Source organism: Drosophila serrata, unplaced genomic scaffold (genome assembly GCF_035046125.1).
Source record: "Drosophila serrata isolate PLE 108 unplaced genomic scaffold, ASM3504612v1 contig_294, whole genome shotgun sequence".
Classification (NCBI taxonomy): Eukaryota; Metazoa; Arthropoda; class Insecta; order Diptera; family Drosophilidae; genus Drosophila; species Drosophila serrata.
In genome coordinates this window covers 29,185-101,273 of record NW_028257192.1, presented here as the reverse complement: position 1 = coordinate 101,273, position 72,089 = coordinate 29,185, and the positions used below count along the sequence as shown (strand labels likewise).

The following is a 72,089-nucleotide window of genomic DNA, read 5'->3' as shown; positions in this document are numbered from 1 at the left end:
GGAATTAATGATATATAAATTATATATATTAATGTTAAATAACAATGAATTAATGCCTGCTTTCATTTCATTCACCTATATATAATATATTTATAGTTTGACATTCGCAGTTTTGTATTTTCCTTAATTTTTAACGATCTCTCGTATGGCAGACTTTTGTATCCGATTTTCATAAAATTTCACACAAAATTTTAAATTAATTTATAATGGCTATATATCAAATTTGAAAAGAACCTGTGGAAAACTGGATGTTCGTAGGTGGGCGATCCTGCCGCTAAAGATCCTGTATCGGAAAAAGCTCCCGCGACGCAGTCGTAAAATAATATAACCCGTAGAGGTTAAAAAGAGCAGTCGGTGGCGTCGTGGAGCTCGCTTCTGTGCGTCAGCTTTATTTCGCATCATACACAGAACTAACTAGCTTAAACATAAGGGCTGCTCTCCCGACCGATAAGCTAAGTTTAACAGTGCGAGAGCGTGTCCGAAAAGTGGAACGCGAACTAGCCGTCCCTCAACTCGTTTAGCAGCAAGCGACGCTCGGAAACCCGGGAGCGGGCGGTCGGGAATATCGAAGAGAGAAGAGCGGGAGCACGTAGATTAGCCCGCTGAGCAGTGCGCGAAGGGCCGACCGGCGGGAGTGCAAGAGCGGCAAAGCTTTGGAAGCTCGGTGGCCCGAGGCGGCGCCGCGGCCGCCACGAAGGGCCTCCTGACTTAGCGGATGAAGTTCGGGGGCAACCTTGGCATTGGTTGGATTGGCATCTTCTCGAAGCGGAGTGGAAAAAATATATCATTTAGAAGAGTAAATAACGCGAATTGGGAGCACTGAGTCATGCGATGCTGCGATCGTGGTGCGGGAACTGTACTTCCAGGCATATGCAGGAGCGTGTGGTGATGCTGATTGCACTTTTTGCATCGGTCATCACTGCGGCACTTTCCTTGGGAATGTTCATGGCCCAAACAGTTGGAACAGTAGCGGTTGCTGGACACCGCGCTGAGCCTCTCCTCAGCACTAAGCCAGAGGAACTTTTGGCATTTTCGAAGCGGATGGGTTCCGCTGCAGACTCGGCATGGGTAGGATAAAATACTTCGAAAACGTCTGCTGTCGATGTCGCCGTAGGGCACCCAGTAATTGAAGGCGTTGGGAGAAGTAGTGACTCGCGTGGAGAACGAGGATATCTGGATATGGCCTCGTGCCAAAAAATTCAAACACATTTGCTTTCTGCGGACGATATTTGATCGCTCGAATACGGTCATTTTGAGGAAACGGGGACGTATACGCAGGGGGTGGTTTTTCCTAAAACACAGGTCACAACTTCTGGGTGCTGGAGTCACCCTGAAATCGGAAGAATGAAGGCGGGGCTCTGGGGCGCTCGTAGTCGCAATGGAAACAATTTCTCCACCGCACTATGTGGAATTTGACCCGTTTTCGTGGCCAAAATTAAAATTTTTGAAATTAAGAAAAATTTTTCTGCAGGTGACTTGAATAATGATGGTTATAGCTATAGGAAGGTATTTTAGAAAAGTGGGCGTGTCAACGCCCCCCTCCGCCCACAGAAATCGAAAAACAAGAGAACATTTTTTTGGTTTTAATATTCTACATATTAGAACACCATTATAACACCACTTGCTAAATGTAAAATTTTTTAGAAAAATACGAACGCAACACGCAACATTTTAGTAATAACCTGAAGAATTAATATTCAGTTTGAATTTGGTTATTTAATGATTTTTTGTCAGAGATATGATATATATATGATATGAAACTGCACCTCAAAGTCAACCTTTAAGACAGCCCGTGGTGTTCGCTTGCAACAGCTGACTTTAGCAGCTGTTATTTTAACATTGAACTGTTAAGTTAACATTTTAGGTACGTAACATAGTAGTTTGATCATTTCTTAACATGGTATCATTGAAAATACGGAAATTTGAATACTTGCGAAAAATGAGTTTTGGCCACGAAAACGGGTCAAATTCCACATAGTGCACCGGGGTGAGACGCGAGTTTTGAATATACACCGCAGTGAAAAGATCTCTAAACGTGGGCCACCGAAGATAGTCACCCGCGAAAATTTCGATGTCTACCGGTGGCAGACGGCATCCCGCAGAATTCGGGACGTGCGTGCTTGAGGAATCCGTCACGGACTGAGAGGCGCCCTTTTCGATCAACTCTTTGAGGTCGGCAATACATCTTTCGTAGATCGAGAAACAATACTCATATTTGGACTGGAGCGTTAGCGAGATGGTCGTATCTCTTGCCGGATGCCGATATAATTTCAGAACAACTATTGTAATCCCTTTCGACATTTTCTCACAGTGCTTGAATCTGGTCGCGACGCACTTGACACATGTAAGGAGAGAGCTTGGTGGATTCTGTGGCGCCCGAAGTGTGGAGCTTTGCCTCAATATAACTCACACGGCCTGTCGGGGCAATAAACTTCCTCAACGCAATGTCGATGGCGGTTTGAGCCATTTTTGTAATCGACCGAGTAAGCCTTGACGATGGACCTGGGCTAGTATTTAAAGCGTTGTCACTGTTTGTTCTTGAGCGGACAGCGGTGGACTTTAATTTAGGCGAAGAGTATCGCGGAGAGGGTCGCGGAGATGCGGACTGAGATCTTTCCAAAAGGATTTACGGAATTGGCCGTGTTTAAAATAGGTGAATAATTTTTTAATTCGAAATTAAAATTCTTCTTGTATTTTAGAATATAAATATATATACATACTAGCTGTACCCTGCCACGTTTCTCTTTGGCGTATTGTGGTTAAGAGGGCACTTCTGAATACATCAATGTTCCGGCAAAATCATCTTCCTGGCATGAGGTGAAGAAGGCAGTCAGAGTTGTCGCTGACGGATTCAGGACTCTTTCTTGCACATTTCTTTCTGTGAAATAGATACGTTGACCATTCTCCAAATGGACTGCCAAGTGAACTAAAGCTGGATAGCGTTCATGAATGGGGAACGAACAAATTATCCATGCAACCTCGTTGCTGCTTATGTATCTTCCAGCCTGGTATTGAGATATTTTATCGACAACTCGTACTGCACTGCTGTCCCCATTTTCTACCTAAACACCAAAAACTGCCATATCGCTGCCTTTATTCACGTACTTGCAGATATATTTAATCGATTTCACGGAATTGCAATATTCTACGTTGATGTGCGCTTTGTATGATTTTGACAATAGTGGTGAGTATGGAACCACCCAACGATTGTCTACCTCAATATCACCAATTCTCATGTTTAAAGTTGCCGAAGTCCCTCCATCTTCAGTTGACCGTCTCCTATACAGAGGATATCCATCGTCCCCTGTTACGGTGTTGGCTGTAAATGCTCGAGGATATCGCTTGGAACACTTCCCGTCTACCATTCATGGTGAACTTCGGTTGAGGGTACCACATGGGCCATGGATCATGTTCTTGATGACACTTGCATGCAAATCTGTATCAACCTCTGCCCGTGGAATCTCAGCGCATATCACATTGTCAATTTCGTCTGGAGTAATTTTATCATACAGCCAAATCAGTATGTGCGCATGCGGCAATCCTCTCTTCTGCCATTCTACTGAATACATCCAGCACCGCACAGATCCAAAAACTCCATGTTTCACAATGAAATCCATCAGTGACTTGAGCTTTTGTCTAAAAACACGGGCTGTGATGTCATGCCTATCCCTATATGATTGTCCAGGAAATAACAGCTGTACTATCTCGTCCCAAGCTGAATTGCATGTGAAGGTGATAAATAAATCTGGACGGCCGTAGCAACGAACATATGCCTGGGCATCTTGAGCATATTCTTGCATGTGGCGTGGACTACCTATGTATGAGGATGGCAAAATCGTGAGCTTTCCAGCGTTGGTTGTATTACGGTCATTCATCACAGCATCCCGCAAATGGATATATTCCTCGGACCGAAGTTTCTTCTGATTCAATCGGAGGAACAGCAAACGTTCTGTTTCAATTTTTGCATACATATCGACAATGTACTAATGAAACAACTGACGACATTTCAATATATTATTCCAATCGGTCCTCCTAACCATTAACCTGTATGAGTAAAAGTTCATCGCGCAGCCGCTCAGTCTCTCGGATGGAGGCCCGTTCTTCGTCAGTCATATTCGTAATCTTACGTCTTTTTGTTTCTGTATTGCGAATACGACGACCCAATCTCGACTTCTTTGGTGGCATGACTTCGTTTCTTACTGAACCTGAACAAAAAAATAAAATTTTAATCTCCAATTTCTTCTTTCAATATGTTTTGAATGTTTGAGAGGAAATGCTTTGATTCAGCTGGCTGCCTGTACAGGGCGGAGCAGTAGGGGCACGGGGAAACGCGAAAAAAAGTGATATATTCCCAAATGCAGATAACCTATTAACATCAAAAGTAGACAATAACCGAGCTGGAACCTCAACGCATGTTGTGTAAAAATTTGGGCTTAAACGGTTCTGAACTTTTCAAGTCTATGAAGGATGTAGACACGAACAGAGCATTTTTATATATATAGACTAGCTGTACCCTGCCACGTTTCTCTGTGGCATATTATGGTTAAGAGGGCACTTCGGAATACATCAAGGTTCTGGCAAAATCATCTTTCTGGCATAAGGTGAAGAAGGCAGTCAGAGTTGTCGCTGGCGGATTCAGGACTCTTTCTTGCACATTTCTTTCTGTGAAATAGATACGTTGACCATTCTCCAAATGGACTGCCAAGTGAACTAAAGCTGGATAGCGTTCATGAATGGGGAACGAACAAATTATCCATGCAACCTCGTTGCTGCTTATGTATCTTCCAGCCTGGTATTGAGATATTTCATCGACAACTCGTACTGCATTGTTGTCACCATTTTCTGCCTGAACACCAAAAACTGCCATATCACTGCCTTTATTCACGTACTTGCAGATATATTTAATCGATTTCACGGAATTGCAATATTCTACGTTGATGTGCGCTTTGTATGATTTTGACAATAGTCGTGTGTATGGAACCACCCAACGATTGTCTACCTCAATATCACCAATTCTCATGTTTAAATTTGCCGAAGTCCCTCCATCTTCAGTTGACCGTCTCCCATACAGAGGATATCCATCGTCCCCTGTTGCGGTGTTGGCTGTAAATGCTCGACGATATCGCTTGGAACACTTCCCGTCTACCATGCATGGTGAACATGGGTTGAGGGTACCACATGGACCATGGATCATGTTCTTGATGACAACTTCATGTAAATCCGTATCAACCTCGGCCCGTGGAATCTCAGCGCATATAACATCGTCGATTTCGTCTGGAGTAATTTTATCATACAGCCAAATCAGTATGTGCGCATGCGGCAATCCTCTCTTGTGCCATTCTACTGAATACATCCAGCACCGCACAGATCCAAAAACTCCATGTTTCACAATAAAATCCATCAGTGAATTGAGCTTTTGTCTGAAAACACGGGCTGTGATGTCATGCCTATCCCTATACGATTGTCCAGGAAATAACAGCTGTACTATCTCGTCCCAAGCTGGATTGCATGTGAAGGTGATAAATAAGTCTGGACGGCCGTGGCAACGAACATATGCCATGGCATCTTGAGCATATTCCTGCATGTGGCGTGGACTACCTATGTATGAGGATGGCAAAATCGTGAGCTTTCCAACGTTGGTTGTATTACGGTCATTCATCACAGCATCCCGCAAATGTATATATTCATCGTACCGAAGTTTCGTCTGATTCAATCGGAGGAACAGCAAACGTTCTGTTTCAATTTTTGCATACATATCGACAATGTACTGATGAAACAACTGACGACATTTCAATATATGATTGCAAGCGGTCCTCCGAACCATTAACCTGAGTAAAAGTTCATCGCGCTGCACTTTTTATTCGTTCCTACACCATTGACTGGATCTACCATCTTCACATTGAAATGGTATCCATCGGCACCATCTCAGAAGATTAGTGGATACTGCAAAGCATCGTAACAACGGTGAGTTTCTGCGACGTTTACCAATCGATCGTTTCGTCGATGGAGAACAATATCTCGAGGTTGAAACTGATCCCCGACTATGACAATTGCCACTTCGTCTATAGTTGGAGCATTATATCTCCTAATATGTTCTCCAGCAGGCGTTTTGTCTGCATGAATGACAATTTTATGGGTATCCGAAGGCATCATATCGATTGCTGTTTTGAATAAACGCACCAAATTGTTCCGTTCGTGAAAAAGCTTCTGTAGCTGCGAAATAATGTGCCTTTTCAGCGTATTTAGGTATTGATTCCATAACGTGCATCTACTTCATTTCCATCATCACCAAGAAGAAGAAATTTGTGTTCGCTGTCTGGGAACGGAAGCAGGGAACCGGCTTTATGATAGATTTGTCCTTTGATTTTAAAAGTTGGCATGAATTGTGCAGTTATAATTTCCGCACCAAAAGACGTCATTTAAAAGCAAGAGTTGTATTTCCTAATGTTCGACAGGAAATGCTTCGATTCAGCAGTAGGTCCAGCGAATAGAGAGTGCAGAGGCTCTGGTGGTGCTTCAAGTTGAGGCAATTCCACTTTCCCGGAAGCGCAACACAATCCTTTTGGTTCGTTTTTGAATTTGAGAGCCTGACAGTATATGCAGACCTGATGCATCCGTCCAATAACGACATTGCGATTCGAGCTGTAATCAACAGTTGCATTATATCTGAATGCAAGACGATTGTATTGCAGGTTTTGATCTGCTGCAAGCTGTAAACGCGCTTCAGCTACCCTTGCCCTGTCGCGTTCATTATTTTGAGAGTGAATCAAATCGATTGCTGCAGAACGCGACTGCCTAACTCTCAATCGTTTTCTCTCAAGCCTATCTGCTCGTCTTTCTGCTGATTCCTCGTTACTTACTTACTTACTGAACCTGAACTAAAAAATAAAATTTTTTTCTCCAATTCCATATTTCTATTTTTTTTAATGTTTGACAGGAAATTTGATTCAGCTGGCTGCCTGTAGAGGGCGCAGCAGTAGGGGCACGGGGAAACGCTAAAAAAATTGATATATTTGCAACCGCAGATAAACTATCAACATAAAAAGTAGTCAATAACCGAGCTGGAACCTCAACGCATGTTGCGTAAAAATTTGGGCTTAAACGGTTCAGAACTTTTCAAGTCTATGAAGGATGTAGACACGAACAGAGCATTTTTATATATATAGATATATGGGATTGGGAGAAGTTAGGTTACTTGGAAACCTAGAAAACTAGAAAACCGCCAAGATTTCGTTGTAGTGCTATCCCGTTCCAAAAATCAGACTTCTTGCCATCACCCTTTCTCTCATTTAAAAATCAAATTGTTTAATTCCGAGTCAGTCGTTGCAAATACCTGAAAGAGGCCAGTTGAGTTGCAAAAGCCGAAGTTTTCCGTTTAAAAAAAAAATATGTTAATGTATCTTGTAAACTTTACCCAATCAATAAACATAATTTGTAATATCCAATACAAATTATTGGGGGCTCAAGTTAAATTTAAGGAAATTGCGTTAACATAAATACTAAATGGAAAACTAGCTACGGCGGAGGAAAATTCAGACGAGGTCAAGAAAATTTTAAGGGTGCAGAGAAGAAGACTACGTAAAAACAAGAGAGCGAGCAACATCGAGAAAGAGAGAATTAGAGCAGTTAAGCAACGAAGAGTACCTAAGAGACTGATCACCGGCGAATACGACCTGAAGAGCACCATAAAACGTGCATTTCGACAGGGAGACCAACGAAGAATTTTGTAACGAAGAGAAGCAGTACCGACGAGCGCAGAAAAGTAGACTACACTAATGCAAGAAAGGAACGTAAAGCTATTGGAGGGTGCGGAAAAGACGAATTTCTCAACACAGGAGGGCTTTACTACCAAGACTTTGAAGAAAACGAGAAGAGCGGCGGAAAGGAGTCGTAAGCAATGGCTGTGGGTGAGCAAGAGCCGGTGTTATTCAAACGCATTGTTTGTTTCGAACTTTTGAAGTCTATAATTTAACATTTTTAATTATTTATAATCGGCTTACGTACTAACATGGATTCTAGAACGATTCTCGGCTTGACTGTGCCTCTTTTAAGAGAAAAATTAACGGAATTAGGTTTGAATTCGAATGAGCGAAAGAGCGCTTTGCAGGATAGATTGTTTGATAGGCATGATTGGCATAGATGTAGGCGGTGAGGCGGATGAAGATGCAGTGAGTGTTTCTGGTTTATCCAACTATCTAGAAGCTATTTTGAATGTTAGTTCAAGATTCACCTTACGTGATGTCCAGGACAGTATTTCATCATTCTTTGACTCTGATCACGAAGACGATAACCATTGGTTGTCTGAGTTCGAGGACATTGCATTAACTGTGGTCTGGGACAATTTGTAAGGATTCATTTATGCAAAACTACTTTTAATTGGAGCTGCTAAGCTTTATATCAAAAGCAAGCGTTAATTGAAGGATTCGGTAAAAAACTATGCTCAGCAGAGATACATACGATTCTAAGGCAAAGTCATAAACAACCAAAAGAGAAGAAGAAAGAAAGAAAGTTTAGTTTCGAATGTTATTGAGGACATACCAGATGGCAAGTTATATATGGCCGGCTGTGTTTTGTCGATACGTCTCAGCAGTATAGCGAGAACTCATTCAAAATCAGACAATTGTAGTAAACATGGACGATATAATTGTGCCAAGCAAGGACGAAAACAATAGAATCGAGGTTTTGAATATCGTATTAAACGCAGCATCGAAGGCGGGCTTACGAATTAAGTGGGAAAAAGCACAAATTTTAAATAGCAGGATACATTTTTTGAGTTATGCGATTGAAAACGGAACCATTTTTCCAACTGACGAGAAAATAAAAGCTGTCGTTAATTTTCCAATTTCCAAGAGCAGGCAAGCTTTACAGACGCTTTGCGACGCTTTATCAAAAAATTATGCCTTAAGTTTCACAGTAGTTACTGCTTGCATCGCTTTTGCAATGACCATTAAGAAAGACGACCTACCGCCTAGAAGTCGCAAAGTGGGCCATGTCATTGCAGTAATTCGAGTTCAAAGTGGAACACCAAGCCGGAACAAAGATGAGACACGTTGATGCACTCAGCCGCTTGTCGTGATTAATTATCGCGGATTCCCCAAAATCACGTTTAATTGAAGCACATAATAGGGACAACTGGGCAGCAATAAGGAACACGAAGACTTTTACTTTGGAATAAAAAGGACCAGAGATATACTGGAGAAGTCCAATTACATTCCATGAATTCAGGCCAAAGCAGAGAGAGTCGTTAAAGGATGTGTAGAGTACCTGATTATAGACTCCAAACGAGGAAAAAAGGAAGGATTTCTATCGCCGATCGACAAGGCTCAAGAACCGCTCAGAACTTACCACATCGTTCATGTTGGTCCACTTACCGGCACGAAGAAAAAATACAACCACATATTATCGGTTGTGGATGGATTCTCAAAATTTATCTGGCATTAACCAACGAAGTCAACTGAAACAGAAGAGGTTATTGAAAAACTTGAGAAGCAAGCAACAGTGTTATAGAATCCTCGGAGAACAGTTACAAACAGAGCAACCGCATTCACTTCAGGATTGTTTACAGAACATTGTTAGCACGAAGGTATCCAGCTACTTCACATCACGACAGGTTTACCCAGGGGCAACGGATAAGTCGAGAGAATATCGGAATTTTCATTCCGATGTTAGGGAAAATGTGCCAAGAAAACCCAGTAAATTGGTATGGCCACGTAGACAGAGTTCAACAAATAATAATCAATACTCCACATCGAACCACTAAGTATAGTCAGATTAAAATTTTGAAAGGATTGAATATGAGAAATAAACTAAACGATGTAAAAGAAATTCTAGAAGACTTAGAAATAGAACAATTGAATGATGAGAGAGATGAGATTAGAAGGAAAGCACAGGAAAATATAGGGAAGGTGCAGCAGGAGAACAGGAAAAACTTTAATGAGAAGACAAAATTTGAAACTGATTATGAAGTGGGAGACTTGGTATCCATAAGGAGAACTCAGTATGGCACAGGAATGAAACTTCGGCCAAAACTTTTCGGCCCGTATAAAATTACTAAAAAGCTCAACCACGGTCGTTATGAAGTTATAAAGGAAGGCAATCAAGAAGGAACAAGAGTTACTTCGACTGCTGCCGAATATATTAAGAAATGCAGTTCATTCAGGGGCGAAAGAAAATTCAGGATGGCCGATTGTGGGATTGGGAGAAGTTAGGTTACTTAGAAACCTAGAAAACTGGCAGTGCATACATTGTTTCGGATTCCACCATAATCGCCCAGATTTCGTAGTAGTGCTATCCCGTTCCCAAAAATAAGAGTTCTTGCCATCACCTTTTCTTTCATTCAAAAATCAAACCCTCTTTTTCATTTTCGAGTCAGTCGATGAAAATACCTGAAAGGGGCCAGTTGAGTTGCGAAAGCCGAACTTTTCCATTTAAAAAAGTCTATTAATGTGACTTGTGAACTTTACCCAAATCAATAAACATAATTTTTAATATTCCTACATATAAATATGGGTGGTAGTTAGGGCTAGTATGTATGAATTTACGAATAAAGATCCATGTATTTTTCACTTAATATTTGGTCTGTATTACGTAGCTCAGACGTGGAGGTTTGCTTATATTTTGCTCAGAACGTTGGTCACGAATTGTGAATGTATACCGTAATAGATTAAATATTAATTAAATAGTGATTTGGGAAAGTATTGGTTGGAAGTAGTTAATTGTTGTCAAATTTATTTATCACGGATCCGAAAATGTCGAAATATACCCTTGGCTTTTGTTCGGTAGAAAAACTGAGTGTGTTATGCCATCGGCAAAGCAGTGCGTATGTGTGGGACGCAAAAGAACCAAACTGCAAGAACAACAACAGGGCCGCTGCGACGGCTGAGTTTAAAAAATTAAATGAAAATTAATTTAATCAAATTCTGGATCTATTGGTGGATGTTAAACTATTTGTTAATTTTTAAAGTTATCAGCCGCAGATGTTTAATTATTTCAACGCCAGAAAGGTGGAATTAAAAAACATCGGTTTTTTTGGTCGCGGAGAAAAGCTCACTGGGTTATGCTGTCTGCAAACAACGCTGCGGTGGCTAAGTTGAAGACAATAAAAAAAACCACTTGCGTTTGCGTTTGGGTTTTGTTGCTGATTGTTTTGCTCACTTTGAATTTTTAAATTATTTTTTCCGGGATTAGTTACTGGAATCGGAAGTCGAAAATATATTGAGAAATACATGGGCATGCATGTAAATAAGAACAATGTGTAAGGGCACGTATTGGCAGAGTGGAGCGTCGAGAAGTGGACTGTATTGAATTGCGCGAACAGAAAATTGTGTATAGATACAGCACAAAAAATTAGAAAAAATATCGCGGCAGCGGCGGACTGTACGGCGAACAGGCTGAATTTCCGAAACAAGCGCACACCGGCCGGCCGATATTAATTATGCCTTTTTTCTCGTAACACAATTTCAGTGTTCACGGAGAATATGTTTTCCTGCACGGAAATATGTGCACAAGTTTAGAATATGTGGCTGCAAATAGGCCTCGACCGTTGCACTATATGGAATTTGACCCGTTTTCGTGGCCAAAACTCATTTTTCGCAAGTATTCAAATTTCCGTATTTTCAATGATACCATGTTAAGAAATGATCAAACTACTATGTTACATACCTAAAATGTTAACTTAACAGTTTAATGTTAAAATAACAGCTGCTAAAGTCAGCTGTTGCAAGCGAACACCACGGGCTGTCTTAAAGGTTGACTTTGAGGTGCAGTTTCAAATTGGCATATCTCTGACATAAAATCAATAAATAACCAAATTCAAACTGAATATTAATTCTTCAGGTTATTACTATATGATGATACTAAAATGTTGCGTGTTGCGTTCGTATTTTTCTAAAAAATTTTACATTTAGCAAGTGGTGTCCCCTTGTCAATTTGGAAAGAAAGTCGAACTTTCCAAAGAGTTTTAAAAAAGGTTCGAATTGTATCAGTGAGGGTCCATATACATGTTGTAGGTTTGTAAATTCTGAATCAGCAACATCTGATCAGAAATGCAGAACTTCTAGTAGTGTCGCGTGAGCAAGGGAGGTTTAATTCCTCTGGAAATATGTTGTGGAACAATCAAACTCCGCAGAATATAAGGTTTTCTTAACCGTTTAAACTGATATCGATGTTAGGGTTGACGACAATACATATTTTTTTTATAATAATAATGAAATTGATGACAATGATGAAGTTAATAATTAATATGTAGAATAATAAAACAAAAAAAAATGTTCTTCTTAAATAACTTCTATATTTATTATTCGATCTGAACCAAATTTGCAAGACACATTGGAAATATGAAATTCATCCTGTGTTCCAAAATTGGGGTCTCTAACTTGAAAAACTTTAAGTATTCGTTTTTTTATTTCTATATATTCTATATTCCTATAATCATAACCATCATTATACAAGAAACCTGCAGTGAAATGTTAATAATTTCAAAGATTTTAATTTTTGCAACGAAAAAAGGTCAAATTCCACATAGTGCATTGTCCATTCGCTTGCCAACGCCTTGGTTTTGGTTTTCTTATTCTACATATTAATTATTAACTTCATCATTGTCATAAATTGCATTATTATAATACAAAAATTATGTATTTTCGTCTTCCCTTATGTCGATATCAGTTTTAACGGCCTACAAAACCGTATTTTCTGACGAGTTTGCTTATTCCACAATATATTTCCGGAGGAATTGAACCTCCCTTGCTTACGCCACACTACTAGAAGTTCTGCATTTCTGATCAGATGTTGCTGATTCAGAATTTACAAACTTACAACATGTATATGGACACTCACTGATACAATTTGAACCTTTTTTAAAACTCTTTGGAAAGTTCGACTTTCTTTCCAAATTGACAAGGGGACACCACTTGCTAAATGTAAAATTTTTTAGAAAAATACGAACGCAACACGCAACATTTTAGTATGATCATATAGTAATAACCTGAAGAATTAATATTCAGTTTGAATTTGGTTATTTATTGATTTTATGTCGGAGATATGCCAATTTGAAACTGCACCTAAAAGTCAACCTTTAAGACAGCCCGTGGTGTTCGCTTGCAACAGCTGACTTTAGCAGCTGTTATTTTAACATTGAACTGTTGAGTTAATATTTTAGGTATGTAACATAGCAGTTTGATAATTTCTTAACATGGTATCATTAAAAATACGAAAATTTAAATACTCGCGAAAAATGAGTTTTGGCCACGACAAGGGGTCAAATCCCACATTGTGCAAAATTTGAAATTTGAAATATGAAATATGAAATATGAAATATGAAATATGAAATATGAAATATGAAATATGAAATATGAAATATGAAATATGAAATATGAAATATGAAATATGAAATATGAAATATGAAATATGAAATATGAAATATGAAATATGAAATATGAAATATGAAATATGAAATATGAAATATGAAATATGAAATATGAAATATGAAATATGAAATATGAAATATGAAATATGAAATATGAAATATGAAATATGAAATATGAAATATGAAATATGAAATATGAAATATGAAATATGAAATATGAAATATGAAATATGAAATATGAAATATGAAATATAAAATATGAAATATGAAATATGAAATATGAAATATAAATATAAATATAAATATGAAATATAAATATAAATATGAAATATAAATATAAATATGAAATATAAATATAAATATGAAATATGAAATATAAATATGAAATATAAATATTAAATATTAAATATGAAATATAAATATAAATATGAAATATAAATATGAAATATGAAATATGAAATATGAAATATGAAATATGAAATATGAAATATGAAATATGAAATATGAAATATGAAATATAAAATATAAAATATAAAATATAAAATATAAAATATGAAATATAAAATATAAAATATGAAATATAAATATAAATATGAAATATGAAATATAAAATATGAAATATGAAATATGAAATATTAAATATAAAATATAAAATATAAAATATAAAATATAAAATATGAAATATAAAATATAAAATATGAAATATTAAATATAAAATATAAATATAAAATATAAAATATAAAATATAAAATATAAAATATAAAATATAAAATATAAAATATAAAATATAAAATATAAAATATAAAATATAAAATATAAAATATAAAATATAAAATATAAAATATAAAATATAAAATATAAAATATAAAATATAAATATGAAATATGAAATATAAAATATAAAATATAAAATATAAAATATAAAATATAAAATATAAAATATAAAATATAAAATATAAAATATAAAATATAAAATATAAAATATAAAATATAAAATATAAAATATGAAATATGAAATATAAAATATAAAATATAAAATATAAAATATAAAATATAAAATATAAAATATAAAATATAAAATATAAAATATAAAATATAAAATATAAAATATAAAATATAAAATATAAAATATAAAATATAAAATATAAAATATAAAATATAAAATATAAAATATAAAATATAAAATATAAAATATAAAATATAAAATATAAAATATAAAATATAAAATATAAAATATGAAATATGAAATATAAAATATGAAATATGAAATATGAAATATGAAATATGAAATATGAAATATGAAATATGAAATATGAAATATGAAATATGAAATATGAAATATGAAATATGAAATATGAAATATGAAATATGAAATATGAAATATGAAATATGAAATATGAAATATGAAATATGAAATATGAAATATGAAATATGAAATATGAAATATGAAATATGAAATATGAAATATGAAATATGAAATATGAAATATGAAATATGAAATATGAAATATGAAATATGAAATATGAAATATGAAATATGAAATATGAAATATGAAATATGAAATATGAAATATGAAATATGAAATATGAAATATGAAATATGAAATATAAAATATGAAATATGAAATATGAAATATGAAATATGAAATATGAAATATGAAATATGAAATATGAAATATGAAATATGAAATATGAAATATGAAATATGAAATATGAAATATGAAATATGAAATATGAAATATGAAATATGAAATATGAAATATGAAATATGAAATATGAAATATGAAATATGAAATATGAAATATGAAATATGAAATATGAAATATGAAATATGAAATATGAAATATGAAATATGAAATATGAAATATGAAATATAGAAATATGAAATATGAAGTATGAAATATGAAATATGAAATATGAAATATGAAATATGAAATATGAAATATGAAATATGAAATATGAAATATGAAATATGAAATATGAAATATGAAATATGAAATATGAAATATGAAATATGAAATATGAAATATGAAATATGAAATATGAAATATGAAATATGAAATATGAAATATGAAATATGAAATATGAAATATGAAATATGAAATATGAAATATGAAATATGAAATATGAAATATGAAATATGAAATATGAAATATTAAATATGAAATATGAAATATGAAATATGAAATATGAAATATGAAATATGAAATATGAAATATGAAATATGAAATATGAAATATTAAATATGAAATATGAAATATGAAATATGAAATATGAAATATGAAATATGAAATATGAAATATGAAATATGAAATATGAAATATTAAATATGAAATATGAAATATAAAATATGAAATATGAAATATGAAATATAAAATATAAAATATAAAATATGAAATATAAAATATAAAATATGAAATATGAAATATGAAATATGAAATATAAAATATAAAATATGAAATATGAAATATGAAATATGAAATATGAAATATGAAATATAAAATATAAAATATGAAATATGAAATATGAAATATGAAATATGAAATATGAAATATTAAATATGAAATATGAAATATGAAATATGAAATATGAAATATGAAATATGAAATATGAAATATGAAATATGAAATATGAAATATGAAATATAAAATATGAAATATGAAATATGAAATATGAAATATGAAATATGAAATATGAAATATGAAATATGAAATATGAAATATGAAATATGAAATATGAAATATGAAATATGAAATATGAAATATGAAATATGAAATATGAAATATGAAATATGAAATATGAAATATGAAATATGAAATATGAAATATGAAATATGAAATATGAAATATGAAATATGAAATATGAAATATGAAATATGAAATATGAAATATGAAATATGAAATATGAAATATGAAATATGAAATATGAAATATGAAATATGAAATATGAAATATGAAATATGAAATATGAAATATGAAATATGAAATATGAAATATGAAATATGAAATATGAAATATGAAATATGAAATATGAAATATGAAATATGAAATATGAAATATGAAATATGAAATATGAAATATGAAATATGAAATATGAAATATGAAATATGAAATATTCAGGATGGCCGATTGTGGGATTGGGAGAAGTTAGGTTACTTAGAAACCTAGAAAACTGGCAGTGCATACATTGTTTCGGATTCCACCATAACCGCCCAGATTTCATTATCCAGATTTCGTAGTAGTGCTTCCCGTTCCCAAAAATAAGAGCTCTTGCCATCACCTTTTCTTTCATTCAAAAATCAAACCCTCTTTTTCATTTTCGAGTCAGTCGATGAAAATACCTGAAAGGGGCCAGTTGAATTGCGAAAGCCGAACTTTTCCATTTAAAAAAAAGTCTATTAATGTGACTTGTGAACTTTACCCAAATCAATAAACATAATTTTTAATATTCCTACATATAAATATGGGTGGTAGTTAAAGCTAGTATGTATGAATTTACGAATAAAGATCCATGTATTTTTCACTTAAAATTTGGTCTGTATTACGTAGCTCAGACGTGGAGGTTTGCTTATATTTTGCTCAGAACATTGGTCACGAATTGTGAATGTATACCGTAATAGATTAAATATTAATTAAATAGTGATTTGGGAAAGTATTGGTTGGAAGTAATTAATTGTTGTCAAATTTATTTATCACAGATCCGAAAATGTCGAAATATACCCTTGGCTTTTGTTCGGAAGAAAAACTGAGTGTGTTATGCCATCGGCAAAGCAGTGCGTATGTGTGGGACGCAAAAGAACCAAACTGCAAGAACAACAACAGGGCCGCTGCGACGGCTGAGTTTAAAAAATTAATTTAATCAAATTCTGGATCTATTGGTGGATGTTGAACTATTTGTTAATTTTTAAAGTTATCAGCCGCAGATGTTTAATTATTTCAACGCCAGAAAGGTGGAATTAAAAAACATCGGTTTTTTTGGTCGCGGAGAAAAGCTCACTGGGTTATGCTGTCTGCAAACAATGCTGCGGTGGCTAAGTTGAAGACAATAAAAAAAACCACTTGCGTTTGCGTTTGGGTTTTGTTGCTGATTGTTTTATTGGCTTTATATAGACTTAATCCATGAATATCATCAATTAATGCTTAACAATTATACAAGGGTCTGCGAAGAACAGAAGTATATATTTCGAAACAAGTTTAAAACTGATTAAACTTGGTTTTAAAAGCAAAGGAGAAGCTTGCAGAAAGATTTGAATAAAAGGAAATGCTTTATGTACCCATGGCACATTGTCTTTACTTCTTGATCACGACGGGTCCAACGTTGTCGCCGGTCAGCTTGTTGTGCTCGCTATGGCTGCTCACTTTGAATTTTTAAATTATATTATCAGGATTAGTTCCTGGAATCGGAAGTCGAAAATATATTGAGAAATATATGGGCATGCATGTAAATAAGAACAATGTGTAAGGGCACGTATTGGCAGAGTGGAGCGTCGAGAAGCGGACTGTATTGAATTGCGCGAACAGAAAAATGTGTATAGATACAGCACAAAAAATTAGAAAAAATATCGCGGCAGCGGCGGACTGTACGGCGAACAGGCTGAATTCCCGAAACAAGCGCACACCGGCCGGCCGATATTAATTATGCATTTTTTTTCGCAACACAATTTCAGTGTTCACGGAGAATATGTTTTCCTGCACGGAAATATGTGCACAAGTTTAGAATATGTGGCTGCAAATAGGCCTCGACCGTTGTACTATATGGAATTTGACCCGTTTTCGTGGCCAAAACTCATTTTTCGCAAGTATTCAAATTTCCCTATTTTCAATGATACCATGTTAAGAAATGATCAAACTACTATGTTACATACCTAAAATGTTAACTTAACAGTTTAATGTTAAAATAACAGCTGCTAAAGTCAGCTGTTGCAAGCGAACACCACGGGCTGTCTTAAAGGTTGACTTTGAGGTGCAGTTTCAAATTGGCATATCTCTGACATAAAATCAATAAATAACCAAATTCAAACTGAATATTAATTCTTCAGGTTATTACTATATGATGATACTAAAATGTTGCGTGTTGCGTTCGTATTTTTCTAAAAAATTTTACATTTAGCAAGTGGTGTCCCCTTGTCAATTTGGAAAGAAAGTCGAACTTTCCAAAGAGTTTTAAAAAAGGTTCGAATTGTATCAGTGAGGGTCCATATACATGTTGTAGGTTTGTAAATTCTGAATCAGCAACATCTGATCAGAAATGCAGAACTTCTAGTAGTGTCGCGTGAGCAAGGGAGGTTTAATTCCTCCGGAAATATGTTGAATAATAATATGAATAATGAATAATATAAAATGCCTTTATCTTAAATTTGGTGCAAATCTGTTGAAAAACAAAAATTATATAATTGTTTTTTTTTTTTTTGTACACATTTTCCGTTCGTTCTTATAGTAGCTATATGATATGGAAATTCCGAGAAGTATTCACAACAAACACAAGACGGGGCTCGCCCCAGAAAATTCGTATTAGTAAGTGAAAACAAAATGCTTGATTTCTCCAAGGGAGTTATATACTTTAACGACCATCGTAACATCGACGACGAAATAATTGCATAATAATTAAAGCACATGCCGAAACTGACTAAGATTTGGACACTCCACAACCGCTTGCTCATCAATTAAATTATGCAACAACTGCTCAGGCGAACAAAACACAGCAACAGACGAAACATGCACATTAGCACATAAGCACATCCCATTGCCCAAACTTGCCCAATTTTTATAAAACAAGAAGCACAAACTTCTATCCCTTGTAAAATTGGATATGAAAAATGCTCTCAAAATTTACACTCACCAACCATCTCTTTATTCAACCATATGTTATAATCCTAAAAGCCAACCCAACAATCAAACAAAAAAACATCCAATGGAACATACAAGATTGTAAAAAAATTACAAATGTAAATTAAATCACAAAGCCCTCATATTGTAGCCCTACAAGAACCACACAAATATAAAAAATCTCCTCACTTCCCTGCAGTACCTGTCATCAGTAATTCATCAACAGCGAAGGGGGTGCTGTTGATGGTTCATCGATGACAGGCCATACAAACTGTTGATGAATTTAACATGGGCATGTCCTAGGCTGTCATCAATAAAAATTCATCAACAATAAATCGATGATTCATCGATGTTTCATCTTCAATTCATCGATGTTTCATCGATGTTTTGTTGATGGCACATCGATGTTTCATCATCAATTCATCAATGAATCATCAACAATAAATCAATTACAAAACATAATTAAGGAATTTCATATTTCAATTTATTCACTTTTTTCATATTCCATTAAAAAGTAACATAATAAATTTAAAATTATACATTAAATAATAAAAATAATTAAATTAAAAATAGTTCTTATAATAATAATACAAAATAAATTAAAAATAATAATAATAATAAAATAATAATAATAAACATGAAAAATTAAGTTTTGAGGTACTGGAAAACGCTCGGACCGCATTCTAAAACGCCATCATCCCTTTTTCCTTTTTTGTGTTGTGCCTCCAAATTTTTTGCGCAACGAAGGCTTTTAGTCAACAGTTTGACAGCTGGCTCCGTTGCATCAACTTGACTTATTGCATCTTGAATTTTCTAATTAGTTTATTAGAAACATTAACAAATTAAATTACGAAAAACCGAGTTGTGGTGGCAGACGTTTGGCGAACGAAAAAAAGGTGGTGCGTGGCTTCGAGTGTAAAATGCGAATCATATATTTCATCTGCTTAGCCTAGCTTATCTAAGGTTGGCGAAGGCGAGGCGAATTCGCGAAGAGCGCGAGAGAGCTTTATTGCGCTCTCGCCTTCGCCCTAAACTAACTACACTAGACTTCACAATTATGACTTCAGCCAACACCGGCCCCGTTGAACGCCTCCACGGCTTCAACCTCCTGGAAGCGGCGCCAGCTTGTGGATCGCCCTTCGGAAGATGGCTCCATCGCTCCGTCTAAGGTCGACGACCCTGACCATGCCGTCCTCCCCTGCGTGCGTTGCGACGATCCGTCCGAGGAGCCACTGTTGAGGCGGCAGGTTGTCCTCTGCCACTATGACGAGCTGTCCCTCCTTGACGTTCTCCTGGTCGTGGTGCCACTTGCCTCGTATTTGAAGGCCCAGCACATACTCCCGGGACCATCGCCGCCAAAACATTTGCTTGGCTGACGAGACAAGCCGCCATCGCCGCAAGCAGCTGAGACCCGCCTGGTCCGGGGTCCGCAGTGCTGGTGCTGCGACGAGGGGCCCGCCTGTCAGCAGGTGTCCTGGAGTGAGTGCCTCTCCGTCGCTTGGGTCCTGGCTGAGAGCTCCGAGGGGCCGCGAGTTCATCATGGCCTCGATTCCGACGAGGACTGTCCCCAGCTCTTCTGCGTTGAGGAGTGCGCCGCCCACCGCTCGTAGGAGTAGGTGCTTGGCAGTTTTGACACCTGCCTCCCATAGTCCGCCCATGTGCGGAGCCCGAGGGGGTGTGAACGCAAATTCGCATCCTCTTTTTGATGCGAATTCGCGAATCGCGTCTGCCTGCTCCTCGAGCCTCTCGCGAAGAGCCTGGAAGTGGCGACTCGCTCCGACGAAGTTCGTCGCGTTGTCGCAGTGCACGGTCTGGGGACATCCTCGGCGACCAATAAACCTTTGGAAAGCCAATAAAAAAGAGTCAGTACTTAGGTCTGAAACAATTTCTAAATGAACCGCCTTGGACGCAAAACAAACAAATAATGCAATGTAGGACTTATATGGGGGCCTTCCTCGTATTTTCAATGTCGTATAAACAGGGCCACAAAAATCAACGCCACATATTACAAATGGGCGGAGAGCACGGAGTCTTTCTGCGGGAAGATTTCCCATAATTTGAGTCATCAGTCGGGGCTTGTATTTAAAACAGCGCACACACGATCGAACTGTCTGACTGCAGAGTTCCTGAGCGTTTATGGTCCAAATACGCTGTCGTAGGATGCTCACAAGTGCTCGAGGGCCGACATGAAAATTTGTGTGGTGCAGATGCCGGACGTAGCTCTGCACAAATTGGGAGCGTTTCGTCAACAGCAAGGGAAACTTGGCATCGTAGGATATAGGAGCGTTTGCTAGTCGCCCCCCAACTCGCAACAACGAAAAATTGCACCAAGTGCCGGTGTCTTCATGGATGAATGGGTTCAATCGCTGAAGACTTGGGCCGACCTTGGAACCTTTACGAATTTTTACTATTTCTACTTGATACTCGTGATTCTGGATTATTTCGACTATCTTATTAAATGCTTCATTATATTCAGTCGGTGACAGAGTTTTTTCGAAAACTATACTCTTGTCTTTACATTTTCTTATGAAGCGGAACATATAAGCGAACACTCTCAGCAGTTTCAGGTGTGACGAGAATCCCTCGATGACGTCTAGCAAATCGGAAGTTTGCACCGCAGCGGTCAGTCCGACCACAGTCTTCCTTGATTCCTGCCGCAAGACTTCCTCATCCGGTTCGAAATGAACATTTTTGGGCCAGTTCTCCTCCTCGTCCTTCAGAAATTGAGGTCCCGTAAACCAGATAGACTGTCCAATTTCGTCGACGTCACAACCTCTAGACACTATATCTGCTGGGTTCTGCTTAGTTGGAACATGCCGCCATGTAGCGTGTCCTGACCATTCCTGAATCTCCGCAACCCTGTTCGAAACGAATGTCGACAACGACGATGGATGAGATCGGATCCAATGGAGAGTGACTTCCGAATCCGACCAGTAAACGATTCGCTCGATAGGGACATTTATCAGCGGTTTGATTCTCTGGCAGAGATCTGAGAGAAGGTGAGCGGCACATAACTCAAGCCTTGGGAGCGTTTTTGTCTTGAGCGGCGCTACTTTCGACTTTGAAGTCAACAACGATACTTTGTAACCTTCGGCAGATTTGCTACGAATGTAGACGCAAGCTCCATAGGCTCTCATGGATGCGTCGGCAAAGGCATGTAATTGCACCGGTGACATCGGATCGGTATGCACAAACCGAGGAATAGCTATCTTATCTAATTGAGACAAGGTGTTTTTTAGCATATTCCATGCCGTTTCTAAATTCAGTGGAATTGACTCATCCCAGTCTAACTTCTTAAGCCACAGTTCCTGCAATAGGATCTTTCCTTTTATTATAATGGGACTTAATAAGCCGAGGGGGTCAAACAGCTTGGATGTCACCGATAAAATGTTCCGTTTTGTCGCTCGGAGACCCATGACAGAATCGTCAATTTTAAATTTGAAGGCATCTTCGCTAGGCAACCAAGATATTCCTAACGCCTTAGTTGACTCTGAGTCCGAGATAGGTATCGACTTAACTGTGCTCTCAGATGCAGTGACCTCAGGTGAGTTTGAAAACCACTTTGTCAATTCAAACCCAGCTGTTTGAAGAACCTGAGACACTTCAGACTTGATTGTCCGTAGCTCCTCTACGCATGCAGCACCAGTTAGCATGTCATCGACGTAAAAATCGGATCCAATTACGTCGGCAGCTCTAGGGAATGAAAGTTTCGCAGATTCACTCAACCTTTTTAAACACCGAATAGCAAGAAAAGGGGCTGGTCCAGTACCATATGTAACGGTGTTGAGCTTGTATAATCTCAAGGATTCAGAGGGGTCTCTTCTCCACACTATGAGTTGAAACTGCCTATCCGCTTCGTTAACCATCACTTGGCGATACATCTTTTTTACATCGGCAGTCAGGGCATACCTGTGCAGCCGGAAGCGGAGTAGAGTGGAGTACAACTCTTCTTGGATTGTCGGTCCCACCATCAAGATGTCATTTAAGGCCACCTGAGTCGACGTTTTGCACGATGCATCGAAAACAACGCGCAACTTTGTTGACGTACTCTGGGGCCTCAACACACATTGATGGGGAATGACATAATGTGGAGTGGAAGGAATTTTGTTGTCTGTAGGCGACATATGACCTAAGGCGAGATATTCTTCCATAAATTCCAAATACATGGTCTTTATGTCAGGATCTCGAGACAACCTTCTCTCAAGCGACAAAAACCGCCGTTTTGCAACATCAAAAGAATTGCCTAACCCCTTAGGGTCAGATTTAAACGGCAGCCTTACTTCAAACCGACCTGATGGCAATACCTGAGTAGTCTTCCTGTAATACTCTTCACATAATTTGTGCTCAGGCGACAGAATTTTCTTAGGATTTGGCATTTCCTCCAGTGACCAAAATTTTTGTAGCGTGGTGTCGATCGACACTAACGATTCTTCACTACAACTGAAACTATTCACAACTTGCTTCGGGGCTGCAGATTTATATCTCCCCGAGACAACCCAACCAAGAAGGGTCTTTTGAAGAGTTGGATAGTCAGGACCTTGTTTAATTTGACCAACAGCTAGCAATTCGAAAAATGATTCGGCTCCGATTAGCATATCAATTTTTTGTGACTTGTAAAAGTAGGGGTCTGCTAATGGGAGGTTCTTTGGGATCTTCCAATCGCTAACGTTCACCGATTGATCGGGGTGATAACCGGTGATCGATTTTAAAATCCAGAAATCGAACGAGAACTCACTCCCGTTTATTCGTGACTTCACCACGGTGTGTATCTTTTTCTTGACTTGAGAATTGGATTCGCCAATACCAAGTAAGTTGATACACGACTCCTCTCTACGAATCTGTAAGCGGTTCGCTAATTTTTCCGTTATGAAATTCGTTTGAGACCCAGAGTCCAGAAGTGCTCGGGCTAAAACGTATTCGCCGCTTTTGGTGCGCACGCTTACGATTGACGTAGCCAAGATTACCCTGTCCAATGACGTAGCATGCATAACATGTGACGTGGAAGGCTGCTCTTGGTTAAAAGGAGGAGAAATATTCTCTTGAAGGGGTGGCAACGCTAAACTTTTATCAGGCACTGTGTATCTGTGGAGCAGAATGTGATGTGAGCGGTCACAAGCTCTACACTTTTTTCCCTTGCATTTTGACACAGTATGGCCTTTTCGCAGACAATTGATGCATATTTTCGGAAGACTAAACAATGTTGAAATATTATTCATAAAGATGAGGCATTCGTTATCGTAAACCTTTTTTAAACTGGCCATCGCCTTTTCGTAATTACTCTCGGTGACTTGGTAAGCTTTAATTGTTCCTAAAGCTTCACCAGAGTTGGATCAGATGTAGTTCTTCCAACTCGTCGCCATATTCATCGCCACTATCTATTTCTTCTATCTGTTCTTGGATTTGATTTGCCTTGCTAATTGAAGCATTTAAGTTTTCGAGTCGACATTTCAATTCTTCTTCTAAAATCGGAATCGAACCCTGTTCCAGCCGCTCGTTTAATCGGCGAATGGTTTTCTGACCCTATTTTGGAGCTTGCTTTTTAACTCCTCCAGAAGAGACTTATTCTTTGTATCATGGCTCATTTTTACGAATTAATTAAATTAATTTTCCCAAGAATTATAATAATGGCCGAAAATTATTGTTTAAAGCAGAAAGACGACAAAAGTATTAATTATAGCTTTCGAATCTAATATAAATAATATCAAATAAACACTCAATTAAAAATAATAAAAATATATATATATATAAATATTCTTTTTAATTTAATAAATATTTAATATTAATAATTAATTAATTAATATTACAAATTAATATTTTTATTTTGTTCGAAAAGTTTATTAAATATTTTTTCTGATGACAATAATTTATTTAATTGAAACGAGTCACGCAGTATCAATAATAATAGTGGGTGCAAGTGACGCCGAAAAGTGTATACCCGACCAAAACAGGGTAGCGCGTCACTTGGCGGTCCACCAATCAAATGACCGAAAAAGAGTATACCCGACAAAAACAGGGTAGCGCGTCACTTGGCGGTCCGCTAATCTAAGCGCGCCAAACTAAAAGAGCCCAACAACAACAACGACTACACCGGCACACAAGCGAAAGCGAAAACGAAAAAGTTCACCGCTGCAGCTGCTAGTATATAAGGCTTTATGTATTGGTGCGCAAGCTTGGATTAACTTCCCAACTATTAAAGCGAGTTCTAACGAGAGAGGGGGGGGGCGACAGTGATTGCAATATAATACAATAAATAACATAAATAAATGTTGCGTCCAAGTGCGGTTCAATTTTATGTATGTATGTATATGTTAATTTTAGACAATATATATAATTGAATAAATACATGCAATGTTGCTCTACTATAATACGTATGTGCCAAGAATTGAAAGCGAGGTGCAATATTTCAGCACAAGACAATAAACAATAAATTTATTTTACTCCAGCTTTCAATTTTTTGCACAAATACCTCTGCTTGGTGATATATATATATAAATATATTCCAGCTGCCACTTTCCTGTGCTTCTTGCTCCCTCGTTGATGGCAGTAGTTGGAGTTAGAGTTTTTTTTTTTTTTTTTCCGACCGACACGGTTAATTTATTTAAATTATTTAATTAAATTTATTTAACACAGCGCGTCGCGGGCAACAAATTCCTCAAGCACTAGTCACTGGCTTGTTTCACTGCACTTATGTATTTTTTATATATTTTATATATATTTATGTCTTTATATGTATATATATATATATATTGTGTCACTATCACTATTTTTAATTATTTAATTATGTTGCCTTTTGTTGTCTTGTCCACCCGGGGGCGCCATGAATTTTCTAATTAGTTTATTAGAAACATTAACAAATTAAATTACGAAAAACCGAGTTGTGGTGGCAGACGTTTGGCGAACGAAAAAAAGGTGGTGCGTGGCTTCGAGTGTAAAATGCGAATCATATATTTCATCTGCTTAGCCTAGCTTATCTAAGGTTGGCGAAGGCGAGGCGAATTCGCGAAGAGCGCGAGAGAGCTTTATTGCGCTCTCGCCTTCGCCCTAAACTAACTACACTAGACTTCACAATTATGACTTCAGCCAACACATCTGAAAAAGGAAAATATGGAAAATAAATCGAAAACAAAATCTAAAAACAAATACATAATTACCTAGGAGTGCTGAGTAGAACTTCTTATGGTCTCGAAGCCTTTTCTTACACTTCGCACCATCGGTGTTGTACTTTAAGTCAATAGCTGCATGCAGACACGAAGTGGGAGAAGGGGAAGATGTACACAAAATAGAAGACAGAATCGATACGAAAGTAAACTTTTTTTAAATCTTTAAATAAAAACTCATCTGATATATAATTTTAATTATTGAAAACTGAACAGAATATTTATATGTATATGTATAATTTTTTTTTTCAAATTTGGCCTGCGCACACTTCTTACTTAGCTCACTGTTTAACTGCAAGTGAAAACACGAAAAACGGAAAGGAAAAAAAAGGACCGTGCCTCCAACAACAAAACGAACAACGATCCGGAAAATCGGATCCTCAAGTCCGTTGACGGGTTGATGACAGTGGCTATTGATGACACGCGGTACTGCTGTCGGAGTTAAAGTTCACTCCAAAATTAAATACAATATAATATGTGCATAAATTTCCCGCTCCAAAACATTTAACTCAAAAAATTTAGAAAATGTCCTCAATCCTTTAAATGCACACACGGTAGTGCAGGCAGACAGTTACCACCCCTACTGGGGTTCATGCAAATAAAACAGTAGCGGAAAAATCATTGCCGAATAGATAGACTGATCCGACTATATTCTCCTTTTCCCTCAGGCGCATTGTCCCCTGGTGGAACAAAGAACCTTAAAACGCATAAATCCAATAAATGCAATATATACAAAAAATGCAATCAATTAAAAAGGAGAAATAGACACATACAATAACATCGAATATAAAAAATCTATTGCCAAACTTAAAAAGCAGTAAGAGAAGCAAAGAAAACATCCATGCTAAGATTCACATATCATATTAAACCATTCTCCCATTTATAAAACTTGGGTCACACTGGCCTAAACGTGGCCTCGAAAGAGGGCCTTCCGGTTAAACCTAACCTAATCAAACCTAAAAGGCCTTACTTTAAACCACTGATAAAATTGAACTTCTCACATTACCAACTTCAAAACAGCTCTTATTAAACCTCTAGGCCAATACCAACAAAACCACCCTAATCAAAAGTAGACTTCTCCGTTTTCATATGAGGACACGCCTTGAAATCCCAATTCAACCGCCTAAAAACTCTACTTAGCTCAGCAATAAGAACAGCACTGGGATAATAGAGCATTACAATCACAAAAAACCTATTGCCTGAAGCAGGCATCAACCCAATCTTACCCGTAAACTCGAAAAACTATATTAAACTCATAGGTAACCAGCCAAAAACTTTCACCAAAACCTTTAAAAGATCTTGCAGATACTCCAGTACAATATACAAAATAGTCAAAATAACGTCAAAGTCCCCTTTAAAAACTCTTCCCGAAATAGAAGAGATCAGAAGACCCTAACCCTATCACCATAGTAGCCAACTCCTCAAAATTTTAAAAAACATGATAAAATTCCTAGACAGCTGCCAGATCACCTACAAAAACATTAGCAAATAAAAAATAGCAGTAATCGATAAAGAATTTTCGTAAATAGGAAAAATTCAGAAAAACACAACCAATTGTAAATAAAAAAAATCATTAACACATTTTCATTAAAACCAGCAAGCTTAATATAGCTTTTTAACATAAGTTAGCTCATAGTTTATAGCTACATGTTAGCTTTAGATTTATGGTTTGTGACGCTAAATAAGATATAGAAAATTTGGAAATTCAACATGAAAACACTCAATTAAGATAAAAAAAAAAAAAAAATGAAGTCGCACAAAAGACTTGGAATCGGTTTGAAGTTATATTATAAGCGCGCGTGGCCTTGTCCTTGGCCTTGTTAAAATGGCTGTATCTCAAATTATATGAAAATATGTTAAAAATTTGTAAAGTAAGAATTTTTTTCTAAAAACTATCCGATCGCTTGTATGCCACCTATATGATATAGTCGTCTAATCCGGCCCGTTCCGACAAGGCTATAAAAAGCGGGCACACCACAACTCGCGAGATCCCAATATAAGGCGGGTCACTGGTCGTTTGTGTTTAAATTTTGCTTCTTCTATCTTGTGTTTAATATCTTCGAGTGTGCATGCAGCTATTCCAATTTGGGTATTCAATTGACTTTTTTTCTCAATTTTAATTGTGCTTCCGTTTAGCCGTTGTCTGCGCCATCGCGATAGCTAATCGTTCTAAAGGCCTTCTTACACTCATACCTTCCCGCTCTCTCGCTCTTACTGTGTCGCTGCACTGCCTATCAATTTCTATATCAATCTTAAAATCGGTCTCTCTCTCTCCCCTCAGACGTAAATAGTACAGTGGTAAGTCATAATATCCTCTGTTTCGCCAAAACCTGATGAAAGTCAATTACTGCAGGGGACCTTACGTGACTGTGAGACAACATCTTTCACGTCAGTGCATTGGTGTTGCAGTTCGAACAGTGGGCGGTGTAAGTAAAAATATCGGCTTGCGCTACTGCTGCGAGGCTTGTAGCGATGTTGAAAGGTAAATTATATCTTTTATGAGGCAAACCAAGGGTGGTTTTAAAGACATATGTATTATCGAGTTTTCGTAAAACTCACGATGTTTTCATGGCGCTGGATACCCAATTTAAGAGCCTAACGCTATTAAATATTCTATTTTTCTGAACCACCTTTCCGCTACTCAGATGGTTTAAAAAAACATTCCGATAGGGACCACTCAGTAGACCTAGGAAATTTTAGAATCCCTGGTGCTATTTGGTGCTCAAACAATTAAACCAACATCCTAAAAGGATGCTAATCATGGGCCAGGATAAATTCATAGCCGGACCAGGACTTCCACAGAAGAACATTTGTATTTACGGGGACAGGCAGGATTGTGGGCCTAGAGGCCGAGATTGGGAACAGGAGGGAAGGAGTAGTTGGGGTAGGGGGTTGTTCCGCATAGGCTTCCGGCGGTCCAGGATCGACGGCCATGTGCAGCTCGGCTTCGGACCCCGCCTCGTCACCCGATGGCATGTTCCTTGGGCTGTGAGGGAGGACTTGTTCGGATTAAGGTTAGGCCAGACCAGAGAACTGCAGCGATCAACATTTTTACGATCATACCCGATCATTGCGTCGGATTTTGTGTGATGCAAAACTTTGCATTAACAAAATTGTATGATCGTTAGGATGCATGTTCGAAGCGAATATTCAGTTCCGATCACTCTTGCCTGGTTGCGGTATGATTGCTTTTGATCAAACGTTTAGTGTGAATTGCAAAAATTGATCGAGACTGCTTCTTTCATTAAGGCCGATCGAATTCATTCATTTTGGTCACACCGGGTTAGATGCAATCCAATTATTCCATGAAGAAGAATTTGTTTTCCTTAGAGTTTTAAGGATACTATTTGTTTAATTTTAGTTTTAAGGATATAAAATGACAAATAAATGAAGTTAATCTGTTTCAGTTAATTCTATGTTATGCATCGCAACTACTTTTCTTCGCACATATAATTATGTACATATTTTCGGTCTGATTGCATCATTCACAATCAAATCAAGCGCAACATGAGTGAAGCTTGAGCGTTTATTGTTCGTTGGGCTTGATCGATCTTTTTCTACACAATCAGTTTCGATCATTATGCCGGTACGTACCAATTTGTTTGAATCAGCAAACAGAACAAGCATGCCGATTGAACGAGATCGTTCGTATTGTGCGAAAAGCTCGATCGAACAAGTTGTAACGAAGCGCTGTGTAGAGTTTTGATCGGTTTGAGCGTTGTTGATCATACTCAATGCCGTTCTCTGGTGCCGACCATTCCTCAACCCGGCCAAGGCGCTGCCCGCGCCTCCGACCCCATCCCCCGCGTATCGGAGCCGCAGGACTTGCCTAGGAGGACGTCACCCGTGTGCCGCCTGCTACGCCTGGAGGGAGAGAATCCTGGCACAGGGGTGGCCCCGTCACCCGGGAACCGCTCCCGAGCAGAAGGGATCGAGGGTGGCCACAGTAGCCGCGGCGTTCATGGCCCCGTCACTCGGCTACCGTGTCCGCCTTGGCCACCAAGCTGTGTGGTAGGATAGGGAAAAGGGAAGGGGGAACCCTAACCGGGCAACCACACACACTCTGTCACAGTTAATGTTTATTTCCTTAAATGGTAGCCCCTAACCTAATTTATCCCCTACGTCTTCCTGTCTTCCCACCCTCCTCTGTCGGCGATCCCTCTGCTGCTCTGGCATTCTCGCCTTCGCACGAAGCTCGGTGTGCCAGCCTTGGGCTTCGGCCGTTTCCCGAAGATCTGGCATGGTGGCAGCCTCCACGTGTTGCTGTCGGCGATCGGCTCCGTTGCCGGCGAGCGGCTTTGCCAAAGCTATTGAGTCGACGCTCTGCCCACTGCGACTTCTACCGAGTCGACGCTCTGCCGGCTGCGACTTCTATAAAGTCGACGCTCTGCCGACTGCGACTTGTACGGAGCCTACGCTCTTATGTTGCCATGGTGATTGTCTCTCTCACTGCCTCACTCACTCTTCAAACGAGCGAGAATAGCCAAAAGCAAATAAGTTAACAATTAAAATCGAACCAACCGTTTCGCACCCTAGAAATTTAGCATTTTTATGTGTATAATATATTATCATGAACAATTATAATGATAGTATTAGAAATAAATATTCTTCAAATATAAAACGCGAATGAAAAAATAATTGCATATCGAAAAAATAGTTTGAGTTGCAATAACATTTTAAGTAACTTTTTGCCTAGTCGGATATATATTTCATACACTGTTTCCAATGGAAGCAGAACACTTGGACACAAGTTAGCCAAACGGGACTTTGTAAAACGAAACGAACAATAAGAGAAAAAAACGGACTTGAGGATCCGTTTTTCCGGATCGTTGTTTGTTTTGTTGTTGGAGGCACGGTCCTTTTTTTCCTTTCCTTTTTTCGTGTTTTCACTTGCAGTTAAACAGTGAGCTGTCTTCTATTTTGTGTACATCTTATTATTATTATTATTAATATAATTATTATTATTATTTTTAATTTATATTGTATTATTATTATAAGAACTATTCCGACCGATGTTTCATCCTCGTTAAAAAACTCGATTCAATGAGTTTTCCAAGTGATCTTCTTAATTGGTTCTCAACTTATTTGAATGGCAGGACGCAAAAGGTCCTCTTTAAGAATAATTTATCCAATGTTCTAAATGTTACATCTGGCGTCCCGCAAGGAAGCCATTTGGGACCCTTATTGTTTACATTATTTATAAATGACCTGCCCAAAGTCTTGACCAACTCCAGAGTGCTTATGTACGCGGATGACGTCAGGCTTTGCGTGCAATACAATAACGTTGCCTGCCAGCCGGATTTACAAACAGATCTTAATAATTTTCAAACTTAGTGCCGTGTAAACTTATTAAACTTAAATGACTCGAAATGCAAGCTAATGACATTCTCTCGTGTCGTTCCTAAGCATGCTACTTACACGCTGAACTGCTGCTCTTTGGAAAGAATTAATTCTGTTGACGATTTGGGCGTCCACTTGGACCCAAAACTTAACTTTATTGATCATATTTCGTCTATGGTGAATAGAGCCAGGGGAATTCAATGACCCCTATGTTACTAAATCCTTATATACTTCCTTAGTTCGTCCTATCCTAGAATATGGATGCTGCGTTTGGAGCCCTCAGTACGGCGTCCATAGTAAACGCATTGAGTCGGTTCAAAATAACTTTTTACTTTTCGCTCTACGTGGTTTAAATTGGGATGCAAACCAAAGATTACCTTCCTACTCTAGTAGACTCCTATTAATAAACTTGTCGTCCTTAGCCAATCGTAGAACGATGCTAGGGATAACCTTTATTTTTAACCTTCTCCATGGTGTTGTGGAGAGTGCTGACTTGTTGAGTCAGCTTAATTTCCATGTACCATGTAGAACTACTAGATCCTATATCCCATTAGTGTTGCTCCACTGTAGAACCTCCGTTGAACTGCATGAACCTTTTAGAGTGTTATGTGCAAATTATAATGATTTGTAAACACTAATCTCTAACGTAGATTTCCTTCCCAAATTAAAATTTTTAATACTAACACACTTAGTAAGCATGCAAGCTAGCAATCTGGCAGCACGCCGGTAGTCAATTTTCTCGTATTCTGTCCTATATTTTCCATCGCGTCTACTAACACCTAACCCAAACAGGCACGTGCCTGGTGTCATACGGGCCACTTGAATGTACTGACCTTAGTGCATCAACGTCCAAGATTAACGGGTAACACCCTTGTGGCGTAAAATTTTTCCGCACCGTTGCGGCGAAAACACAGCAAGAACATCAAGATAGATTAGCTCGGAAAAGCATGGGAAAAACTGAGCACTCATCTACATAAAGAAAAGTGTGGTGTCCCTGTACACACGACTTGCAACTAAGAAAGCAGTAGCTTTTCCGTAGATGATGATTTCGTCAGACTCTGCATGGGTAGGACAAAAGTAAATAAAGAAGTTGACGAAACTTGTAAATCGCGTTGAAAGCGGAAAATCCGTTGGAAAATCGATCGGATCGGAGCGGATTCTAGGCTTCAAGTTAGTGAAATCGTGGAGCTGGTGACCTTTTGCAAAAAAAATTATGCCACATCAGCTTTTTGGGGATATAAGACGAATGATCGTCAATTGTTCACTGAAGAAAGAAAATATGGATATTAGAACACTCTTCTTTCTAAAAGAGTTAAGAACTCGTTGTGACAAGTTGAAGGATGTCGGTTTTGAGAGACGGAATTGTAACGTAGGAGGAAGACTAGAATCTATGGTCCTTCGAAATTTATGCCGCTTCTTTGGAAAAGAAGTTCAAGCCACGTAGGAAAATCGGTTTTATTTTGGATGAATTGCATACCGAGCAAGAAGTTTCGTGGAGCGCAAATAAATTTGGAGATAATCCTAATTCTGAGTAGAAAGGTCAGACATTTTCAGGGACATGGGGCAACTATGGATGGTATCTTGCGGTTCATTTGGGGCTGCCGAAGATTCGCTTACGATGGTCTCATGCATGCTCAACCACTTTTTCAGTAGACTGTTAACCAGTGATCGTTTGTTTTCGAGGCCATCAGCTAGGTTTTTCCAGGCTAAGCGGAAACCATGGAAATGGAATGGAAAATTCTTCTCCATAGTGTTTTCATTTCAATAAAGGAACTTTTTAGAGGTGTAAGCTCATGATTGCGTATAGACCGCAGTAAAATGTCTCAAAGAGTCGACTAGCGAAGATAATCGACCTAAAAAAACATCGGAGTTCAGGGAAAATGGGGACAGCCCAGGACAGGAATTTTGGTGCAGAACGGGTTGAACTTGAGCTGGTTTGAAAATGATCTGTTCCATTAGCTAAGCAGCACACCATTCGTAAATAAACTATACAAATATTTTGGCTTAAGAGTAGGAAAGCTAACCGCTGCGCATTCGAAACTAACTAAAATTAGCTCTGAACTCTTTATCGACCTTATGCCATCAAGGTAGGTAGGTAACAGTGTAGAGGCCCTTAGAGCTAAGCTCCGTTTTGTTCCAATCCCTTTGTTTGTTGTTATTATTCACTATCAGTACCATCCAGAGTCAGTAAGGAAACCTAGGATTGCTGAAACTTTCAGCTTTTCTATTTTTCCCAGTGACTCCATCTGGTAGACACCAAAGTGGCGAAATCTGATGTGGTTTAGCGCTGGGCAGAAGCAGAGCAGAAGTTCCAGTGTCTCTTGCTCTGTAGGTTGCTTACAGCTTCTACAGATTGCATTGTATGGCAGTCCCACCTTCATTGCGTGCGAACCGATCGCCCAATGTCCCGTGGTGAGTGCCGTGAACCTACTAATATCCCGCTTGCTGATGGATAGCAGTTCACTGGTTCGTTTCTTGTCGTTCCTCGGCCAACATTCCCTTGACCTTCTTTGATCGCTCTTAGCTAACTGCTTAAAGTGATCATGAATCCTTGTCTGGATCGCGTTTAGGGAGATCGGTAATTCGAAGTCAGAACTTAGCCCTGCCGAGCCTGCACGGGCTAGTTCGTCTGCCTTCTCATTACCTGGGATCTCGTTGTGTCCCGGTACCCATGTTACTTGTACCTTTTTTTTGTCGGCAAGTCTATTAAGGGCCTTCTTGCATTCTGCCACTAGTCGTGAGTTCGTTTTCTCGGCAGCTAGAGATTTTATAGCCGCTTGGCTATCAAAGTCGATTCGAACTCTTTTGCCCCTGAGGTCTTGCCTTAAGGAAAGTTCGACTGCTTCCCTTATGGCAAGTAACTCAGCCTGAAAGACCGTCGCTGAGTTAGAGAGATTGAAAGCCTTTTCAATTCTCCAATTTTCAGCGAAGATCCCATCCCCTACGCCGCAGCTAATTTTTGAGCCATCGGTGTAGAGGGACACCTCGTTCTCCACTACTACTTTGCCCCTACTCCAGTCTTCCCTTGATAGGTATGATGTCGAGAATGCGTTCCCGAATTTCATTTCCGCGATCATATAGTCGGTCTTAACCTCTGTGTTAATGCCGCTGTTTCCAAGGATGTTGCCGTGCGCGGCGCCGTAGTCCCTCCAGCAATTGCTCGCCTTCAGTCTTACTGCGCTTTATGCTGCAGTGTCCTTCACGAAAAGCTCTATCAGCATTATATCCAGGATAGCGTTGAGAGCAGCCGCGGGGCATAAGCACATTGCACCCACGGCCCCCGCACTCGCTGCCCGTTGCATCCGTGTCAGATTCGTTCTGTTGTAAGCCCCAGCTAGTGCCGGTCACCATACTAGGGCTCCGTAAGTTAGTATTGGCCGTACCACTGCTGAGTAGAGCCATAAAATTATCTTTGGGTGCAGTCCCGATTTGTTCCCAAACATTTTCCTGCAGGAGTAGAATGCAATGCTTGCTTTCCTTACTCTCTCTGCAATGTTATCTTTCCATGAGAGATTTTTATCCAGAATTACTCCTAGGTACTTCGCTCGCTCCGCTAGTTTTAGCTCCATGCCGTTTATACTGGGCATGTTGAAGGGTGGTATCCTAGTTCTACGTGTGAAGAGCATAAGCTCCGTTTTAGTGGGGTTGACACCTAGTCCGCAGGTTTTTGCCCATTTATTTAATCGACCTAGCGCACCCGTCATTATCCTCTGAGATACGCATGCTGCGCATCCGAGAATTGATGTCCCTCTAGAGACTCTCGGATGTGGACGTCCAGGAGTCTCTCAAGTGTCTTCAGGGCGAAGGAGGTGAGACTTATCGGTCTATAATACTTTGCTAGGATATGCCCCCTTCTGCCCGGTTTCGGTATAAAAATGACTTTAGCCTCTCTCCACAGCAGTGGGATGTGCGTCAGTCTTAAACAAGCTTCGTAAATGGCTTTTAGCCATTAGCAAATGCTATCCTTGGCTGATTGTAGCATTGCCGGTATTAAGCCGTCTGGGCCCGGGCTTTTATACTTATCGAAAGAATCTATTGCCCACTCGGCTCGTCATGGGCCATGTACGCAGATGATAAGGTGACTCCGCTCCCATCCGCCGTCACGAATCTGGCCACTGCTAGGTCAGGTGTGCTGAGATTGGGACAGAGAAAAGCATTAAAATGATTCTTAATTACAATGCAAGCTCTCGACCTACCATTCGAGTTTATGCACAGTATTGTGTATCCTTGGATTCTCAGTACAGCGACTTGCCTGTCCCTGGTCCAAGGCTCCTGTATCAAACCGATGTCGATATCCATCTCCCTTAGAAGGATCGTGAGATTAGCTGAAGCGTGCGAGCTGCGCTTCAGGTTAATCTGCACGATTCTCGACATCGATGTTGGTGGGGGTGGCGTCAGGAGATTTGTCGTCGATGACCATGTCGTCCAACAATTTGTTGGTGTCATCGACCTTCTCCAGAATCTCGTCCGGCTCGGCCAAGAAGACCTTTATCTTGGCCTTCCTGATGCCGTACCGGACCTTGTGGTCATTTGCCTCCAGCTGGGGCAGACAGCGCTGGTAAATCAGCAGGAGGAAAGGCTGGCTCGCCTTCATTTCCTGCTCTGCTCTGAGGATGGTCCAGTCCTCTGTATGGATGTCTGTGTTCTGGGCCTTCAGACAGGCAATCACACTTGCATGGTCAGTTTGGCCCTTTGGTAACCGGATTCGAGCTCTGGGTCTACTTGGGATCTCCCTGGCGTGGACTAGCCTAATCTTAAGGCCAGCCCATGTGTCGCTAATCTTAGCAACACAATCCGCCAGGAAGCTTCGGGAGAACCCGTCGTCGCACCTGATGACCCCGTTCCCTCTAACCACATCTGAGGAGTCGAAGAAGGGGATGGGGCCGGTCGACATGCTGACCAACCTGTCGGTCACCAGGTCGGCCAACTTGGCCTCGATCTCCTCCCACTTCTCCGACAGCAGGCGACCGTCGTCATGGAGCTCGTCCACCAGTGCCATAGCCAGACTGTCTCTGGCCACCTCGCTAAATTTATGCCATCAAACTTGATCAAGATTAACTGCGCACGTATATTGAGATGGAATGGGCGCTGCTGGATTGCAGAAATTGGTTTCGATACGACTCAGACAAAATAGTTTACAAGTTTAAAATAAATATTTTCAAAAATGCTCTGGAGAATGTATCAAGTCGGGGAAAGTTTACTTTACCAGCTTCGTAACATAAGCCATCAGATTGCAATTGAAGCTTCACTGCATTGCAATGCGGATATACGATAGATATTGAACCAGTAACAACGCATCTGAGATCTTCGCAGGCGATTGTAGAATCGTGCATGCAGCGCGATTCAAGTCTTCATTTACAGGTTTAATCATTATAGTAAAATATCGCCTATTCTGAGGTAGCGTTTTGCAGGGCTATAATACTCTATACCTTAACAGCGAGCTGTCAACATCTGCTGAGGCCCTAAAGAATATTCACGTAAAAGAAAATAATTCCATTCTCAATTGATGTAAGAATTACAAAAATTGACACCATTTAATATATATACATATATAGATAACTAGCTGTACCCTGCCACGTTTCTCTGTGGCATATTGGGGTTGCACGCATAAGAAATAAGTCAAACAAAAAAGAATAATTTTCAAATTCATTTAATTCTGAAGTACTTGTTGGTATACAATATTCTTCGTTTCTCCATTCTCCGCAATTTCACTTTCCCGGAAGCACAACACAATCCTTTTGGTTCGTTTTTGAATTTGAGAGCCTGACAGTATGTGCAGACCTGATGCATCCGGCCAATAGCGACATTGCAATTCGAGCTATAATCAACAGTTGGATTATATCGGAATGCAAGACGATTGTATTGCAGGTTTTGATCTGCTGCAAGATGTAAACGCGCTTCAGCTACCCTTGCCCTGTCGCGTTCATTATTTTGAGAGTGAATCAAATCGATTGCTGCAGAACGCGACTGTGTAACTCTCAATCGTTTTCTCTCAAGCCTATCTGCTCTTCATTCTGCTGATTCCGTGTTGTGTATCTGCATTGCTCTTAGCCGCTCAGTCTCTCGGATGGAGGCCCGCTCTTCGACAGTCATGTTCGTAATCTTACGTCTTTTTGCTTCTGTATTGCGAATACGACCACCCAAACTCGACTTCTTGGGTGGCATGACTTCGTTTCTTACTGAAACTGAACAAAAATATATACTTTTTTCTCCAATTTCTTCTTTCAATATGTTGGGGATTTTTGACAGGAAATGCTTCGATTCAGCAGTAGTTCCAGATAATAGAGAGTGCAGGGGCTCTGGTGGTGCTTCAAGTTGAGGCAATTTCACTTTCCCGGAAGCGCAACACAATCCTTTTGTTTCTTTTTTGAATTTGAGAGCCTGACAGTACCTCGCCACGTTTCTCTGTGGCATATAAGTCAAACAAAAAAGAATAATTTTCAAATTCATTTAATTCTGTAATACTTGTTGGAAGAGCAACACAATCCTTTTGTTTCTTTTTTGAATTTGAGAGCCTGTCAGTACCCTGCCACGTTTCTCTGTGGCATATTGTGGTTGCACGCATAAGAAACAAGTCAAACAAAAAAGAATAATTTTCAAAATTTTAAAAATATTTTTTTTTTTTCTTCAATCTTTATCAAGGTTTCATTGTAAATTCCTTCTGTCAATTCCATTGTCATGTCAGAATTTTCTAGACGTATTGAAAGCTGGCTGCCTGTAGAGGGCGCAGCAGTAGGGGCACGGGGAAACGCGAAAAAAAACCTGATATATTCGCAAACGCAGATAAGCTATCAACATCAAAATTAGACAATAACCGAGCTGGAACCTCAACGCATGTTGTGTCAAAATTTGGGCTAAAACGGTTCAGAACTTTTCAAGTCTATAAAGGAAGTAGACACGAACAGAGCATTTATATATATAAATTTAACAATTATTTGATGTGGGAATATGTTTACAAAAGTCGGTGTTTTATGCGTATGCATATGTAACTCAGCTCAGGTTAATACAATGTGGAGTCAATAAATATATATGTATGTACACTGACGAGCAAAACTGTAATACGAGCTCGAACTCTAAAATCCAAAGTCTGCTTTGTTTGTTCATGCAATGTATGCATTCTAAAAATCTGAGACTTGTTTTGTTGATAGTTTCATACACTATGTTTACCATTTAATAAAAGGAAAAAAATATGCGAAAGCCAACTGTAAAAAATTCAAATATTACAGTTTTGCACTCTCTGTTCCATAACTTTGTTTTTAGTTTCAAAGCTGTTTTTACAGATAAAGTTGATTTGATCACTAAGCTTTATTATCTTTAAGTTGTATATTGAATTAAATAGTAAGAAAAGAAAGGAAAGTATTGATTCGATAATAGAAGAAAATTCATTTGAACAACGGTCTACCAGAAGTGATCGTGAAAGTGAAAGTGGAGTGAAAAATGCATTTTCAGCTAGACAATGACTCAAGGCATATGTTCCTTTTTGGTCAAAAATTGTATGTCAAAACAAAAATTTCTGCCAAGGGAGTGGCCAACACAATCCCTGAATATCCAATAGAAAATGTATGAAGTCAGTTCCTTCGAATGGGACGATGGAGTTGTTGGAAAGGACAAATGACGTATGAAATGCGATTCCGCCCAAATGGGCGGGGGGTTAACGCTACAACCTAAGTATGCCAATTCGCGAAGGAGAACTAAAAAAGTGAAAGGTGCTCTGGACACATTATTATAAAATAATTTATAAAAATATTAAATAAATAAAACAACCGCAGTACAAAATGTAACATTTGACATTTTTTACAGTTGTCTTTTACATTTCTTGCTCCTATTATCAAGAGTCTAAGCATTTTTGGGGAACCTGGTGTATGAATCTACCAACAAAACAAGGCTAAGATTTTAAACACGCATACATTAGAACAGAAGATACAGACCTTTGAAATTGAACACGAGTTCGATAGTACTCGTGTTGCAGTTTTGCTTTTCAGTGTATGTAAATATTAAGTCGGCTATTTTGTTTTGACTCGTAATAAATCTAGTAATAATTCGTAATAATTCTAATTTATTTAAGGTTTATGTTTCGGAATTTAATTTAAATTAATATGACGAAAATTTTTTTTAATTATTTAAATACTCAAGACGGTTTTTTTTTTGTGTTTCCATAAATTCAGATAATTTATATATCAGTTTTTATTTATATATATCAGTGGAGTATTAAAAATATATTTGGAAGTGTAAGTGAATGCAAGCGAAACACAGGCAATAAAAAAATTATAAACTTTTCTCAATTGGAAGTTGCACTGCGGCTTGTGGCATTTATTTAGACATACAATTTTGTATTTCTTAACTCGGATAAATATTTTAGGATATAACTGTGAAATCGATTTTGATTTGGATTTAAAAGCCGACGTAGTTTTAAGCAATTATCATTCAGAGCAGATAGAGGAACTAAGCTTCGCAAAACTTAATTTTATGACCAGAAGCAATAACGTTTTTATAACTTCTCTTGTGCGGTGTTAGAGCCATCAGAGCTGCTGGAGATGGATGTATCCGATTCGAAGGACTAATATTTCCGCGGCGAGCGTTGGATGTTTATTGATCTGTCAGTGTATAACAACTAATAACATATAACTTAAGCATAGCTTGGGCGACCAAATTGGAAAGTTTTTTGTCTTGGAAGTTTTAAAAGAGAGCGAGGAAAAACGGGATCACACTTCCTTTTAAAAATAAACGCCTTTTGGCACGAAAGCCTACCTTAATCGGTCGGAAGTAGAGTATGCCTGTTTTCCGTTATCCTTCTAATATAATTTTTGTCCTTGCGGAAAATATCTACTCTTTGTCTGTTATATTCTGGCCACCTTAGTTTTGATTTTCTGTGCTCTATTTTCATATTTTGCTGGCAAGTCGCTTAATGGTCTAAAAAATTCCAACTGGATACAGTTCATAGATAGGAATAGATTAGTATAGTAACAGTAACAGTATTATATACAGATTGCATAGCGGACCGGGACTATCTTGTTATTACAAGCTCTTCCTGGAGGGGAGGTTTTTGCTGCTTATGCTTCCGACATTAAAAAGACATTATTTATAGAGTCCCTTGCAGACAATTAAAAACCACACGAGTTTTGCTGAAAAATTAAAAAATGCTCAAAAAGTTACATTAGGGAAAATATCTCGACGAATGTAATAATTGTAAGGGGTATACATGTCGAGCAACAGGTTTTTCCTTTGGTGTCTTAGAGTAGGTGACGTACCCTAAGTCACTACCCATCCCGCCAATGTCTTTAAAGCTTAACTATTTATAAGTAATAGCAATTTGGGTTGCATAATATTTACTATTTTTTCATAGTATTTACTAAAAATAAGAATTAAACTCATCGTTCCTCTACATATGGAGAGTCTTAAATATTCATTATGACGTTGTTCTTGACAGCGAGATATATCAGCGATCTGTGAACACTTGATAAGGAAGACACATATATAAAAAAAAACGTTCAGATGATAATAATTAAGGATTAATTTGAAGATGTTCCGATACTAGGGATTATTTAATAATGATTCCCAACCAAATTATAGGAGTTTCCATATATATGAAATCAGTTTCAGCCAAAACAAACAAGAAAAAAACGGCCATCTGGGTTGGGTTGGATCTGGATAATCATATAATTTGCATTAACTGCCACATGCATTCACTTATTTTATTGTTTCATATATATACTGATTGGTGCACTACCCCATACGATCCTGTTTTGTCCTTTTCAGCTTATGGCTTCATTTTTGTTCTTAACTTTCGTTGATATTGTTGGAATCAGAACTTTATTGAAAGCAAAGCTAGTCGTATTCGCTAACCTAGTGTATGCATATTGCCGACTGTATATTCTCTACATCGTGAATACACTAAAGGCACATTTTGCTTACAGACTTTGAGTAGGAACGCGCAGCTTTTACAATTTTTTTTTATTCCTCTAACCCACAAATGCCTGTTTTGGGGGACTGGATTAAGATTTTCTTTAAGTCTCAGAATTCGTCAAGCTCTGGCGTGGGCAGATGATCCCTTGGCACAGCTTCTGTCATTGCTTTTCCTCTGCAGCTATGCTATGCACGACTATGGCAATGCGGCCCGGCGATCGGATCGCTAAGCTTGAATCGCTGCCGATCTACTTAGACGGCTGGGTCCTGTATGGATTCGCTCTGGCAATATGCGACCTGGCTTTTATTTGGAGGTACGACGAGTGATGATGATTGCAGGTTAAACGGCGGTATGCTTGAGTGTCTGGCTCAAGGGAATTCCTTCTCCTGTGACTGGCGCATAAGCTCTGATGGCTAATCAATGGATTAACTTTGACGTGGCACTTGATGATTTCTTTAGCTCACAGCTTTGAACACCTGTAGCGTTCTGGGTTGCAGAGATAAAATGCAGCTAGCGTCGGGAAAGATGCTTAATCGATAGCTGGGTGAGGATAAACTAAAGAAACAAGCTCAGCTGATGGTTATCTACTAGTGCTGGAGAGTAGATTACGAATAACGTAGGGCGCGTAGGACCATCGGTTTGAGTTGTACGACTTTACTTTTTATATCCTATGCCACCCCTCAAACTGTAAAACATAACATAGCACTTTAGTATAAATTATAACGATTTTTATATAATAACCTCAACATCGATTGAACCTACGTCTTAATGTTTAACAGTCCGGCCGCTTACACATCGCGCCACGCAGACAACTAAAATTGCGTCGGCGATATACACACGTGCATATCGCATGTAAGAGAGACAAAAACTTGCAACCCCTTTTGGACAATTATTTTTTTGCTCTCTTGATATTTGCCTTTGTCGTCACGAGGCGATCGTGGCGCGTGGCTCAGGGGTTAGAACATTTGCCTTCCAAACAGGCTAGCGCGAGTTCAAACTTTTTCTTAATTTATTTTTTAATTTGTTAATTCAATAAATTTTCTTTAATTTTCTATTATAGATTGACCAACAAAAAATAAATAAAATAACTAAATTATATTATATAAAGAGTACACAAACTCTCAAAAATATAATACTTAGTTCATTTTAATAGAATTCTATTTTTTAGATATTTTCCAATTTTCATTTGTTTAAAAAGCAAAACGTAAAATAATTGCGTTTTTTTTTTGTCGTCGGACTTTGTGTTAAAAAAATATTCCTTAAAGGAAATACCTCAGCACCGAACTTAACGTTGAACGGAGCAGCGTTCGATTCAGGAACCTGAATGCCGCGCTTGCCACTTTGCTGAACTGGGGACCATGCATTAGGCCATCCCTGCTCGACATAGTTTTCTATCCTGAATCGCTCACCACATGAAGCAAAGTCCGACTGGGTATGCGTTGTAGAGTTGTAGGCGTCGCTCGTGGTACAGAAGGGGGGTTAAGATCACGAAATAATAATGCCGCGCGGCTCACTCGCTCGGTCGGCTCCTTAATGAATGGTCGTGTGCGGAATTAAAAAAAATTTTCGCTTGATAATAATTTGTTTAGTAGGTATCTACGCCCATTCAAAAAGTTCCTTTCAGAAATAGACTCATATATATAGCACAAATATTGGACATTTAGTAATCCTCAGAAATAAATTCAATAAAACATTGCAATTACGAACGACTATGAAAGCTCATGTTCATGGAATCACTGACAGCGACTTCCCACAACTGGTAAAACTTGGAGAAGGAATTTGTCTCACTCCAAAACTAAGCGATAGGTCAAATACTGCATAAGTTGGAAAACTTAATAGATGCTATATACCCTGATATCGAGAATTTTCACGGAAAGGACTTTTATTGGCTATGTTCTAGGGCTATAGGGCCTCCTAAGAATGATACTCTTAATGAAATAAACAATCTTATATTTCATAAAGTCCCCAGCCAAATAAAAACATACAAATCGATGGACAATGTGACTAATATCGAAGACGAAGTCCATTATCAACAGGAATTTTTTAATTCGTTGAACCCTTCTGGATTGCCACCACACGAGTTGTCGTTAAAAATCAGAATCCCAATAATGTTTTAAAGAAATTTAAGCCCTCCGAACACGTGTAATGGAACTAGAAGCTGCTTATTAAAGAGTTAAATGACAATTTAATTGTAGCAACTATTATCTATTATCACTAGTCCAGCAGCTGGTTAACTGGCTCATATACCGAGGATACCGAAGATCCCGACTGATCTGCCAATCACATTGAAAAGGCTTCAATTTCCGGTAACGATTAATAAGTCCCAAGGCTAAACCTTCCAATTATTAGGGGTCGACCTACGAAAGAAATGTTTTATTCATGGTCAAATGTGTCTTGGATTTTCGCGGGTTGGGCCCCCAGAAAATCAATTTATCTTGTTGCCACAGAATAAAAAAACATCAAATATTGTTTACAGGGAAGCTCTAACACTTTTCTTTTGGAATTATGACCTCTTTACAATATTTAAAAATATAATCAAAAAACATGACATTGAGTAAAAACAATCCGAAGAAACGTATTAAACAAAAAAAATTAAAACGTAAAAAAAATAAAAATGACTAATAAACAAGAAAGGAAGCTAACTTCGGCACGCCGAAGTTTATATACCCTTGCAGATAGAACTTCTATGAATAGGAATACATACAATATAAATTATATATATTTGTGTTAAAAAACAATGAAGTAATACCTGCTATCACTTCATTCACCTATACATATTATATTTGCAGTTTTACATTCACAGATTTGCATTTTTCCTCTACATCAAACGATCGCTTGCATGGCACCTATATGGTATAGTCGTCCGATTTTCATGAAATTTGACACTAAATTTAAGACTAATATAAAATGGCTATACCTTAAATTTGATGAAAATCAGCTGAAAACTGTTGTACATTTAATTGTATTAATTTCTCGATCGTTCCTATGGGAGCTATATAATATAGTAGTCCGATTTTTATAAAATTTTATGCAAAATTGTAGAGTATAGTAAAATGGCTATATCTCAAATTTGATCCAATTCTATTGAAAACTGAAAAAGTTAAAAAATTTTTTGTAAAAATTTTCCGATCATTCCTATGGCAGCTATATGATATAGTCGTCCGATCTGGCCCGTTCCGACATATATACGAGTGAGAGTATATAGAAGGCTAACTACAAAGTTTCATTCAGATAGCTTCAAAACTGAGAGACTTGTTTGCGTAGAAACGGACAGACGGACAGACGGACAGACGGGCATGGCTAGATCGACTCGGCTGTTGATCCTGATCAAGAATATATATACTTTATATAGTCGCAGGTGACTCCTTCACTGCGTTGCAAACTTTTGACTGAAATAATACCCTGCATGGGTATAAAAAACAGAAAAGAAACAAAAATAAATTTATAAAACAATAAAAAAGTACAAAAAAAAAATCTAAAATAATAATTAATTCGACGCAAAAAATTTTGAATATTTGTGTAAATGTCATATTTAGTGCCCGTGCGAAGCCACTATGTCTATAACATTCCATTTTCTTTAAGAGGTTACATACAGTTAGAGGGCAAAAAAGTGAATTTTCAGAGTGTTTTTTGAAGAAACTTTTTAATTTATTGATCCCAAAACTTAAACACATATTAAAGTATCTTCTAACTGTATTTTAAGAGTTAGACCTAGTAAAAATATTTATTTGGAAAAGAGTTACACCTGATCTCCGGGAGCTCCTCTTGAAAAAGACGTTTTGCGGTGACCACTATATGTCGGAACTGGATCATCCGAAGTTAAAAAACCAAACACATTTCGTTAGAGTAATGTCAAATCTAGTAAATAATCGAAGGAATAATCAAAATAATTTTTTTTTGACAAAATGACAGTTTTGAAAAAAAAATCGATTTTTCACCGAAATTTCCGCCTTAAATTGTTTATAAAAAATAAAATATTTATTGGAAAGAAAAAATCTTCGATTAATTTCTAGAAAATATATTTAAGAAGGTTGTGTTAAAATTTGAGACTAATCGGGCTAGCCGTTTTCGAGAAATATATTTACATTAAGAAAATAAAATAAAAAAAAATCAATTTATTTTTAATTCTAACTGTATGTAACCCTTTAATGTATTTAGCATCAGTATTGCACCCGTGCGAAGCCGAGGCGTGTCGCTAGTATGTATATAAATGAACAGACCAGCAGGCATTTTCCTCAACGGTGGAGATCCCTCAGTCATGGCAGCAATTAGGAGCAGGAACCCAGGGTATTTTGCGATCGATACGACTATTTTTGAGCAGCAGCACCCTGATAGTCATGGGTACCATGCTTATCTCCAGACGGGTTGAAAATAATTTTTATGTCACCGTCCTTTTCTATCACTTCCTTCACTTATTCTTTCAGCGTCATTTCCTGTGCAACGTCTGTGATGAATTCCAGACATAGGTCCTTCTTAAGGAAGACACTACACATGCCCCACGCCACCTTACCGTATTTGGGATACAAGACATCCTCAGCCTCTTTGTTGATTTGGAGGACTGCGAATTGACCCCCTGCAGTTTCGGTGTAGCAGCTTCATCGCGCGTTCTTCTTGGATCGCGATGGGGCAAAATACCTTGCCCTTCTGTATGGATGGGATTAGTTCCCTAACCTGCACTTTCAGTTGGTCCCTTTCCACAAAGCTTCCAATCCCGAGTCTAGTCGTCCATGCACTTTACATTTTGACCCCGTTCAGCCACCCCACATCACCAAATGTGGGCATGAGGGCCTTGGAATCATCCTGCATCCATGCTTTACCAGCCACGCGACCGGAGCGTCTTTAGTGACACTCAGGTGAAAGTTACCTTATGCTGGCTAGCCACTCCACCACCTTGTTGTCGAATCCACCCTGTGGGGAAGCTTGCCGTAGTGTAACCTGCCCTGTTCGATCCCTTGCTCGGCCCAGGATAGCTTTGCCTTCTCCCCTTAGCCCTCATCCACAGGCTTGACGGTTTCGGGCGTGCCTGCGTGGGAACCGGTTGCCTGGTGCCTGGAGCTGCACGCTATTCAGGTCCAAGTCCCCTCCATTTACCATCCACCGATGTTTGGGTTTTCCGGGAAACAAAACAACCAACTTGCGTTTTATGCCTGTCTCCAGGCACCTCAAGCCATGGCTAGTGATTCATTTCCTCCGGCTTTAGGCGGGAGGAATTGAACCAATGCCTTACCTTGACACTACAATAGTGCGAACGGAGCAAGCGGAAATGCATTACCCGAGGTCCAGGGTAATACAGTGCCCATTGCCCAGAGGGCGCCTTCGTGGCGGGTTCAGCTGAAGGATTTTCGCCAACCAATGTTTTATTTCGGTTCATTAATTAATTAAATTACTTAATTAATGTTATTTCTTACGTAATACACTACAATATCTATATGTCTATACAAATAATTTACAATAATAATAACAATAAAATAATAATAATAAATAATATTAAAATGTATCCCATTTTTCGTTTATAATTGTGTACATTTTTGGAATTCTCACATTATTTGAGAACGGCTGAACCTTTGGATGAAGTTGTTTTTCAATTGTTTAAAATTTCCAGGAAAGTTTTTTTGTTGTTAAAAAATATCGGAAAACTTTCTTGAAATTTCTTAAAAGATGTTGACAACTCACTATCAACGTGTACCGGGACATAAAATATGTCGGAACGGGCCGGAATTGACGACTATATCATATAGCTGCCATAGGAATGATCGGAAAATTAAAAAAAAAAATTATAACATTATAAGATTTCAACAGAATTTGATTAAATTTGAGATATTGCCATTTTATTATACTCTACAATTTTGTGTACAATTTTATGAAAATCGAACTACTATATCCTGCAGCTCCCATAGGAACGATCAAGAAATTAGTACAATTAAAAACTATAACTTTTTAAGTTTTCAACAGAACTTGATCAAATTGAGATAGAGCAATTTTATATTACTCTACAATTTTGTGTAAAATTTTATGAAAATCGAACTAGTTTATCCTTGAGATCCCTTAGGAACGATCGAGAAATTAATAAAATTAAATATTATGTATATCTTTTTCAGTTTTCAACAGGATTTGATCAAATTTAAGGTAGAGCAATTTTAAAAACCTTTAAAATTTTTTTACATTTAAAGAAAATCGGACTACAATATCATTTAGCTCCCATGGGAACGATCGAATTAATACAATTAAAAACTATCTTTTTCAGTTTTCAACAGAATTTGATCAAATTTAAGAAATTGCCATATTTTATTACTCTACAATTTTGTGTAAAATGTTATGAAAATTGGACTACTATATCCTATAGGTCCCATAGGAACGATCGAGAAAATAATACAATAAAAATTTATAATTCTTTCAGTTTTCAACAGAATTTGATCAAATTTGAGATAGAGCAATTTTATTACTCTACAATTTTATGTAAAATTTAATGAAAATCGGATTACAATATTTTTAGCTCCCGTAGGAACGATCAAGAAATTAATACAATTAAAAATTATAAATTTTTCAGTTTTCAACAGAATTTGATTATATTGAGATTTAGCCATTTTATATTACTCTACAATTTTATGTACAATTTTATGAAAATCGGACTACTATATCCTGCAGCTCCCATAGGAAGGATCGAGAAATTAAAACAATTAAAAATCATATCTTTTTAAGTTTTCAACAGATTTTGATCAAATTGAGATAGAGCAATTTTATATTACTCTACAATTTTGTGTAAAATTTAATGAAAATCGAACTACTATATCCTATAGGTCACTAAGGAACGATCGAGAAAATAATACAATAAAAATATATAATTTTGTCAGTTTTCAACAGGATTTGATCAAATTTGAGATATAGCCAGTTTATATTACTCTACATTTTTGTGTAAAATTTTATGAAAATCGAACTACTATATCTTCTAGGTTCCACAAGAACGATTGAGAAATTAATAAAATTAAATATTATAACTTTTTCAGTTTTCAACAGGATTTGATCAAATTTGATAGGTAGCAATTTTAAGTAACTTTAGAATTTTGTAAAATTTTATGAAAATCGGACTACTATATCATTAGCTCCGGTAGGAACGATCAAGAAATTAATACAATTAAAAATTATAAATTTTTCAGTTTTCAACAGAGTTTGATTAAATTGAGATTTAGCCATTTTATATTACTCTACAATTTTATGTACAATTTTATGAAAATCGGACTACTATATCCTACAGCTCCCATAGGAACGATCGAGCAATTAATACAATTAAAAATTATATCTTTTTAAGTTTTCAACAGATTTTGATCAAATTGAGCTAGAGCAATTTTATATTACTCTACAATTTTGTGTAAAATTTAATGAAAATCGAACTACTATATCCTATAGGTCCCTAAAGAACGATCGAGAAAATAATACAATTAAAAATTATATCTTTTAAAGTTTTCAACAGATTTTGATCAAATTGAGATAGAGCAATTTTATATTACTCTACAATTTTGTGTAAAATTTAATGAAAATCGAACTACTATATCCTATAGGTCCCTAAGGAACGATCGAGAAAATAATACAATTAAAAATTATATCTTTTAAAGTTTTCAACAGGACTTGATCAAATTTGAGCAATTTTATATTTTTCTACAAGTTTGTGTAAATTTTAATGAAAATCGGACTACGATATCCTTAGCTCCCGTAGGGAACGATCATGAAATTAATACAATTAAAAATTATATCTTTTTTAGTTATCAACAGAATTTGATCAAATTTGAGATATAGCAATTTCAAGTAACTTTAGAACTTTGTAAAATTTTATGAAAATCAGACTACTTTATCCTTAGGTCCCGTAGAAACGATAAAGAAATTAATACAATTAAAAATTATAACTTTTTCAGTTTTCAACAGGATTTGATCAAATTTGAGATATAGCAATTTCAAGTAACTTTAGAATTTTGTAAAATTTTATGAAAATCTGACTACTTTATCCTATAGCTCCTATAAGAACGATGGAGAAATTAATAAAATTAAAAATTATAACTTTTTCCGTTTTCAAAAGAGTTTGATTAAATTGAGATTTAGCCATTTTATATAACTCTACAATTTTGTGTAAAATTTTATGAAAATCGAACTAGTATATCCTTAGGTCTAGAAAGAACGATAAAGAAAATAATACAATTAAAAATTATAACTTTTTCAGTTTTCAACAGGATTTGATCAAATTTGAGATATAGCAATTTCAAGTAACTTTAGAATTTTGTAAAATTTTATGAAAATCGGACTACTATATCCTATAGCTCCTATAAGAACGATGGAGAATTTAATAAAATTAAAAATTATAACTTTTGCCGTTTTTAACAGAATTTGATCAAATTTGAGATATAGCAATTTTATATTACTCTACAATTTTGTGTAAAATTTAATGATAATCGAACTAGTATATCCTTTAGGTCTCATAGGAACGATCGAGAAATTAATAAAATTAAAAATGATAAATTTTTCAGTTTTCAACAGAATTTTATTAAATTGAGATTTAGCCATTTTATATAACTCTACAATTTTATGTACAATTTTATGTACAATTTTATGAAAATCGGACTACTCTATCCTGCAGCTCCCATAGGAACGATCGAGAAATTAATACAATTAAAAATTATATCTTTTTAAGTTATCAACAGATTTTGATCAAATTGAGATAGAGCAATTTTATATTACTCTACAATTTTGTGTAAAATTTAATGAAAATCGAACTACTATATCCTATAGGTCCCTAAGGAACGATCGAGAAAATAATACAATAAAAATATATAATTTTGTCAGTTTTCAACAGGATTTGATCAAATTTGAGATATAGCCAGTTTATATTACTCTACATTTTTGTGTAAAATTTTATGAAAATCGGATTACTATATCCTTAGCTCCCGTAGGAACGATCAAGAACTGAATACAATTAAAAATTATAAATTTTTCAGTATTCCACAGAATTTGATTAAATTGAGATAGAGCAATTTTATATTACTCTACCATTTAATGAAAATCTGACCACTATATCCTGCAGCTCCCATAGGAAGGATCGAGAAATTAATTCAATTAAAAATTATATCTTTTTAAGTTGTCAACAGATTTTGATCAAATTGAGATAGAGCAATTTGATATTACTCTACAATTTTGTGTACAATTTTATGAAAATCGGACTACTATATCCTATAGCTCCTATAGTAACGATCGAGTAATTAATACAATTAAATATTATAACTTTTTCAGTGTTCAACAGAATTTAATTAAATTTGAGATATAGCCATTATATATTACTCTACAATTATGTGTGCAATTTTATGAAAATCGAACTACTATATCCAGCAGCTCCCATAGTAACGATCGAGAAATTAATACAACTAAAAATTAAAACTTTTTCAGTTTTCAACAGAATTTAATTAAATTTGATATATAGCCATTTTATATTACTCTACAATTTTGTGTACAATTTTATCAAAATCGAACTACTATATCCTGGTGCTCCCATAGTAACGTTCAAGTAATTAATACAATTAAATATTATAACATTTTCAGTTTTCAACAGAATTTGATTAAGTTGAGATAAAGCCATTTTATATTCCTCTACAATTTTGTGTACAATTTTATGAAAATCGAACTACTATATCCAGCAGCTCCCATAGTAACGATCGAGAAATTAATACAACTAAAAATTAAAACTTTTTCAGTTTTTAACAGGATTTGATCAAATTTGAGATATAGCTTTTTTATGTTACTTTACAATTTTGTGTACAATTTTATGAAAATCGGACTACTATATCCTATAGCTCCCATAGTAACGATCGAGTAATTAATACAATTAAATATTATAACTTTTCAGTTTTCAACAGAATTTAATTAAATTTGAGATATAGCTTTTTTATGTTACTTTACAATTTTGTGTACAATTTTATGAAAATCGGACTACTATATCCTATAGCTCCCATAGTAACGATCGAGTAATTAATACAATTAAATATTATAACTTTTTCAGTGTTCAACAGAATTTAATTAAATTTGAGATATAGCCATTATATATTACTCTACAATTATGTGTGCAATTTTATGAAAATCGAACTACTATATCCAGCAGCTCCCATAGTAACGATCGAGAAATTAATACAACTAAAAATTAAAACTTTTTCAGTTTTCAACAGAATTTAATTAAATTTGAGATATAGCCATTTTTTATTACTCTTCAATTTTGTGTACAATTTTATCAAAATCGAACTACTATATCCTGGTGCTCCCATAGTAACGTTCAAGTAATTAATACAATTAAATATTATAACATTTTCAGTTTTCAACAGAATTTGATTAAGTTGAGATAAAGCCATTTTATATTACTCTACAATTTTGTGTACAATTTTATGAAAATCGAACTACTATATCCAGCAGCTCCCATAGTAACGATCGAGAAATTAATACAACTAAAAATTAAATAAATCTTCATCTTTCCAAGTGAACGGACGTGTTTTTTTCTTGCGCTCTCGTTTTGTATTAAAGATTGATTCTAACCACCGGGGTTAACTTAAATTTTCTAATTTGTGTTTATAACTTCTCGTTCACTTCGCGTGTGCATGCAGCTATACTATTTTGTGTACATAATTGGCTTTATTTTCCAATTTAGTTGTGCTGCTAGTGTTAGCTTTTGCATATTTTGCATTCCTTTTTGTGCCTTCTTCGTCTAGCTTTTGTTTGCGCCGTCGCAACAGCTAAACGTTTTATCTATCTATCTCCCACGCTCTCTCACTCTCTCGCTTTAGCTGTGCCGCTGCACTTCTTATCTAATCTAATCTCATTCGCTCTCCCGCTCTCTCGCTCTCGCTGTTCATATCTCTGTTGTTATTTTTTCCAAGTACAAGTACAGTGGTAAGTCCTAATAATGTCCGGAAATATTGTCTGTTTAGTGAAAACCTGCAAAAAGGCAGTTGTTGCAGGTGACCTTACAATCGGCTGCTGGCTGTGCGACAACGTCATGCACGCCAAGTGTATTGGAGTTGCAGCTCGGACGGTGGACGATGTAAAAAAAAACATCGGTCTGCGTTTCTGTTGTGAGGCCTGTCGCGATGTAGAAAGGGAGATGATGTCTTTCATGCGGCAAACCAAAAGCGGTTTTAAGGGCATTTTAACGAGTTTTCGTAAAACTCTTGATATGTTCTTGGCGCTGGACACCCAATTTAATAGCCTTACGCTATTAAATGAGTCTCCTAGGCGCAAAAAAACTGCTACTGGTGGGCAGCATGTAGACGGACCCCAACTACCTGCAACGGGCTCTCAGCAGCAGCCTCCCTCGGCACAGCCCTCGACCTCAGCATTAATTCCAAGAGTGCTGAGATCGAGCGCTAGAAAAGATTCGGTATCCGAATGTGCAGCGGGAGTGCCCGTACCGCCGTTGATTTCTGTTCTATCGCCTGGGGGGTCGCAAATATTGACCCCTCAAAGTCCCGTTCACATAAATATATCTTCCCAGGGTGTTAGGCCCGGAATACCGGCCGACAATGGCACGGCGGATAACCAATCTGCCTTGCCAAAAGCCCTTATAGCTGTTCCACCAACGAGACATATTTTTGTCTCGCGGCTCTCCCCTGACCAAACATCGGAAGATGTTCTCGCCTTTATACAAGGCAAAACCAGAGCCGAAAAAATTAAGATAAAGGTGGAAAAATTCAAATTTTCTTACGCAAGGGACATTTCATCTTTCAAAATAAATGTCCCTAACGAGCTCTTTAATACTATTTGCTCTCCCAACTTCTGGCCAGAGTACATAGTTGTTAAGGAGTTCGAGGCGAAGAAAAAGAAAAAGCGGCCTGTAGGAATAACTCTACCCAGGCCTGATCATACCACTGCGCCTTCTACGTCTTCCAATCCCGATCCAAAAAACTAACCCACTCCCTAGGTATTTCCTATCAGAATGCAAGAGGCTTACGTAGTAAGCTTCCTAACTTGTATTCTGATAGCCTTTCGTTTGTATCTCAGGTTATTGTGCTCACAGAAACCTGGTTAAAGCCGGAGATTCTGAGCTCCGAAGTTTTTCCAGCTGTGTTCACGGTATATCGGCTAGATCGCCCTGTCAGACGCGGGGGTGGAGTTCTAATAGCGGTGGACTCCTCACTCACGTCAGAATTATTAACCTTCGAGGAATGTAACGATGTTGAATTCCTCTGTGTGAAGCTATCTATCAAAGGTAGCTCCATTTTTATTACCTGTTCCTACATACCTCCACTGTCGGAACTTCCTATTTATTGGAATCACCTTTCCGCTATTCAGATGGTTTCCAGTAGACTTTTGGATAGAGACCAGTTGGTAGTTCTAGGAGATTTTAATATCCCTGGTGCTATTTGGTGCTCAAATAATTCCACCAATACTCTCCATACACCTACACAACATGACTTTATCGCTGGCTTGTTTGACATTTCGCTGTCTCAAGTCAACCATGTTCGAAATTCCTTACAGCGCTTGCTCGATCTTTGCTTCGTCTCTGATCCTGCGAGAGTCAGTTTAGCAAGGGTGGCGCCTCTGACGCAGCCCGAAGATCCTTATCATCCAACTTTCGATGTGACTCTTGATATTGGGTGTGACGTACAGAATATTTCTGATCGTCCAGCCAATAAAGTCCTATGTTTTCGCAAAACGGACTTTGAACGGCTGAATAATTTTATAAACGAGTTCAATTGGTCCGATCTATACATGTGCACTGACATGGCAGTTGCCGTGGATATTTTTTACAGCGCCATGAATTCATTTTTTACTGAATGTGTTCCGTTACATTATCCGCCAAGCTCGAATAAACCGCCGTGGTTTACTAAAGAGTTGAGCCGACTTAAAAATAAAAAATCTAGACTGTATGCTAAATTCAAAATCACCGGTTCTCAATCTGCCCTTTCATTTTATTTATCAGCTCGGTCAAACTTTACCGTGCTGAACGCGCAGTGTTATAAAAACTATTTAACTCGTTGTAGGGCCCAGTTCTCACAGGACCCAAAACAGTTTTATAATTTCGTTAACACTAAACGTAAACCTAAAACAAATCCTTCCTCGCTTTCATTTGAAAATACTACCGCAAATAATGATCAGGCAATAGCCGATCTATTTTCGCAGTTTTTTCAAACAACCTATTCTAGCTCTTCGTATCTACACCAGACCTATTCCTACGACATACCCAAATCAAACTTAATTTTCTGTCCCAGCCTAAACGAAAGCTCTCTCCTTTTAGATCTTCATCGTGTCAAGCCAGTTTATTCGCCAGGTCCCGACGGAATTCCTGGCTGTGTGCTCAGGTATTGCGCCGACGCCCTGTGCTATCCCCTTCTGAAATTGTTTACCTTGTCCTTAGAAACCTCCCACTTTCCCATTATTTGGAAGGAATCGTTTATTATTCCTCTCCACAAAAAAGGTAGCAAATTGGATGCCAGCAATTATAGAGGAATCTCTAAGTTGTCGGCCATCCCAAAATTATTTGAAAATATTATCACCCCTCATTTACAGCACCTTTGTAGATCGGTTATTTCTCCATGTCAACATGGTTTTATTAAGCGAAGATCAACAACAACAAATCTTTTGGAGCTCTCTTCCTATATTATAAAGGGCTTCCATAATAATTGTCAGACAGATGTAATCTATACTGATTTCAGTAAAGCTTTTGACTCTGTTAACCATTCTCTCCTCGTTAGAAAACTCGATTCAATGGGTTTTCCAAGTGATCTTCTTAATTGGATCTCAAGTTATTTGAATGGCAGGACGCAAAAGGTCCTCTTTAAGAATAATTTATCCAATGTTCTAAGGGTTACATCTGGTGTCCCGCAAGGAAGCCATTTGGGACCCTTATTGTTTACATTGTTCATAAATGACCTGCCCAAAGTCTTGACTAACTCCAGAGTACTTATGTACGCGGATGACGTCAAGCTTTGCGTGCAATACAATGACGTTGCCTGCCAGTCGGATTTACAAACAGATCTTAATAATTTTCAAACTTGGTGCCGTGTAAACTTATTAAACTTAAATGGCTCGAAATGCAAGCTAATGACATTCTCTCGTGTCGCTCCTAAGCTTGCTACTTACACGCTGAACGGCTGCTCTTTGGAAAGAATTAATTCTGTTGACGATTTGGGCGTCCGCTTGGACCCAAAACTTGACTTTATTGATCATATTTCGTCTATGGTGAATAGGGCCAGGGGTGTGCTTGGATTTATTAAACGGTGGTCGAAGGAATTCAATGACCCCTATGTTACTAAATCCTTATATACTTCCTTAGTTCGTCCTATCCTAGAATATGGATGCTGCGTTTGGAGCCCTCAGTACGGCGTCCATAGTAAACGCATTGAGTCGGTTCAAAAGAACTTTTTACTTTTCGCTCTACGCGGTTTAAATTGGGATGCAAACCAAAGATTACCTTCCTACTCTAGTAGACTCCTATTAATAAACTTGCCGTCCTTAGCCAATCGTAGAACGATGCTAGGGATAACCTTTATTTTTAACCTTATCCATGGTGATGTGGAAAGTGTTGACTTGTTGGGTCAGCTTAATTTCCATGTACCATGTAGAACCACTAGATCCTATATCCCATTAGTGTTGCGCCACTGTAGGACCTCCTTTGAACTGCATGAACCTTTTAGAGTGTTATGTGCAAATTATAATGATTTGTACACACTAATCTCTAACGTAGATTCCCTTCCCAAATTAAAATCTTTGATATTAACATACTTAGTAAGCATGCAAGCTAACAATCTGGCAGCACGCCGGTAGTCAATTTTCCTCGTATTCTGTCCTATATTTTCCATCGCGCCTACTAACACCTAACCCAAACAGGCACGTGCCTGGTGTCATACGGGCCACTTGTATGTACTGACCTTAGTGCATCAACATCCAAGAAAAAAAATATAACTCTACAATTTTGTGTAAAATTTTATGAAAATCGAACTACTATATCTTCTAGGTTCCACAAGAACGATTGAGAAATTAATAAAATTAAATATTATAACTTTTTCAGTTTTCAACAGGATTTGATCAAATTTGATAGGTAGCAATTTTAAGTAACTTTAGAATTTTGTAAAATTTTATGAAAATCGGACTACTATATCATTAGCTCCGGTAGGAACGATCAAGAAATTAATACAATTAAAAATTATAAATTTTTCAGTTTTCAACAGAGTTTGATTAAATTGAGATTTAGCCATTTTATATTACTCTACAATTTTATGTACAATTTTATGAAAATCGGACTACTATATCCTACAGCTCCCATAGGAACGATCGAGCAATTAATACAATTAAAAATTATATCTTTTTAAGTTTTCAACAGATTTTGATCAAATTGAGCTAGAGCAATTTTATATTACTCTACAATTTTGTGTAAAATTTAATGAAAATCGAACTACTATATCGTATAGGTCCCTAAAGAACGATCGAGAAAATAATACAATTAAAAATTATATCTTTTAAAGTTTTCAACAGATTTTGATCAAATTGAGATAGAGCAATTTTATATTACTCTACAATTTTGTGTAAAATTTAATGAAAATCGAACTACTATATCCTATAGGTCCCTAAGGAACGATCGAGAAAATAATACAATTAAAAATTATATCTTTTAAAGTTTTCAACAGGACTTGATCAAATTTGAGCAATTTTATATTTTTCTACAAGTTTGTGTAAATTTTAATGAAAATCGGACTACGATATCCTTAGCTCCCGTAGGGAACGATCATGAAATTAATACAATTAAAAATTATATCTTTTTTAGTTATCAACAGAATTTGATCAAATTTGAGATATAGCAATTTCAAGTAACTTTAGAACTTTGTAAAATTTTATGAAAATCAGACTACTTTATCCTTAGGTCCCGTAGAAACGATAAAGAAATTAATACAATTAAAAATTATAACTTTTTCAGTTTTCAACAGGATTTGATCAAATTTGAGATATAGCAATTTCAAGTAACTTTAGAATTTTGTAAAATTTTATGAAAATCGCACTACTTTATCCTATAGCTCCTATAAGAACGATGGAGAAATTAATAAAATTAAAAATTATAACTTTTTCCGTTTTCAAAAGAGTTTGATTAAATTGAGATTTAGCCATTTTATATAACTCTACAATTTTGTGTAAAACTTTATGAAAATCGAACTAGTATATCCTTAGGTCTAGAAAGAACGATAAAGAAAATAATACAATTAAAAATTATAACTATTTCAGTTTTTAACAGGATTTGATCAAATTTGAGATATAGCATTTTCAAGTAACTTTAGAATTTTGTAAAATTTTATGAAAATCGGACTACTATATCCTATAGCTCCTATAAGAACGATGGAGAATTTAATAAAATTAAAAATTATAACTTTTGCCGTTTTTAACAGAATTTGATCAAATTTGAGATATAGCAATTTTATATTACTCTACAATTTTGTGTAAAATTTAATGATAATCGAACTAGTATATCCTTTAGGTCTCATAGGAACGATCGAGAAATTAATAAAATTAAAAATGATAAATTTTTCAGTTTTCAACAGAATTTCATTAAATTGAGATTTAGCCATTTTATATAACTCTACAATTTTATGTACAATTTTATGTACAATTTTATGTACAATTTTATGAAAATCGGACTACTCTATCCTGCAGCTCCCATAGGAACGATCGAGAAATTAATACAATTAAAAATTATATCTTTTTAAGTTATCAACAGATTTTGATCAAATTGAGATAGAGCAATTTTATATTACTCTACAATTTTGTGTAAAATTTAATGAAAATCGAACTACTATATCCTATAGTTCCCTAAGGAACGATCGAGAAAATAATACAATAAAAATTATAACTTCTTCAGTTTTCAACAGGACTTGATCAAATTTGAGATACAGCAATTTTATATTTTTCTACAAGTTTGTGTAAATTTTTATGAAAATCGGAGTACGATATCCTTAGCTCCCGTAGGGAACGATCATGGAATTAATACAATTAAAAATTAGAAATTTTTCAGTTTTTAACAGAATTTGACTAAATTGAGATAGAGCAATTTTATATTACTCTACAATTTTGTGTACAATTTTATGAAAATCGGACTACTATATCCTGCAGCTCCCAAGAACCGATCGAGATATTAAAACACTTAAAAATTATAAAATTATACAATTTTATGAAAATCGGACTACTATAACCTTAGCTCTCGTAGGAACGATCAAGAACTGAATACAATTAAAAATTATAAGTTTTTCAGTATTCCACAGAATTTGATTAAATTGAGATTTAGCCATTTTATATTACTCTACAATTTTATGAAAATCAGACCACTATATCCTGCAGCTCCCATAGGAACGATCAAGAAATAAATACAATTAAAAATTAAATCTTTTTAAGTTTTCAACAGATATTGATCAAATTGAGATAGAGCAATTTTATCTTACTCTACAATTTTGTTGAAAATTCAATGAAAATCGAACTACTATATCCTATAGGTCCCATGGGAACGATGGAAAAATTAATACTGTTCGGAGCAGACCGCTAGCGCCTAATTGTGCGCGCATGGGTGTATGGCTGCACCTGCTGCGCTCTTTACTTCTCTTTGTTTATCTATTTTTCTCTCTCTTCTTCTTCTGTCGCCTTATCTATGCTAAGCTACATTTTAAAATATATATTGAATATATAAATATATATATATAATATATTATATAAATATATATTGAAGCTAATATTCGATCGGTAGTTGCAGCTCCGACCAGAGAGAAAACGAAAATAAATACAATACTGGTTCTGACGAACTGAAGTCCTCGATTTCCCAAAATCGCTTTACTACGGCAGCAAGTGTGTCATCATCCGATTGATTAATAGGATCCCTGACGATGGCAGCTAATACATACTTATGAGTTGACGCACTCGGCAGCCCTCCAGACACGATCCAACCAAGTTTGGTGTTCTGGAGTGTTGGCAACGCGCTATCCAAGTGAATTTGCCCCGTAGCAATTATTTCGAAAAAAAAGTCCAGCACCAATTAGAAGATCAATCCGCTCTGACCGATTAAAATTAGGATCAGCAAGCGAAATATTTTGCGGAATTTTCCACGATGTGGCATTTATGTTAAAATGAGGCTGATAATCAGCGATACTGTCAGTCACAACCGCGGAGAATGAGACACGATAGCTTTCATCCCGGGATTGCGCTACAATGTCGACTGCCTTATCGAAATTTAGAGAGGATTCCCCAATCCCAGAGACTAGGGTATGCGACTTTCGATGATTTAAATTGAGCTGCTTCGCTAGGCGAGAAGTTATGAAATTTATCTGAGATGCCGAGTCAAGGATGGCTCGGCATGGCATAAATTTTCCAGCCTTATTCCTCACATAGATGATCGCGGTTGGAAGCAACACGTAATCAACAGGCAACATATCTGTGGGGCTTGGTGGAGGGTTCGATGAATGTGAACATGATACTAATGCTGATGAAGATGATGTTGATGGCTGAGAGTTGGGAAGTGGACTGGATGATATTGATGAGACTGAGGTGGATGGTACGGATGGGTCCTGATTGATATGCAATAATGAATGGTGCTTCATAGGACAATATCTGCAGTGCGTTGACTTGCAGTGCTGCAAGCTATGCCCCTTACGCAAACAATTGAGACACAGGTGCAACTTCTTTGCTTCTCTAAATCGAAGATTTGGACTCAAATTTAAAAATCGCGAGCATTTTGCCAAATAATGATCCCTAGCGTCACAAAATATACATAGAGGAGGATTTGAGTTATCTGAAGCAATTAACGCGTTTGAGCTATATCTGTGCAGGTTTTTTCCCACCTGCTGGCCTGGTGTTTGCGTTACCAAGGCTTGATTCAAATTTTCCATCATCCTACACCTCCTTTGCAAGAACGACTCCATAGACTCCCACGTAGATAGGTCGCTAATGGACAAATCCTCTTCCCATTTTTCCCGCGTCCTCTGATCGAGCTTCCGTGCCACGATGTGAATCAGCAATCCGTCCAAGATTTGTTGCGTAGTGGCCAGGGTACGGATTGCTCGCAGATGCGAATTCATACAATCGCTTAACTCCCGAAGACCCTTGTCTGATCCCTTCTCGACACCTTTTAAACCAAATATTTCCTGCACGTGTGCCTGAAAATGTAGAACCTTATAATCAAATCGATTTTTGAGTAAGTCCAAAGCCTTTCTGTAATTGGCATTCGAGGGCTCCAGCGAACGTATGGTCTCTAGAGCCACGCCGCCTAAACTTGACCTTAAATATTGTAATTTTTCAATATCACTTAGCTCTTCGTCGTTTCCGATGACCGTGCTGAACGTTGCAATAAAATCCGGCCAATCGGAATAGGATCCATGGAACCGAGCTATCTCCAAAATTGGCAACCGAGGCTTCCTAGATCGGAAAGAAAGATCCGGATGATTAAAATTGTCTATGGAAGTTGAATTTGCAGCGGTTGCAGCCGGCAATTGAGATTTGCGAAGCGCCGCTAAACCTCGATTTATCTTCGCCTTCACATCCATGAATTCAATCCGATGGTCGCTTGCTATCTCCGAAAAGTCCAATTTTACCAGCGAAGTCTGTGCGGAATCAAAGGCCAAATTTAATGAATTAATCCACTCCAGTCGCGCCAGTAAATCAGCTTCATCAAACTGATCTACAGTCTCCGGATTTATGAAATAATTCATCGAGCTCAATTGCCGCAAAACGGATTGGGCCTTGGCTCGGTAAAAGTCCACGTCCCTTGGCGACTCATTTTGATGCTGAACCGAATTTTCCGTATTAGACATCTTTATTTTCTCACGCGAAAAGAATTAATAAAGGGAAAATGTCTGACCGCTTCGGTATATAGGAACCCGTTTAGTTTTCACCGCGCAAATTAGAGGTTAATCAGCGTCACCGAGATGCAACGGAACCTCGACAATGTTGTTATTGTAATTGTCGGCCTCGAAACAGCGGAGTTTTGGCACACGCACGTCTATGCTATATATGCATATGTATATATATGTTCAATAGGCGCTATTAACGACGCTTAAGCGCGAGCCACCTTTCTCTACAATATTTGGCACAACACAGCTTTTGTTTATCAGCGCGATTTAAACGAAAATCAGCGGCCGGCTATATGCACTCAGCTTGTTATGTACAAGGTACGTGTGTATGTGAGTTTGCTTGTGTGCTTATGACCGAATGCCAGTAAGCGACAGCGAAGCAAAGCGATTTGTTTAAACGATATTAAACAACGAACACCGGGTTGCAGGCTCCGAACCAAAGAATCACGTCGGGGTCACCAAAATGTTTATGGGGAAGACAACGAATTTGCTACCCTTAAGCAATAATTACAACGCACGAATAGGTTAATTAAATGCTGTGTATATTTTCGTTCACTTCTCTGGTCGGAGCTGCAACTTATCAAAGGTGTTGATGAATTTGCAGCTCGATGAAACGTCCATGCAAACAGCTCCCACTAAAGCTACAGAACGACGCTCTGGAAGATCTTTAACTGGCTCCAGCAGAGAGGGCCAATTCGATGAGCTTTGCAGCAGGAACGAAGGTCCGTTAGCCCAAAGGGAATGATCCAGCAATTCTCTTGGGGTACATCCTCTCGACACGACAACTGCCGGGCTTAAAATTGTCGGAACGTGATGCCAAGTCATGTCTTTCGTCATCTCCTGTATTTTCGCGATTCGGTTTGAAACAAATACGTTGAACTCCCTCGGGGGCTGGCGAATCCATGCCAACACAATAGACGAGTCAGACCAGCAATGAAATGCGCAGTCGAAATCTATACTTTCCTTGACGTTTGCTATAAGCTCAGCCAATAATAGTGCTGCTGAGCGTTCCAATCTTGGAATTGTCAAAGCCTTCAAGGGAGCCACTTTCGACTTGGCACAGAACAAATGGACCTTTAATTCTCCATTAACCTCCGATCGCAAATATAAACACGCTCCATACGCTGACAGGCTAGCATCGCAGAATCCATGCAGCTAAGAGCGCAGCAGGTGCAGCCATACACCCATGCACGCATGATTAGGCGCTAGCGGTCTGCTCCGAACATACTCCCTCCGTTGGAAGAGGTACTGTTTCAACTTCATCGGCATCGTGGGGCAGAACGGCTAGCTTGGCGATTTTGTGGCCTCCAATCGGCCAACAACTTTTCAAGAAGGCAGCTGGCTTTTCTACGGCAGCAAGTGTGCCACCATCAAAATGATTCGTAGGATCCTTGACGACGGCAGCTGAGACAGACTGAGGAGTTGATGCACTCGACAGCCCTCCAGACACGATCCAACCAAGTTTGGTGTTCTGAAGGGTTGGCAACGCGCAACCCAAATGAATTTGTCCCGTAGCCATTATTTTGAAGAAGAGTCCAGCACCAATTATAAGATCTATTCGATCTGATTGATTGAAGTGAGGATCAGCGAGCGATATATTTTCCGGAATTTTCCATGATGTGGCATTTATGTTGAAATGAGGCTGATAATCAGCGATACTGTCAGTCACAACCGCGGAGAATGAGGCACGATAGCTTGCATCCTGGGATTGCGCTACAATATCGACTGCCGTATCAGCATTCAAAGAGGATTCCCCAATCCCAGAGACTAGCGTATTCGACTTTCGATAATTCAAATTTAGTTGGTTTCATTCTTTGGACGTTGATGCACTAAGGTCAGTACATACAAGTGGCCCGTATGACACCAGGCACGTGCCTTTTTGGGTTAGGTGTTAGTAGGCGCGATGGAAAATATAGGACAGAATACGAGGAAATTGACTACCGGCGTGCTGCCAGATTGTTAGCTTGCATGCTTACTAAGTGTGTTAGTATTAAAAATTTTAATTTGGGAAGGAAATCTACGTTAGAGATTAGTGTGTACAAATCATTATAATTTGCACATAACACTCTAAAAGGTTCATGCAGTTCAAAGGAGGTCCTACAGTGGCGCAACACTAATGGGATATAGGATCTAGTGGTTCTACATGGTACATGGAAATTAAGCTGACTCAACAAGTCAGCACTTTCCACATCACCATGGATAAGGTTAAAAATAAAGGTTATCCCTAGCATCGTTCTACGATTGGCTAAGGACGGCAAGTTTATTAATAGGAGTCTACTAGAGTAGGAAGGTAATCTTTGGTTTGCATCCCAATTTAAACCGCGTAGAGCGAAAAGTAAAAAGTTCTTTTGAACCGACTCAATGCGTTTACTATGGACGCCGTACTGAGGGCTCCAAACGCAGCATCCATATTCTAGGATAGGACGAACTAAGGAAGTATATAAGGATTTAGTGACATAGGGGTCATTGAATTCCTTCGACCACCGTTTAAAAAATCCAAGCACACCCCTGGCTCTATTCACCATAGACGAAATATGATCAATAAAGTCAAGTTTTGGGTCCAAGCGGACGCCCAAATCGTCAACTGTATTAATTCTTTCCAAAGAGCAGCCGTTCAGCGTGTAAGTAGCAAGCTTAGGAGCGACACGAGAGAATGTCATTAGCTTGCATTTTGAGCCATTTAAGTTTAATAAGTTTACACAGCACCAAGTTTGAAAATTATTAAGATCTGTTTGTAAATCCGACTGGCAGGCAACGTCATTGTATTGCACGCAAAGCTTGACGTCATCCGCGTACATAAGTACTCTGGAGTTAGTCAAGACTTTGGGCAGGTCATTTATGAACAATGTAAACAATAAGGGTCCCAAATGGCTTCCTTGCGGGACACCAGATGTAACCCTTAGAACATTGGATAAATTATTCTTAAAGAGGACCTTTTGCGTCCTGCCATTCAAATAACTAGAGATCCAATTAAGAAGATCACTTGGAAAACCCATTGAATCGAGTTTTCTAACGAGGAGAGAATGGTTAACAGAGTCAAAAGCTTTACTGAAATCAGTATAGATTACATCTGTCTGAAAATTATTATGGAAGCCCTTTATAATATAGGAAGAGAGCTCCAAAAGATTTGTTGTTGTTGATCTTCGCTTCATAAAACTATGTTGACATGGAGAAATAACCGATCTACAAAGGTGCTGTAAGTGAGGGATGATAATGTTTTCAAATAATTTAGGGATGGCCGACAACTTAGAGATTCCTCTATAATTGCTGGCATCCAATTTGCTACCTTTTTTGTGGAGAGGAATAATAAACGATTCCTTCCAAATAATGGGAAAGTGGGAGGTTTCCAAGGACAAGGTAAACAATTTCAGAAGGGGATAGCACAGGGCGTCGGCACAATACCTGAGCACACAGCCAGGAATTCCGTCGGGACCTGGCTTGACACGATGAAGTTCTAAAAGGAGAGAGCTTTCGTTTAGGCTAGGACAGAAAATTAAGTTTGATTTGGGTATGAATAGTAGGAATAGGTCTGGTGTAGATACGAAGAGCTAGAATAGGTTGTTTGAAAAAACTGCGAAAATAGATCGGCTATTGCCTGATCATTATTTGCATTAGAATTTTCAAATGAAAGCGAGGAAGGATTTGTTTTAGGCTTACGTTTAGTGTTAACGAAATTATAAAACTGTTTTGGGTCCTGTGAGAACTGGGCCCTGCAACGAGTTAAATAGTTTTTATAACACTGCGCGTTCAGCACGGTAAAGTTTGACCGAGCTGATAAATAAGATGAAAGGGCAGATTGAGAACCGGTGATTTTAAATTTAGCATACAGATTTTTTATTTTTAAGTCGGCTCAACTCTTTAGTAAACCACGGCGGTTTATTCGAGCTTGGCGGATAATATAACGGAACACATTCAGTAAAAAATGAATTCATGGCGCTGTAAAAAATATCCACGGCAACTGCCATGTCAGTGCACATGTATAGATCGGACCAATTGAACTCGTTTATAAAATTATTTAGCCGTTCAAAGTCCGTTTTGCGAAAACATAGGACTTTATTGGCTGGACGGTCAGAAATATTCTGTACGTCACACCCAATATCAAGAGTCACATCGAAAGTTGGATGATAGGGATCTTCGGGCTGCGTCAGAGGCGCCACCCTTGCTAAACTGACTCTCGCATTATCAGAGACAAAGCAAAGATCAAGCAAGCGCTGTATGGAATTTCGCACATGGTTGACTTGAGACAGCGAAATGTCAAACAAGCCAGCGATAAAGTCATGTTGTGTAGGTGTACTGAGAGTATTGGTGGAATTATTCGAGCACCAAATAGCACCAGGGATATTAAAATCTCCAAGAACTACCAACTGGTCTCTATCCAAAAGTCTACTGGAAACCATCTGAATAGCGGAAAGGTGATTCCAATAAATAGGAAGTTCCGACAGTGGAGGTATGTAGGAACAGGTAATAAAAATTGAGCTACCTTTGATAGATAGCTTCACACAGAGGAATTCAACATCGTTGCATTCCTCGAAGGTTAATAATTCTGACGTGAGTGAGGAGTCCACCGCTATAAGAACTCCACCCCCGCGTCTGATAGGGCGATCTAGCCGATATACTGTGAACACAGCTGGAAAAACTTTGGATCTCAGAATCTCCGGCTTTAACCAGGTTTCTGTGAGCACAATAACCTGAGATGCAAACGAAAGGCTATCAGAATACAAGTTAGAAAGCTTACTACGTAAGCCTCTTGCATTCTGATAGGAAATACCTAAGGAGTAGGTTAGTTTTTTGGGTCGGGATTGGAAGACGTAGAAGGTGCAGTGGTAATTTCAGGCCTGGGAAGAGTTATTCCTACAGGCCGCTTTTTCTTTTTCTTCGCCTCGAATTCCTTAACAACTATGTACTCTGGCCAGAAGTTGGGAGAGCAAATAGTGTTAAAGAGCTCGTTAGGGACATTTATTTTGAAAGATGAAATGTCCCTTGCGTAAGAAAATTTGAACTTTTCCACCTTTATCTTAATTTTTTCGGCTCTGGTTTTGCCTTGTATAAAGGCGAGAACATCTTCCGATGTTTGGTCAGGGGAGAGCCGCGAGACAAAAATATGTCTCGTTGGTGGAACAGCTATAAGGGCTTTTGGCAAGGCAGATTGGTTATCTGCCGTGCCATTGTCGGCCGGTATTCCGGGCCTAACACCCTGGGCAGATATATTTATGTGAACGGGACTTTGGGGGGTCAATATTTGCGACCCCCCAGGGGATAAAACAGAAATCACCGGCGGTACGGGCACTCCCGCTGCACATTCGGATACCGAATCTTTCCTAGCGCTCGATCTCAGCACGCTTGGAATTAATGCTGAGGTCGAGGGCTGTGCCGTGGGAGGCTGCTGCTGAGAGCCTGTTGCGGGTAGTTGGGGTCCGTCTACATGCTGCCCACCAATAGCAGTTTTTTTGCGCCTAGGGGACTCATTTAATAGCGTAAGGCTATTAAATTGGGTGTCCAGCGCCAAGAACATATCAAGAGTTTTACGAAAACTCGTTAAAATGCCCTTAAAACCGCTTTTGGTTTGCCGCATGAAAGATGTCATTTCCCTTTCTACATCGCGACAGGCCTCACAACAGTAACGCAGGCCGATGTTTTTCCTTACATCGTCCATCGTCCGAGCTGCAACCCCAATACACTTGGCGTGCATGACGTTTTCGCACAGCCAGCAGCCGATTGTAAGGTCACCTGCAGCAATTGCCTTTTTGCAGGTTTTAACGGAACAGACAATATTTGAGGACATTATAAAGACTTACCACTGTACTTTCAATTGAAAAAAATGAAGAAAGAAGCGAGAGCGAGAGCGAGAGAGCGGGAGAGCGTAATAGATTAGATAAGATAAGAAGTGCAGCGGCACAACTAAAGCGAGAGAGTTGGAGAGCGTGGGAGATAAATAGATGAAACGTTTAGCTGTTGCGACGGCGCAAACAAAAGCTAGACGAAGAAGGCACAAAAAGGAATTCAAAATATGCAAAAGCTAGCACTAGCAGCACAACTAAATTGAAGAATAAAACCAATTATATACACAAAATTAGGATAGCTGCATGCACACGCGAAGTGAACGGGAAGTTATAAACACAAATTAGAAAATTTAAGTTAACCCCGGTGGTTAGATTGAAACTTTAACACAAAACGAGAGCGCAAGAAAAAAACACGTCCGTTCACTTGGAAAGATGATGGATATGATTGCTAGGCGAGAAGTTATAAAGTTTAGTTGAGACGCCGAGTCTAAGATTGCTCGGCAAGGCATAAATTCTCCAGCCTTGTTTCTCAAATATATGATCGCGGTTGGAAGCAACACGTAATCAACAGGCAAAATATCTGTGGGGCTTGGTGGAGGGTTCGATGAACGTTGATTAGCTTGGGATGATGAATGCGATGATGAATGTGTTGATGAATGTGATGATGCCAATGCTGATGAAAATGATGTTGATGGCTGAGAGTTGGGAAATGGATCGGATGATAGAGATGAGGCGGTGGATGGTCCCTTTGGGTCCTGATTAAAATGCAACAATGAGTGGTGCTTCATATGACAGTATCTGCAGTGCGTTGACTTGCAGTGCTGCAACCTATGCCCCTTGCGCAAACAGTTGAGGCACAGGTGCAACTTCTTTGCTTCTCTAAATCGAAGATTCGGGCTCAAGTTTAGAAATCGAGAGCATTTTGGCAAATAATGATCGCTCGCATCACAAAACGTACATAGGGGAAGATTTGAGCTACCAACTGAAGCAATGAAGCTATTCCCATGCAGGGCTTTTCCCACCTGCCGGCTTGGTATTTGCGTTACCAAGGCTTGATCCGAATTTTCCATAATCCATAGAATCCCACGTAGCTAGGTTGTTGATGGACAAATCATTTTCCCGCGTCCTCTGATCGAGCTTCCGTGCGACTATGTGAATCAGCAATCCGTCCAGGATTTGTTGCGTAGTGGCCAGGGTACGGATTGCTCGCAGATGCGAATTCATGCAATCGCTTAACTCCCGAAGACCCTTGGCTGATCCCTTCTCGACACCTTTTAACCCAAATATTGCCTGTACGTGTGCCTCAAAATGTAGAACTTTATTATTGAATCGATTTGTAAGTAAATCCAAAGCCTTTTTATAATTGGCATTCGAGGGCTCAAGCGAACGTATGGTCTCTAGAGCCACACCACCTAAACTTGACCTTAGATATTGTAATTTTTCAATATCACTTAGCTCGTCATCATTTCCGATGACCGTGCTGAACGTCGCAATAAAATCCGGCCAATCGGAATAGGATCCATGGAACCGAGCTATCTCCAAAATTGGCAATCAAGGCTTCCTAGATCGGAAAGAAAGATCCGGATGATTAATAATGTCGATGGATGTTGAATTTGCAGCGGTTGCAGCCGGCAATTGAGATTTGCGAAGCGCCGCTAAACCTCGATTTATCTTCGCCTTCACATCCATGAACGCTGTGGAGAATTCAATCCGATGGTCGCTTGCTATCTCCGAAAAGTCCAATTTTTCCAGCGAAGTCTGTGCGGAATCAAAGGCCAAATTTAATGAATTATGATGCTGAACCGAATTTTCCGTATTGGACATCTTTATTTTCTCACGCGAAAAGAATTATAAAGGGAAAATGTCTGACCGCTTTGGTATATAGGAACCCGTTTAGTTTTCACCGCGCAGATTAGAGGTTAATTAGCGTCACCGAGATGCAACGGAACCTCGACAATGTTGTTATTGTAATTGTCGGCCTCGAAACAGCGGAGTTTTGGCACACGCACGTCTATGCTATATATGCATATGTATATATATGTTCAATAGGCGCTATTAACGACGCTTAAGCGCGAGCCACCTTTCTCTACAATATTTGGCACAACACAGCTTTTGTTTATCAGCGCGATTTAAACGAAAATCAGCGGCCGGCTATATGCACTCAGCTTGTTATGTACAAGGTATGTGTGTATGTAAGTTTGCTTGTGTGCTAATGACCGAATGCCAGTAAGCGACAGGGAAGCAAAGCGATTTGTTTAAACGATATTAAACAATGAACACCGGGTTGCAGGCTCCGAACCAAAGAATAACGTCGGGGTCACCAAAATGTTTATGGGGAAGACAACAAATTTGCCACCCTTGAGCAATAACTACGAACGCACGAATAGGTCGATTATATGCTGTATTTTAGTTTCGTTTTCTGTCTGGTCGGAGCTGCAACTACCGATCGAATTATTGACTTCAACATATATAAACTTAAAATGTAGCTAAGCATAGATAAGGCGACAGAAGAAGAAGAGAGAGAGAAATAGATAAACAAAGAGAAGAGCTAAGAGCGCAGCAGGTGTAGCCATACACCCATGCGCGCATGATTAGGCGCTAGCGGTCTGCTCCGAACAAATACAATAAAAATTATAACTTTTTCAGTTTTCAACAGGATTTGATTAAATTGAGATAGAGCAATTTTATATTACTCTACAATTTTGTGTAATAAATATCCTATATCCTTAGCTCCCGTAGGAACGCTCAAGAACTGAATACAATTAAAAATTATTCATTTTTCAGTATTCCACAGAATTTGATTAAATTGAGATTTAGCCATTTTATATTACTCTACAATTTTATGAAAATCGGACCACTATATCCTGCAGCTCCCATAGGAACGATCAAGAAATTAATACAATTAAAAATTATATCTTTTAAAGTTTTCAACAGATTTTGATCAAATTGAGATAGAGCAATTTTATATTACTCTACAATTTTGTGTAAAATTTTATGAAAATCGAACTGATACTATATCCTATAGCTCCCATCGGAACGATCGAGATATTAATACAATTAAAAATTATATCTTTTTAGGTTTTCAACAGATTTTGATCAAATTGAGATAGAGCAATTTTATCTTACTCTACAATTTTGTTGAAAATTCAATGAAAATCGAACTACTATATCCTATAGGTTCCAAAGGAACGATGGAAAAATTAATACAATAAAAAATTATAACTTTTTCAGTTTTCAACAGGATTTGATCAAATTGAGATAGAGCAATTTTATTTTACTATACAATTTTGTGTAAAATTTTATGAAAATCGGACTACTATATCCTTAGCTCCCGTAGGAACGATCAAGAACTGAATACAATTAAAAATTATAAATTTTTCAGTATTCCACAGAATTTGATTAAATTGAGATTTAGCCATTTTATATTACTCTACAATTTTATCAAAATCGGACCACTATATCCTGCAGCTCCCATAGGAACGATCAAGAAATTAATAGAATTAAAAATTATATCTTTTTAAGTTTTCAACAGATTTTGATCAAATTGAGATAGATCAATTTTATATTACTCTACAATTTTGTTAAAAATTCAATGAAAATCGAACTACTATATCCTATAGGTCCCATAGGAACGATGGAAAAATTAATACAATAAAAAATTATAACTTTTTCAGTTTTCAACAGGATTTGATTAAATTAAGATAGAGCAATTTTATATTATTCCACAATTTTGTGAAAAATTTTATGAAAATCGGACTACTATATCCTTAGCTCCCGTAGGAACGATCAAGAACTGAATACAATTAAAAATTATAAATTTTTCAGTATTCCACAGAATTTGATTAAATTGAGATTTAGCCATTTTATATTACTGTACAATTTTATGAAAATCGGACCACTATATCCTGCAGCTCCCATAGGAACGATCGAGAAATTAATACAATTAAAAATTATATCTTTTTAAGTTTTCAACAGATTTTGATCAAATTGAGATAGAGCAATTTTATATTACTCTACAATTTTGTTGAAAATTCAATGAAAATCGAACTACTATATCCTATAGGTTCCATAGGAACTATGGAAAAATTAATACAATAATTAATTATAACTTTTTCAGTTTTTAACAGGATTTGATTAAATTAAGATAGAGCAACTTTATATTACTCTACAATATTGTGTAAAATTTTATGAAAATCGGACTACTATATCCTTAGCTCCCGTAGGAACGATCAAGAACTGAATACAATTAAAAATTATAAATTTTTCAGTATTCAACAGAATTTGATTAAATTGAGATTTAGCCATTTTATATTACTCTACAATTTTGTGTAAAATTTTATGAAAATCGGACTACTATATCCTTAGCTCCCGTAGGAACGATCAAGAACTGAATACAATTAAAAATTATAAATTTTTCAGTATTCCACAGAATTTGATTAAATTGAGATTTAGCCATTTTATATTACTCTACAATTTTATGAAAATCGGACCACTATATCCTGCAGCTCCCATAGGAACGATCAAGAAATTAATACAATTAAAAATTATATCTTTTTAAGTTTTCAACAGATTTTGATCGAATTGAGATAGATCAATTTTATATTACTCTACAATTTTGTTGAAAATTCAATGAAAATCGAACTACTATATCCTATAGGTCCCATAGGAACGATGGAAAAATTAATACAATAAAAAATTATAACTTTTTCAGTTTTCAACAGGATTTGATCAAATTGAGATAGATCAAGTTTATATTACTATACAATTTTGTGTAAAATTTTATGAAAATCGGACTACTATATCCTTAGCTCCCGTAGGAACGCTCAAGAACTGAATACAATTAAAAATTATAAATTTTTCAGTATTCCACAGAATTTGATTAAA

General features: G+C 37.5%; 2 protein-coding genes across 2 annotated transcripts; both read right to left on the bottom strand.

Annotated features, from left to right (window-relative positions):
- Nucleotides 1-20,094: 20,094 nt before the first annotated feature.
- LOC147643061 (uncharacterized) lies at nucleotides 20,095-26,130 on the bottom strand. Its single transcript, XM_086836889.1, has 2 exons — nucleotides 25,653-26,130; nucleotides 20,095-21,025 (listed from the first exon to the last, which is right to left on the bottom strand). The coding sequence occupies exon 2, from the start codon at nucleotides 20,842-20,844 to the stop codon at nucleotides 20,287-20,289; it is 558 nt and encodes a 185-aa protein (XP_086693015.1). The 5' UTR covers nucleotides 20,845-21,025; nucleotides 25,653-26,130; the 3' UTR covers nucleotides 20,095-20,286.
- Nucleotides 21,581-61,697, bottom strand: LOC147643060 (uncharacterized). Its single transcript, XM_086836888.1, has 4 exons — nucleotides 59,965-61,697; nucleotides 22,275-22,494; nucleotides 21,693-22,175; nucleotides 21,581-21,618 (listed from the first exon to the last, which is right to left on the bottom strand). Exons 1-4 carry the CDS (start codon nucleotides 61,384-61,386, stop codon nucleotides 21,581-21,583), a joined length of 2,163 nt encoding a protein of 720 aa, XP_086693014.1. The 5' UTR covers nucleotides 61,387-61,697.
- Nucleotides 61,698-72,089: the final 10,392 nt, after the last annotated feature.

Bases quoted from the DNA above. Each gene is read 5' to 3' on its own strand.
- LOC147643061 (XM_086836889.1), bottom strand. From the start codon at position 20,844: ATGGGCGGACTATGGGAGGCAGGTGTCAAAACTGCCAAGCACCTACTC.
- LOC147643060 (XM_086836888.1), bottom strand. From the start codon at position 61,386: ATGTCTAATACGGAAAATTCGGTTCAGCATCAAAATGAGTCGCCAAGG. The intron at 22,176-22,274 runs GTTACAAAGTAT...ACCTTCTCTCAG, and splicing joins TCGTAGCAAATCTGCCGAAG to ATCTCTGCCAGAGAATCAAA. The intron at 21,619-21,692 runs GTATAGTTTTCG...GAAATAATCCAG, and splicing joins AAGAAAATGTAAAGACAAGA to AATCACGAGTATCAAGTAGA.